At 26.5% G+C, this 72,089-nt stretch overlaps 2 protein-coding genes and 1 long non-coding RNA gene across 11 annotated transcripts; 1 reads left to right on the forward strand and 2 right to left on the reverse strand.

Moving 5' to 3' along the window:
- Positions 1-22,901: 22,901 nt before the first annotated feature.
- On the reverse strand, positions 22,902-23,471 carry LOC135922802 (uncharacterized). Its single transcript, XR_010571035.1, has 4 exons — positions 23,387-23,471; positions 23,224-23,343; positions 23,061-23,180; positions 22,902-23,017 (listed from the first exon to the last, which is right to left on the reverse strand). It is a non-coding gene; the product is annotated as an uncharacterized LOC135922802 (long non-coding RNA).
- A 7,399-nt stretch (positions 23,472-30,870) lies between these two features.
- On the reverse strand, positions 30,871-32,458 carry LOC135924099 (uncharacterized). The gene is made up of 2 exons (XM_065459148.1): positions 32,154-32,458; positions 30,871-31,891 (listed from the first exon to the last, which is right to left on the reverse strand). Exons 1-2 carry the CDS (start codon positions 32,456-32,458, stop codon positions 30,871-30,873), a joined length of 1,326 nt encoding a protein of 441 aa, XP_065315220.1.
- A 15,080-nt stretch (positions 32,459-47,538) lies between these two features.
- On the forward strand, positions 47,539-48,802 carry LOC135931559 (uncharacterized). 9 transcript variants are annotated; one of them, XM_065468774.1, is made up of 8 exons: positions 47,638-47,755; positions 47,801-47,851; positions 47,930-48,031; positions 48,113-48,190; positions 48,236-48,304; positions 48,384-48,410; positions 48,456-48,524; positions 48,687-48,802. In XM_065468774.1, exons 3-8 carry the CDS (start codon positions 47,956-47,958, stop codon positions 48,746-48,748), a joined length of 381 nt encoding a protein of 126 aa, XP_065324846.1. In that variant the 5' UTR covers positions 47,638-47,755; positions 47,801-47,851; positions 47,930-47,955; the 3' UTR covers positions 48,749-48,802. The 9 variants fall into 9 exon arrangements, 8 of the variants coding, with proteins under 8 accessions (XP_065324850.1, XP_065324846.1, XP_065324849.1 ...); XM_065468777.1 differs by having other exon boundaries at positions 47,801-48,062; XM_065468773.1 differs by having other exon boundaries at positions 47,801-48,031.
- The last annotated feature ends 23,287 nt before the right edge of the window (positions 48,803-72,089 follow it).

A 72,089-nucleotide genomic window follows, 5' to 3' on the forward strand; every position in this document is an offset into this window, starting at 1 on the left:
AATTAACAACCAATATTTATACCGATTTCTTTGGTGGACCATTTTACCATATTATAAGGTATGTTGATTAGTAGCCAATATTATGTAACCCTGGAGATTTTGAGCTAGAAGAATGTAAGAAATAAGGAAAAAGAAAGGTTTGAACCTCTATTTTTTATCTTACATATAATTCTGGCTAAAATCTTCATCGACCATTTTTAAAAAATATGCCCAAATCGGCCCGACTAATTAATGTGCAATTTTTTTATTTATTTATATTATAGGTATTGAAATTATAAACATACTAAATGAAAATATAAATATAAATTTCCAGTATTATTAAATATGAGTATTTGACATTACAATTATCATGGATAAAAAAATATAAGTGGCTTATCATGACATTGACTTAAAAAATCAAAAAAGTAACTGAAAAGATTTTGTCGGACTAGATTCATTGAAAGACAAGAGTCGGTGAAACTCTTTATTAAACTATATGATGTTGTATTTGCAGCACTGGAATTTTATATATCAAGCAAAGAAGATTCAGCAAATGCTGAGAATCTTTTGCAGGCCATTATTAAGCCACAATTTTTAATATCCATTCAATGTGTTTATTTTTTATTTAATTATACATATGATTTTAGAAAAATGCTATAATAAATTGATTTAGATTTAAGTGAGGTTATGTATAAAGCAAAGGATAATGTTGAAATATTAACAAATATCAGAGAGAATGTGGATGAAAAATTTTATGAATTATATGAGAAAGTAAAGGAGATTGCTATAATATGTTTGGGATTGAAATTTTTAAATCTAGAGTAGTTTCTAGTCAATCAAAATACTCAAATATTGATGCATCTACGATTGAGGATTTTTATAAAATAAACATTTATTCCTCTTTGTTATAAACTTTACTTAAAAATAGTTTTAAATTCGTAGGTTTTGTCTTCAATACATAAAAAACTAAATAAAGTTTTTCTTTTTTTGTTACCCTTTTGTTTTAAAACATAAAAAATTAAATAAAGTTTTTGTTTTGAAGTACAACTAACATATTGTTTTTGTGTTTTCTTTTTACTTAGGGGTTTTTCCTACTTTTGGAGTCCTGTTCGGCTAATATAAGTTAGATATTTAGGTCCGGGAGATCGCCGAAATATAATTAGAGTTCTGGAAAGTATGGGGGGGGGTAGGTTTTATCCCTAATTATGTAAGATAAAACTAACACAACTCCTTTTTGCAAAAACGTTCTTTTTTCCACTTTGCGTCTTTTATTTTATAATTGCACGTTTTATTTTCCCTATAAAAAATACAAATTTATATACTTAAAGAGACACTTTATTTTTTGTTTTAAAATTATACTTACAAATATAATTTATTTTTGATTAATTTTAGTATTAAATTTCATTTAAAGTTTTTTTTTTTGAGTAAATTATTTATGCCTCTTACAAGATCCCAGATAGACGAACTCTCTACCGGTCACACTGTTACTGAAGTCCCGCTTCACTCTTATTGAAACATTTGTATTAAATTAAAGGAAAGATTTATTTGTCATAATTTTATTTTAAAAAGTTTTTATTTTCTTTTGCCGGTGAGTCTAAACTTTTGATTACGCTTGAAACACGAGAAGATATTAGGAAAATCTCAGAGTTTTACAAGTTACTTTGTGATGTCTGATTTTCGATCTTGACAGAATAGGGTATTCTTTGAAACCAAAAAATGCTCTGGAGGCTCTTTCCATATGCAATTGCACTTTAGATTACCTGACTAATATCAAAACTTTATTAATTATTTTAGCTACATTACAATTAGTACCTACACTAATGAAGGCCTTTTTCAACTTTAAAATGGTTAAAAACCTATTTAAGAAATACTACAGGTGAAAACGTTTAAATGGATTAGCCCAATTAAATATTTATCTAGATAAAAATTTGATTCTAGTTGAATTAGCAAAATCTCAGAGAAAAGTAGACCTCTCTTTAAAAATTCAAATCACAATGTTAAACGACCGATTTGGATCTATTTTTAAAAACTGTCGATTAAGATTTTAGCCAAAATAATATGTATACCTTATAATGTGATAAATTGGTCCACCAAAGAAATTGGTAAAAATATTGGCTGTTAATTCTTTTCGATATTATTAAATTTTTTATTGATATTACACATTTAGTAAATAAAATTGAGATTTTTGTAAAAATAATATAAAGAAATAATTAATAGGATTAACATTCAAAATGACTTCTATTTAATCATCCTTTTTTTATACTAATAAATTGCAGGTATTCGATACGCGCCAAATTGTTATTGCGCCGAGTTGTGGTCGGGCTGAATTGACGCGGCGCCGAATTGACGTGATACCAATTATAATGTCAAATAAATAATTAAAAAATTTATTTTATATTTCCGAACGTTTAATAGGTGCAAGTTGCGTCCATAGTAGTAAAAATGAATACTGTCATCTAATTTCCTATTTAACTCCATCATTTCATATCGTAAAAAAATATCATTCAAATATTAATTAATTTTTTATGTTTAACATATTAAATTAAAGCTGATAAACAAAAAATTGTAGAGTTTTGCAATTTTGCCAAATAACTTTATAATTTTGTAAAAAAACACTTGTTGATGATTCATGATTATTTTATGGTGGCAGCACTAGTTATCTTTCAAAAGAATAAATTTTTTTTATTAAAATATAATTTCAAGAACGAGTTTTTTAATAATTTTTTCTTTCTTTCCAATGAACCTTGACTTCTCAAGATACCTAAATGACATCAATATTATTCGATATTGCTATGCTGTGAAATTTACATACGATTTCAAACATGATATGAAATTCTGGAATTACATAGGAAATTACAGATTATAATTTCGGACTCTATAAAAAATATCCAGGTAGTATATATCTCCCAAAAAACAAAAATATCTCTTTTTTGGCATTTTGAATTCTTCTTTGCAGCCTTTATGCATTTGAATACTAATTATTTTCTTAATTCCTTGTTACTTATACTTGAGGAGGTATTTAGGATTTTCAAATAAGACAAGATTTCCTTTTTTTATAAACACGATTCATTTAGATATCAACGGTACATTTTCTTCCAAAATATTTTAAACAGCCCCTCCCACAATCTCTTAATTAGTGAAGGGGTCCGATCTTTAAAAAAGATCGATCTAAACTGCGGCTCTAAATAAAAAGACCGGTCTAGGGTTGGTCTTTTTTTTGATATTTTAAAATAATTTCGTTTTTATCTAATTTAATTCTTGTTTATGGGACTCTAAGTAAAATACTTCTTTAAAAAACTTATAGTTTAATAGAAATAAAATTCACAAAAACTAAAATAACTTCTTTATAAAAATAACATAAAATTTAATATACAAAAAAATTTATGTTAATTGAATAATAAAGCAAACTAAAATATTAATAAAAGACCGGTCCAGACTATGGTCTTTTTTCAAAGTCATGGTATGGACAGAATGAATTTAAATACAAAACAATTAAATCAATTTCAACTTTATTTAAGAAAAACTAAAATAATAATTTTTATATAAAAGGCAATATTATATATTATAATCCTTTATCAACATTTGCATTTTCCTCCAAATTGTACTAAACATAAAACTTAATAATATCCCAAAATTATGAATAAAACAAAAACATATAAATGTAAAACATAAAATTAACATAATAAAAATCCATCACAACACTCTTTTGCTTAAGTTGATAATTACTCCTATCGGGTCATTTAACCGCGATTCACCTCACCTTGAACTTCTTCTCGCACCGCTAATAGTGCATCATTGTTATTCATCAATATTGTTGTCAGATAATACCTCATTACATAATTGCATCCACAAAATTAGCAAGATATCTTTCTTCTTTTATCCCAATTCTGTTCCCTTTTTCTGTCTGAGTAGTATCTTGAATCGTTTCTATTCTAAAACAGGATGTCATCTCCAAAAGAATATACCTATAATATATTCCTTCTCCTTATTTCTCTCTTCCCTACCTGAAATTCACCAACTTTCCATTTTTTTATAATCTTACCCAACATACGTTGTTAAAAAACAACAAAATTATGTTTCTCATAATTTTATCGCAACTTGTTAAAAAACAAATCAATTATGTCTATCATTAATTTTAAAACACGTTGTTATTTTTGCCCTACCAATCTGGGTTTTAACTGTTTAATATATCTTGAGGTTCCTGCCCGTCCTTCAATCTACCTCGACTTTTTTTCTTCCTATATTTTTCCTTACTATACCCTTCCCCTATTTAATTGGACCATCAAACAGCAGTATCCAAACTAAACTTTCAATTAAAATCTTTCACAACATATAATCTCTGCTTTACTTTTTCTTTCAAAAAATCCAGTTCAGTTCTAGTTTTCCTACCTAAAAATATTTCTGCTGGAGAATTTCCTTTGGTAGTCTTAGTGGTGTTGTATGAACAAGGTAAACCACCATTTTCCTTCTCCAAATTTTTCTTTTATTAACCAACTTTAAACTTTCGGCCTGCCCATTAATTCTTGGGTAATGTGGTAAAATAAATTCTCAAATCTTCCATCACAAAATTTTCCAAATGATCTGCCTTTTTGAAAGCTGGACCTCCATCTGATACTAACGTCTGCGTTAATCCATATTTACCTACAAAATCTTTTATCTTATCTAAACTACTTTTGTTGACAAACCTGATACCTATTGGCAATCTATCCATTTTGAACATCTACCATGATAAAATACTTTTTTCATTTCATATTTTAAAAAATCTACATTTATTCTTTCACGTGGAATGTTCGTCTCTGGCCATTTATCTTTGTTTCTTGCTGGTACATTAGCACAAATGTTACATGTATCACAACTCTTAGCTACTTCTATCTCATATTCATTTTGGGCCACCAAATATACTCTCGTGCTTTATTCTTCATTTTTTCTCCTTGATGTTCAGCACGTACCGCTGCTAAAATATCTTTTTTAATATATCTGGTATCATTAAGTGATATCCTCTCATTGAACAATTGTATTCTATATTAATTTATTCATTATATTTTAAAGCTCTTTGTCTTCAGTTTTCATTCTATATCTCCTACAAGTTCTAATACTCATCAATTTTTACATCTTGCTTGGATTCCTTATAGACTAGCTCAAAAGTTATCGACTTTCTCTTGTATCTACCTTCAAAGATTTTATAATATTAATATTTAATTCATCTTCTTCGTTAATATACTCTAGCTCTATGTTTTTGTTTTCAATTTCTTTAGTAAACAGTCTCGATAATATATCTGGAAACAATTTTGTTTACCCGTTTCGAATTTCAAAATCGAAATTACCAACCAACATCAACCATTTTTGCAATTTCGGTGAAATCATCAATTCTTTATTGTCTGACTGCTAAAGCTTCCTTTTCTATTGTCGAGTAATTTTTCCAATGCTATTAAATTGTCTGGAAACTAAAATCGATTTCTCTACATTATCAACAATTTGTTATAAAGCTCCTCCTATACTTTCATTAGATGTACCCACTGCTAATATAATATTTAATGTCTCATTAAAACAATTCAGCATAGATTTTTCCACCACCTTTAACTTTAATATTTCTAAACTTTCATTATGCGTTTCTCCCCATTCAAATCTTTTTATTTTTTTTACCAATAAAAGCTATTTGCAAAATTCTATATAAAACGATGATAATAATTAGCAGCTCCTAAAAACGCTTGTATTTTATTATTTGGTTCTCTTATGCTGGTAATCTTATCAATTTTCTTTGCAATCGGAGAAATTCATTTCCTTTTATTATATTTCCTAAATACGGTATTTCATTTACTCCAAAAACACTTTTTTTTGTATTAACTCTTAAACCATTTTCTAAAATTATGTTTAACACTCTAATTAATCTCGTATTATGCTCCTGTTCTGTTCTACCTATCAAAACATCGTCTAAATAATACATGATTCCACTTAATCCTTGGAATAAAGCAGCCATTGTTCTTTGAAAATTTGGGCAGATACTTTCAACCCAAAAGGCAATCGGCAAAATGCAAACAACGCTTTATGTATTATAATTGTTAAAATTATACTTGTATTCTCATTCACCTTAATCTGTAGATATGCATTAGAAAAATCTATCTTCGAAAAAAATGTAGCTCCTTTTAGATCAGCCAATAATTGCTCTATTCTTGGTAAAGAATATTTCTATTATTATCTACGAGTTTACAGATATCCTATAATCTATGCTTAATCTCAAGCTATAATCTGGTTTTCTTATGGGGACTAACGGTGTGGCCCAGTCGCTATGAACTACTAGTCTTATTATTCCTTCTTTTAGCCATTTGTTTAGTTCCTTATCTATTGCCTCTATCCAAGAAAAAGGTAATCTTCTTAAGCCACAAAATTTAGCCTGGTGTTCCAATAATTTTATATCTACTACAACATTTTTTAGAGTACCTAATTCCTCTTTGTAAACATCCTTGTTCTGATTTAAAATATTATTTATTTCATGGAAGAAATTACTTTCAACAATCTTCTCCGTTTCTACTTTATTCTTATTTATTTGTTTGTTGATTTCGACTGGAGTCACCTTTATTAAATTTATTCTCTTGATAAATTATTCTCCTCTATCTTGCTCCTAATCAAAAATTCTGAGGTTCGATTTCTCAGTTTATCGAGAACTAATTCTTGTTTAACTTCCAAACTAGGTAACTTAATTTTATCGATATCATTCTTTATTATTATTTCTTTATTTACCTCATTAATCACGGGGATGTTTTCAAAAATATTTTACCAATTGTAGTCAGGATCTATTGTTTTTATATCATACCAACCTAAAATTGGCTCAATTTTCAACTTTGTTATCCATAACGTTATACTTTTATTAATTCCAGGTAACTTTATCATATAATAACCTAAAACTTTAACTATGCTACCATCTAATTGTCTGGCTCTTATTTTCTTTACAATGAATTCTTTTTCTGGCTCAAATTTCTTAAAATCCTTTACATTCATAAGGCTAATTCCAGCTCCTGTATCTAATAAAAAATGTATTTCTGCTTCTTCTATTTTTATCTTAATTATCGGGCATTTATTTTTCTTTAAAAAATTTTCTAATTTAATCTTTCGCATATCTTCACAACTCAAATTATTTGTCCTATATATTTCTAAATTCAGATTTTCTATATTTATATCTCTTTTTTATCTGTACTTTTATTATCATTTGATTCATAATTAAGAAAATTCGAAAAATTATTATTATTAAAAATAAATTTATTTTCTACTAGCCAATTCTTACATCTGTCTTGTGTACGTCCATCTTGACCGCATTTGTTACACCTCAATAAAAAATTGTTCACTCTATATCTTTTAGCTAAATGGCCATTCTTAATAGATCTCGCGCATTTTAAATCTTTAGTTAATTCATATTGTCGCGACATATGACTAGGCTGACCATAACTATAACAATATGTCTCATGTTTGTATCCTGTCTTAAATTATCTTTTTCTATTATCAATCTTTTAACTTCCTCAACAATTTTTCCTTCAATTCGGACGTATTTCTTCCTATGCTTACTCCTAAAGCGAAACTTAAAAATATGATCAATATTAAAATCAAAACAATATTATAAACTAAAATATCTACAAAATTAAATTGACTTATGTACATATATAGAGTTAACTAGCCAACGAATTAACATTAATTTAACTAATTTTAAAGAATTAATTGTATATAAGAAAATTAATAAGCTTATAATACTAATATATATAACATATATATATTGTTTTTAATATCCTTTTATATATGGTGAAATCTAAAGCTCTCTGCTTTGGTATAATTTTTGTCTTTATTTTCCTCACTCCGGTACCACTTTTTAAAGTAGTGGTACTGGACTGAATGAATTTAAATACAAAATAATTAAATCAATTTCAATTTTATTTAAGAAAAAACAGAAATAATCATTTTTATAGTAATATTATATATTATAATCCTTTGTCAACATTTGCATATTCCTCCAAATTATAAGAAACACAAAACTTAATAATATTATCCAAAAATTATGAATAAAATAACAACATAAAAATTAAAATAATCAACACAAAGTAAAACATAAAATTAACAAGATGGGTCCATAGTTTTACACTGGTTAAGAGTGGCGAAGGTTAACGGTCCTGGCTAAAAATAGAAAACACGAGCTTTATATAGAGCAAACGGAATTCGTATAATATAATTCGATTTTATATTCTATATTATGTAAGAACAAGAATCCTGGTTATAATCGATAAATGCATACTATTATATCTATATATATAATCTCCTTAATCAAGAAATGAACGTTTTCGTATAATCCTAGTGTTAAATTTTATTTTTTCTATCAACTTTCCTATAATCTTAAGGTTAAATTTTATTTTTTCTGTCATCTTAATTTTTTTATATCATCATAATGTTTAATAAATCGATATAAACCTACTTAAATTTTTAGAAATTTTTTTTTATATCAACGAGATTCGAACCACAGTCTTTACGTGTTCTTTCCTACTCAGTCCTCTTCTATCTTAAATTTTATAATACAAAAATTCTTATATATGAATCTATATATAACTTAATTTATTTATACATAAACATTCATTATATAAGTACAAACAGCGTCTACATGACAGGATTTTCACTGGATGCAAACCCCCTTCAAAAGCCTATACCTACCCCCCCCCCTAAAAAATTCCCGCCAAAGGATAGCAGAAAGTTTTATTTGGAAAATAATGTCTGATTGTTTGCAATATATAGATTTGTGATGAATTGTAATATAATAGGTCAATAATAAAAGTATTAATTTTTACAGCAATAAATTTTGTTCCATTTCATCTCAAAATTTAATAGATAACCCCCCCAAAAAATCCTACCCCCACTAAAGCCGTCTACCCTCCCCCCCCCCTCAAAAAAAAATAAGATACTAACTGTTCTGACCCCCTCAGCTCATGTAGACGCTGAGTACAAAAATATAAGATATTTAATCTTCCAAGCTATTATCTCATTTTATCTACTATTTCTTTTTGTAGGTATCATTTTTCGCGTATATTATACCCATTTTGTTGTAAGCCAATTATAATTAAATCGTTATCATGAAAAATAGAAATAATTCAAAACAAACAAAAGTTTACTTATTTAGTAAGTTTTATAAAATACTTTTATTATTTTAAGTGTTCGTAAATTGCGTAGTCATGTAAAATCAAGAAATATCAAACCTTTATTAGTTTCATTACCTACACCTCAAAATGCTAATTAATTTAAATCAATCTTTTCCCACTGATTTATCAAATAAAACTGCTATGATTCGTGCATGCGCTACCCGTTTTCGTCAAAAGTTATAACACACTTTTACTTCTAAAATTTCTTTAATAACGACGCCTAAAAATAAAAATAATTCCAGCCAAACAAAAGTTTACTTTTTTGACCATCAATTCTCATTTTTCTCTCTTATATATGAATCAGAAATTATGAATATCTTAGGAGGTATGTGTAATATAAATTGAATTTAAATTGAATATAATATTAACTTTTCGTTTGTAAATTATATAACCTGAAGGATTGAATTCATGATATATATATACGTGATATTTTGTATTAAATATACTTTTACTTACTTTTATTTAATAAAACACTTCATTGGCGACGATATTTTTAGAGAAGATTTATTTGATTTATTAAATTTAAAGTAAAAGACTCAATGGAAGTAGCTCCTATTAAAGTTGAAGATTCAATGGAAGTAGTCCCTATTAAAGTTAAAGACTCAATGGAAGTAGTTCCTATTAAATTCCATATTCCAGAATTCGTCAAAGAAAAAGTAAATATTCAGGACTACTTATTTAACTTGGAGTTAATTTATAAAGTAAGAAATATTATAGATTTAAATACAAAAAAAGACCTGCTTTTAGCCTATATCGGAACAGACAATCTTATCAAAATTAAGAACTTTCACTTTCCAATAAATTTAGAGATGATAAATTATGATACTTTAATAAAAAGCTTAAATTTGGTGTTCAAGGATAGTTCGAGCATTTTCGTAAATAGGAAAAATTTTTTTACGCTAAAAAGATGTAATGAGACAATTATTAACTTTTCAATTAGGGTTAAAACTGTCTGTTCTCTTTGTAATTTTAAACCGCCTTTTGATGAACTTTAAGAGATATATTTATCCTAGGAGTAGGCTTACCTGAGTTGGACAAAGAACTTCGGTCAAAGTATATCGAAGGCAATATTACTTTTGAAGAGACCGTGCGTTTAGCGGTCGCGCTGTCTTCGTTGGAAAATGAAACCCAGACTGAAGTTAATAAAATAATTAAAAATAAGCCAACACAGGGTTCGAAAAATAATTATTTTAGAAATAATAATTATACTAACGTCAATAGATTCAATAATAATAAACACTTTAGTAACAATTATATTCCTAATAATAATTAGAGACCTAGTATCAAACCTAACTCTATTCAAAAGAAAGTGATATGCTTTCGTTGCGGTAAGGCAAACCACATAGCGAAAGATTGTAGAACCCATGCCATACAAATGATTCTGCCACGGACACCTCGTCTGTCATTTTCAAATAAAGCTACCATCGATGCGAAGATAAATGGGTTGCAGCTAGCTATGGAGTTTGATACCGGCGCCGCGTGTAGTGTGATTGATGAGGTCACCTGGAATCGTATTGGCAGACCACAACTATCAGCGGCTTATAAATTAGTGGGATATAATCATATCCAAATCGAAGTACTAGGTAAATGTACCGTAGAAGTCAAAGTAAAAAATATTTCGAAATTTTTACTTATTTGGGTAGTTAAAGGGGAGAATTCCCTTATTTTTGGGATGCCTTTCATTAGAGAATTTGATATAAAACTACCGGAAGAAGTTCGTATTAATAAAATAAATATGAATGTTCCCTCTTTAAATACGATTGCTTCAAAATTCCCTCAAGTTTTAAAAAAAAATTAGGTGAAATCAAACTGCAAAAGGCAGTCATCCGAATAGAACCGAACACGTTACCGATTGCATTACCAGCAAGAAGAGTTCCTTTTCCGTTGCGTCGAACCATTGAAGCTGAGTTGGACAGACTTTTAGACGAAGGCGTTATCGAGAAGGTGGATCCAACAATAACTCCAATCACTTGGACTACGCCAACGGTTAATATCTTAAAGAAATCCGGTGCCGTACGGATATGCGGAGATTTTCGTTTAACAATCAACAAATATCTAGCCATCGATAACGATTTACTACCAACTTTCGTCGACCTAACAAATAAAATCGCGGGTGGTAAAATATTTTCAACAATAGATTTAAGAGATGCATTTTTACAATTCGGAGTTAGTCCAGAATGTAGGGACCTTTTAGTAATTTCGACACATGTCGGTTATTACCGATACCAAAGAATTCCATTTGGTTTGACTAGCGCTCTGATAATATTCCAACGCTTTATGAAAAACCTATCAAAGGGAATTCCTATGGTTAGTGTATTTTTAGACGACATAATTATTGCAGGTGAGAATAATTCCGATCATATAGTTAATTTGGAAGAAGTATTAAGAAGATTTGAGAAGGCTGGACTGACCACGACGACCGATAAAATTAAAATCGGAGAAAAGTCAGTCACTTATTTAGGTCATGTTATTGACAGTTTCGGAATTCACCCTACAGAAGATAAGATTAGCGCTATAAAAAATTTTAAAACACCTTCCAATGTTAAAGAACTACGTTCATTTCTTGGAATAGTGAATTATCATGAGGCATTTATTAAAAATTTGCATTCTATTTGTGCGCCTTTACACCGACTAACGAGTAAAAATGTTGGTTGGTTATGGTCAGCTAAAGAAAATGAAATATTTACTAAAGTTAAAAATATATTGTCAAAAGAAGATACAATAATTCCTTATTCAGCCGATATCCCTGTCGTGATTTCTTGTGACGCTTCCGAAGATGGTCTAGGAGCTGTTATTGCACACCGATTTCTTACTGGCCAGGAGAAACCGATTGCTTACGCATCGAGGAACACTTTCGGCGGCTGAAAAGAATAATGCCACAATTGATCGGGAGGCTTCGGCGATCATGTTCGCTATCGAGAAGTTTCATCAATATATTTTTGGAAGACATTTTATCTTGGTTACTGATCATAAACCATTACAATATATTTTAGGTGATAAAAGAGATCTTAACAAAATAACAAATAACCGTTTAATACGGTGGGCGACGAAACTATTAAATTATGATTATGAGATAATATATAGACCAGGTAATCAAAATAAATGTGCCGATGCTCTGTCCCGTTTGGGGGTAGAGAAAGCAAAAACCAATGAAGTTACAAAAAAATTCGAAGAAGAAATCAGAGGATTAAAAATTAATTTAATAGAGGATTTATCTTTCACACGCAGTAAAGTCGTAAGTGAAACGAGCAATTATATAAACCTAAAAGAGATTATTAAATTAATAAAAAATCATTGGTATATTGATAATATAAATAATTATTCGGAGATTGTAAAAAAATATATTTCGATTAAAGATAATATTTCGTTCGAAGAAGGATTGTTATTGTATAATGATAGAATTATTATTCCAGATATTTTAAAAAAGGAGGTTTTATATGTGATTCATCGAGGACATCCTGGGATATTGGGGATGAAATCATTGTGTAGATATTACGTGTTTTGGACAAATCTCGATACGGATGTTGAAGACTTTGTTAAATGTTGTAAGAGTTGTCAAGAAGGAAGGCCGGGAGCTAAAGAAGTGCCATTATACAATTGGAACATTCCTACCCGACCTTGGGAACGATTACACATTGATTTGACAGGCCCCGTATCTGGAAAATATTGGTTAATTTGCGTAGACGCTTTTACCAAATGGGTTGAAGTTGCAATTTTAACACATATTAATTCGGCGAGTGTAATAAATAATCTGCGTAATTATTTCGCTAGATTTGGGTTACCTCGCTACATTGTCTCAGATAACGGTACTCAGTTTACTGGATCTGAATTCAAAACGTTTCTTTTTAAAAACAATATAAAACATTTTAGATCGGCCCCTTATAGCCCCAAATCGAATGGTTTGGCTGAACGATATATACGGACGATAAAGACATGTTTCTATGCTGGAAGGAGATGTGGGACTCCGGACCAGTTAAATTTAGCAAATGTTTTAATTACTCACCGTAATACTCCCAATGCAACTACTGGTAAATCTCCTGCCGAGATGATGTTTGGAAGGTCGCTTAGGACGACATTGGATCAGTGGAAATTATCAACGAGAGAAAGGACGGAAAACGCTCTATGGAAACAAAAGTACTACAAAGATAGAAGTGTTATAACCTCGGGAGTTTGTAGAGCAGCAAAAAGTTTGGATAGCAAACGAAAGGACAGCAGGGTGGCATGAAGGAAAAGTGTTACAACGAAAAAGCGCAATATTGTACGATGTGGAATCAGAGGGGATCGTTAAAAACAAGCATGCAGATCAATTGAGGGATGCACATACACAAGAGAAGGAAATACCCGTTACGTTGACCGAAGAAGTGGAAAAGGCAGAACATGAGAATACAACTCTTGAAAAAAGAGTTTCGAAACCCCCATTACGTTATCACGATGAATTCAATTTATAGTGGGGAGAACTGTAATATAAATTGAATATAATATTAACTTTTCGTTTGTAAATTATATAACCTGAAGGATTGAATTCATAATATATATATAATACTTTTACTTACTTTTATTTAATAAAACACTTCAGTATGATTAACAAATTTACCTCTTTCTCTATTTTAAATAAAATTATTAATAAAGTTTATTTAGTACCATACACACAAACTAACTTATTACCCCTCAACCCCGTCATTCTTGATGGGTTATTAGTTAGTGTAATAATAAATATAACTGGTAATTTACTGTTATTACACGCTTTTTAGCGTTATATATTTCCGGTCGGCCAACTACAAAGTTTTGGATAGAGAATCAAATTCTGAGTTCAATGATATAAATATATTCAAAATTACTTTTAAAATGTTAGCCTTTCCCCTATAAATGTCTTTCGCGACAAAAAATTTATTTTGTGAAATGGAAACATAAAAAAATACATCTAAGCGGTTTTGGATAGAGAATTAAATTCTGAGTTCAATGATATAAATATATTCAAAATTACTTTTAAAATGTTAGCCTTTCCCCTATAAATGTCTTTCGCGACAAAAAATTTATTTTGTGAACCGGAAACGTAAGAAAATATATCTAAGCGGTTTTGGATAGAGAATTAAATTCTGACTTCAATGATATAAATATATTCAAAATTACTATTAAAATGTTAGCCTTTCCCATATAAATGTCTTTCGCGACAAAAAATTTATTTTGTGAACCGGAAACGTAAAAAAATACATCTAAGCGGTTTTGGATAGAAAATTAAATTCTGAGTTCAATGATATAAATTTATTCAAAATTACTTTTAAAATGTTAGCCTTTCCTCTATAAATGTCTTTCGCGACAAAAAACTTATTTTGTGAACCGGAAACGTAAAAAAATACATCTAAGCGGTTTTGGATAGAGAATTAAATTCTGAGCTCAATGATATAAATATATTCAAAATTACTTTTAAAATGTTTGCCTTTCCCCTATAAATGTCTTTCGCGACAAAAAATTTATTTTGTGAACCGGAAACGTAAAAAAAATACATCCAAGCGGTTTTGGATAGAGAATTAAATTCTGAGTTCAATGATATAAATATATTCAAAATTACTTTTAAAATGTTAGCCTTTCCCCTATAAATGTCTTTCGCGACAAAAAATTTATTTTGTGAACCGGAAACGTAAAAAAATACATCTAAGCGGTTTTGGATAGAGAATTAAATTCTGTGTTCAATGATATAAATATATTCAAATTACTTTTAAAATGTTAGCCTTTCCCCTATAAAAGTCTTTCGCGACAAAAAATTTATTTTGTGTACCGGAAGTGTTGTTAATTGGTTGGTTGTATAAAACCAGACCCGGGGTTTGGGTCTAAAAAATCGACCAAACCAGCTCTGAGCACAGACCCGGAGTTCAGACCCGAGGTTCAGACCCGGGGTCGTGTCGTGTAACGATTTAATAAACAAGTTAATAATTAAATATTTTTTTATTGCAATAATAATAATGACTGATAGAGGGCAGGGCGGGTCTAGGTCTTGGGGGGTCAGGAATAATTTATCAAAACAAAATATCGATATATGGGTAAAATATAATCTAAACTAAATAACTTTAGATTAAAAGTATTCATTTTTTATCTTGATGGGTATATAACTTGGTTTTGGAGGTGGATGGGGTAGGGGGGGGCGGGGTGAAAGTGGGGGTGGGGTGAAAAATAATATTTTTTGATATGGAAATAAAAATATTTTTTTGTAATAATAATAATAATATTGATCACTCATACAGGGCGGGTATAGGTATTGGGGGGGGGGGGGTCAGGTATATATTAACACAAAATATCGATATGGGTGTTGTTTAATTGGTTGGTTGTGTAAATCCCAAACCCGAGGTGGGTTTAATAAAATTACTGCGATCTACATTAGCAATATTTATATAAGAAAATAAGCCAGCATTAACTCGAACCCCATAAATAATGTTGTTTTAACTATTTTAATTAAAAATTATTTATCAATAATATCGAACTTAAATAGGAAAATCCTGCAAGCAACTCAGCTTATGACTAAAAATTTTTTAATCGGGGACACTTAGGGCTTGGAAATAATTAAAATGAATTATTATGTAGGTTTGCTTATAGATTATTTCTATACCATCCTGATCTTAGTTCAGAATTAGATACGAACTTTCTGACCGAATTTATTTAATTTCATCAACTATGTAGCTAATTTTTTTAATACCCCTATTTTCTTATGTGATCAAAAAAGTAAATTATATATTTCTACATGATTTTAAAATCTAAAATAAAGATGTGATTGATATTAACGAGTGACTGCGTCTCTAGTTTCTATAAATATAATAAAAATTTTTATTTTACATAAAAAATTCAACATAAATATGATTAATTTAGATCTATTTAAAAATATTTCCCGTCAACATTCTCGATGGAAACAGTTATAATTATAAATTTAATGAAAATTAATTTCCATTTTTTTAGATTTCGGAAGAAAAGGAAGTTTTTCAAAAAATTTCTAAAACACATTTGTTTTCAATTATAATTTTATTCGTATTCGTAATATCATCATCATCGTCATAGCTTTTCTTATTATGTATAATATAATTATAATAAGCATATTAAAACTGAAACAGAAAATAAAATATAAAAATAAAAATAAAATCACATAATTAGTAATCACTATTTTCAAACTTCAAAGATATGTATTATATATAGATCGAATTTCCTTTTCGATATATCATATCGTATTCGTATGTGAGTTAAAGAGGCTGTGAAATATATTAAATCAAAAAAGTAGTAATTACCTCAATTATATGGATCTTGTTTTGTTATTTGGTTTAAAGAACCATTTGAAAAATAATTATTTAAGTTAAATTACAGGACGTTTTTAAAAAATAACAAAAATTTTCTCAACAATTTCTTTTAAGTTTTTAATAGTAAATTTTATTTTATTTTTGCAATAAAAATTTTTATATAAGGGGTTTTATTTTTGATAAAATCGTTAACATATTTCATTAAACATCATATTCATAACTTAATAACCCCCACTTCAAAAATATTAAAAAAATTTGAAATTGAATAATAAAATTATTTTTCTATTTAAACAATAATAATTAATTTTAACTTCAAAAAAACAAACGGAAGTTTTATTTTTAAAAACTATATATAGAAGAATAAAAATAGTATAATTAATAAAATAATTTATTTTAAATATTAAAGTTTTCTTCTAAAATTTTTCAAGCTTTAATCGTTTTTTACAAAACTAAATAATTTTTTAAAAGTAATGTGTAACATTTTAGAAGATGATTATTGGTCTGATTCTGATTATTTTAATGGTGAACAATCAACCTCAACACCGATTTCACCTGTAAACATTCCAAGCGAGGATTTTTCATTATCTCAGTCTATTGGACAAGAATTAGTTGTTTCATTTTCTGGGGATTCTACATCATCCAATTCTGTAGATATAAAAAATTCTTTCGCGCTGACTCCCAAGAAGTCGAGGAAGAGGTGCCTCTATTGCACTGCAATATACAGCCATACTACTTCACAAAGTATATTACTTTTTATTTATTTTTGGATTACCTTTATTTTCTCAAAAAACATTTTGTTACATTTTCTTATCAAAAAATATTTTGCATATCATATTTGTAGTATTTTTGACATATATTTTGGTATTATCGTTAACATTTATTAGAAATAATTTAGCCAGAAATTAAATTTTATTGTATTTATCATAAAAATCTTATTTTTGTGTATGAAATTGCACAGAATAATAAAAGAAATATTCTACATAAATTCAAAAATATTAAATAAAATATTTACATAATAATATTTTTATTTTTTGTCAAGCTAATCTTAAGAAACATCTAAAGTCCGCGCACTCAACTATATTCACTGAGTTATCACAAATAATAACAAAAGATACGATGCCTGGGATTAGAAAGCCTCTAATACATGAGAATTTAAATATGAATAAACTTATATTAAACTTTTTAATAAAAACTTCAAGTCCATTTAGTTTAGTAGATAATGAATTATTTAAAAAAAATGATATATTATTCAAATAGCCATCTTAAACTATGGTGTCGTCAAACCCTTTCCAAAAACTTAGGAAAAATATATGATATGGCAAAATTACAACTTATAAATAAATTAAAAAACTTCAAACATAAATATTCAACTACTGATATCTGGACTTCGCAAAATTATTCATCTTTTTGCTCGCTAACACTTCACTACATAAACGATGACTGGAATATGATAAATGTAGCCCTAGATTTATTATCATTCCCCCACCCACATACGGGGGATGACATATCAACACTCTTGATATCTTCTTTCCACGATTTTGAATTTAGTGATAATATAATTTCTATTACGCATGATAATGGCTCTAACGTGGTAAAAGCCACAAAATTAATAAAAAAACATTACTATTTAAAATATAATACTGTGATATACAGTCATCGTTGTATGGCCCATATCATAAACCTAATCGTTAATGAGGGCTTCATATTTTTGGACGATAAATTGAAAAATATAATGGCTTTCGTTTCCAGATTACATGTGTCGCCTAAGTTATTGAAAACATATCAATCCTTTAATGGGGCTACAAAAATACCTCTTCCAGTGAAAACAAGATGGAATAGCGTGTATCTTATGATAGCAGCCATTAATAAAGTATAAAATAAAAATATTTTTGTATATTTATAATATTATTTCTTTTTATATCTATTTATAGAATATCAAGGCAATACAACATCTCAGTGAGCTTGGATTAATTGAAACCGATTTGGCTCCTGAGAATATAGAATTCTTCTCAAATTTAGAAGAATTTCTAAAGCCTTTTTATCAAATAACGGTTGAAATAAGCTCGCAGCTTCCAACAATAGGGATGGCGATATTGTTTTTCAACGATATTCTGGAGAATTTAAAAAATCAAGAAATAGGTAATTCTGATGCTTCAATACGAGAAGCAGCAACATCTATGATAAAAAAATACGACGAATATAGCCAGCATATATTAACACCAAACAACTATGCTGCATCAATACTGGACCCTAGGATTAAAAATACATTAATCACTAATTTAAAGGAAGATGCAGCAATTAAAAATATGGCTATATTCAAAGGTATTTATTCAAAATATACGACGGAGCCATTTGATGAGTACTCATTCAATAATAATAACAATCCTTCCAACCTTAAAACTATTTCATTATTGCAGGGATTGAAAAGAAGGTATATTTGTAATAATACATTTTGATAGAATTAATTTAAATGATATATTTTATGATTTTTATTTATTTTAAATTTATCTCTTTAGAAAAGTATCATCAAATGGCGATAGTGACAATCAAATAAACACCTATCTTCTTGAGCCAGTAGCGCCCGAGACAACTAACGTGCTAGATTGGTGGAGAGGGAATGAAAATCGATTTCCTCATTTAGCTAAGATGGCGCGAGACTTTCTATGCCAACAAACAACTTCCGTGGCATCGGAAAGAACTTTTTATCTTGCTGGAAATACTATTACTAAATTGAGGAACAGGATGGCTCCCTCCACCCTAAAACAATGCATATCGCTATCATCTTGGGATATAAATATAATGGGCCATCATGACGATATATGGCAATAATTTGTTAGGCATAGTAATAATTTATTTTTTAATAAATAATTATATTTTTCTAAATATATTTAATAATAATTTTAAATATTTTTTAGGCTGGATTGTTGTATGTATGATCAATTCAAGTCTATAATATCCACAAGCAAGATGAGATGCATTCGATTCATGTTTATGATATTGCAAAAAATGGAAAAATTATATAAATATAATATTGTATTTTATATTCAATATTGTATTTTATATTCTATTGTATATATTTTTATTTAAATCAAATTTTAAAAATAAATTTATTTCTACTAGTACTTCACCCCATTTAGTATATATATATATAAATATATGCATACGTTTCTTTCACATGGACAAAGCCGCGAAATCAAAATAAAATATTTTTTTTAAACCAAGCTTAATAAGCTGTCATTAAAATTAATAAAAAAGAAAAACTATTATATCAATGGAGGGGTAATGGTATATTTCTAAGAACAATTTTTTTCTACGCTCGGCCTTTCAACTCTCTCAAAATAATAAATTTAGATAAAGCATGATGATTGTTGATAGTAATTATGGCAAAGTTTAAAAATAATGTGTTCAAGAGATAATTGACGATATTTATAACTAAGAAATGAAAAATAAATAAAATAAAACATTTGCAATTTATAAAAAAAATTAAATCAATTTATATAGTTTATTTAATTAAAGTTAAATAACTTTTTAAATAAATGTGTAATTCATTATAATTAATTTTACAAACAAAAAAGAAAAATGAGAATAAAATAAAGCTTTAAATTATTAATTTAGAAGGTATAATAATATTAATTTAATTTAAGGATATGAGATTTATTTTATCTTACTTTACATATATCTGAACCCCGTGTCTAGATTCCGGAATAAAAAATTTAACATATAAAAATAATATGAACCTCGGGTCTGGACCCCGGGTCGGCCTGAGCACAAAATTTGGTCGTAAATTTTACGACCAAGCAAATTAACAACGTGAGCACAAAATTTGGTCGTAAATTTCACGACCAAGCAAATTAACAACACTATGATATAGATCGAATTTCTTTTTCGATATATCATATCGTATGTGAGTTAAAGAGGCTGTGTGTGAAATATATTAAATCAAAAAACTAGTAATTACCTCAATTATATGGATCTTGTTTTGTTATTTGGTTTGAAGAACCATTTGAAAAATAAATATTTAAATTAAATTACAGGAAGTTTTTAAAAAATAACAAAAATTTTCTCAACAATTTCTTTTAAGTTTTTAATAGTCATTTATTTTTATAAATAAAATCGAAATCCATATTTTTTTAATATTAATAATTAATTAATCATTCTGCCATATTGTTATTTTTTTGCACATTCTGTTTATAAAAGTGTGCGATAATCTCTTCAGAATCTGTTTTTAGTGAATTTGGTGATATTAACTTGACAGTTAACATCGCCGTAAACGTAAACTGATTTCTGATAAATAAGTAAATTTTGGTATTTCTAATAAGAAATCTTCGATTTATTAATGTTAAATATTGTTTAAAATATTTATTCAAATTTCATAATATATTTGTTTATTATTTATTATATATAGATTAATGTTACTTATTTATATAAAAGTTATTTAACAATAAAAATATTTTATATACTTTTAGAATTGCAATAGAATTGAATATAAACTATAACTGATCATTATAATATATTTAAATAAATGACTAAAAATTAGATATGATATCGGATCGGTAATCGGTCGATATCAATTTAATATCGAGAATATCGGATCAGATAGGCCTCCAAAAAGTGATATCGGCATACACCTACTTAAAACCCAAATTTATTAGTTATACCTTTAAAACCCGTGGTGATCCTGGATAGTTGACATCCCTTTAAAAATTATGACAAATATAATATTGGGAATATAACTTTAATATAATAAAGAAAAACTTTTTATTGACCATTATTTTATCACAAATTATAAATTTACATTTCTTTTTATTATTTATACATGCATGAATAACGTTGAATTTTTATATTGGTCCTCCCCTTCACATTTAATTACAATATCAATATGTGTTAATATAAAATTTTACTTTTTTATTTTTTTTCCGTCATGCATGGGCTACTCTTTTTGAATATTTATTACATATATTTTTATTTTACCATAAAAAATTTTTATCAAAAGAAAGAAAATGGTAAGAAAATGAGAATAAAAAAAAGCTTTATTAATTTAGAATGAATAAGATTTAATTTAAGATTAGAAAATGAAATTTTTTTTTTTACTTTTCATTTATCCGAGCCCCAGGTGTAGGTCTGAACCCCGGGTCTGAACCCCGGGTCGGCCTTAGCACAAAATTTGGTCGTAAATTTTACGACCAAGCAAATTAACAACACTACCGGAAACGTAAAAAAATACATCTAAGCGGTTAAATTCTGAATTTAATGATATAATTATATTCAAAATTACGTTTAAGATGTTAGCCTTTCCCCTCTTAAATGCTTTCTCAAATTAAAAATACCTTAAAAAATTTATATTTCTCATTTACTTCTTTATCAAGTAATTACAATATATTTATACTTACTTAATATATAAAATCATAACCAAATATTAATTTAATTAAAAATATTAATTTAAAAATTAATATAATAAAATTAATTTTTAAAAACCGCAAATTATTTCAAAGAATTAATAAAAAAATTGAAAAGATCTTAAAATTTTCTAATTTTTAATATATTATAATGTAACTAGTTGATAACCCGTCAAAAATGATGGGGATGAAAATTTTATTCGTTCTTTTACGATAATTCTTTTTACCCCTCCCCCTCCTCCTTCAGGCCAATTCCAACCCATTAAGACTAAGAGTGATGAATTGTCTTTTTTATTCAATGATTGATGAATAATATATTTTACATTTATTTGATGATGGAAAAATCAGATATTTTCCTATTTTATGACATGTGATTTCGAAATTTATATTTTAAATTACAAAAATGAATAAAAATGAAAAAATATCTCATATTAGCATGACACTGATCACCCGTCAAGAATGACGGGGAATTATAATTTGAGATGTGATTTAGAAATTTATATTTAAAATTACAAAAATAAAACAATATCTCTTATTAGCACCCTAAATACTAACATTATTTACCAGACACTGATAACCCGTCAAGAATGACGGGGAATTATAATTTGAGATGTGATTTATAAATTTATATTTAAAATTACAAAAATGAAACAATATCTCTTATTAGCACCCTAAATACTAACATTATTTACCAGAGCTCCTGTTAGTCATAATTGCTGTTCACTCCCCACCGCATGAAGGTAGGAGATGGATTTTAGGGGAGCAAAGAAATGAAAAAAAGAAGGAAGAAATAGAAAAAAAGAGACAAAGATATAAATTATAAGAAAATATAATAATTATTTATACTTCAAGAGTTGATGATTATCGGGTTACAACACATATGCATTTGTAACCATATAAAAAATATAATATAATAAATTTTATAATATAGAAAATTTTACCTAAAAAAGGATATTTAAAATATTTTCAAAATTGAGAGGGATGTAAGAATTTTTGTTAATGTTTTGCCATTGCTCGTAATTTGCCGTAAATATCCTGAAATAAAACATGTAAATTGAAATTATAAAATAGAATTTACTGTTGTTGGCGAGGAAGATGGTTTAGCGATGGTGAAGAAGTTCTCTTTTCTTTGCTCAATGTGGTTTCGTTTTTGAAGATGATGTTGTAATTTCCTTGCTCGTAGTTTGCCGTAAATATCCTGAAATAAAACGTGTAAATTGAAATTATAAAATAGAATTTACTGTTGTTGGTGAGGAAGATGGTTTAGCGATGGTGAAGAAGTTCTCTTTTCTTTGCTCAATGTGGTTTCGTTTTTGAAGATGATGTTGTAATTTCCTTGCTCGTAGTTTGCCGTAAATAACCTGAAAAAAAACGTGTAAATTGAAATTATAAAATAGAATTTACTGTTGTTGGTGAGGAAGATGGTTTAGCGATGGTGAAGAAGTTCTCTTTTCTTTGCTCAATGTGGTTTCGTTTTTGAAGATGATGTTGTAATTTCCTTGCTCGTAGTTTGCCGTAAATAACCTGAAATAAAACGTGTAAATTGAAATTATAAAATAGAATTTACTGTTGTTGGTGAGGAAGATGGTTTAGCGATGGTGAAGAAGTTCTCTTTTCTTTGCTCAATGTGGTTTCGTTTTTGAAGATGATGTTGTAATTTCCTTGCTCGTAGTTTGCCGTAAATATCCTGAAATAAAACGTGTAAATTGAAATTATAAAGTAGAATTTACTGTTGTTGGCGAAGAAGATGGTTTAGCGATGGTGAAGAAGTTCTCTTTTCTTTGCTCAATGTGGTTTCGTTTCTGATGATGATGTTGTAATTTCCTTGCTCGTAGTTTGCCGTAAATAACCTGAAAAAAACGTGTAAATTGAAATTATAAAATAGAATTTACTGTTGTTGGTGAGGAAAATGGTTTAGCGATGGTGAAGAAGTTCTCTTTTCTTTGCTCAAGGTGGTTTCGTTTTTGAAGATGATGTAAAGTTGGTGATTTGATGGTGAATAACAAAGTTGGTAACTTTTTTGAATTTCTTACAAATTATGAATTTAAGATTTCATTATATACGATATTTTGAGTGAATGTTTTATCATTTTTTAAAATTTTTCCTTGTAATTCTGATGGCAAAATCATAATTTTCATATTATTTTGAGATTTACATCTAGTAAGAGCCACATATAGTTGTCCATGGGCAAAAACGGGCTCAGGGAGGAATAAGCCTACATGATCAAAAGTTTGTCCTTGACTTTTATTTATTGTAATCACAAAAGCGGGAATTATAGGAAACTGTCGTCTTTTTAAAGTAAATGGTAACTGAGTCACTTGGAGCTAGATCTATTCGTGGGAGAAAAGCTCGATAACCCTTATCTGTGCGTCAATAAAATTAATATGTAAATGTCGTATGATTAAACGGGTACCATTACAAAGTCCTTTCTTTGGGCTCAAGTTGCGTAATAGCATAACAATTGTACCAACCTTAAGTGTTAGCTTGTGAGGTGGCATACCGGATGGAGTTTGTGAATGCAAAAATTCTATTGGAAAATTCATTATATCATCCTTATTATCGCTTTCAATGGAATCTGCACTATAATAATGTTTCATAGGGCCTGAAATTATATTAATGATATCGTTGTTGAGGGTAAATGCAATTTTATTTTTGGTGGTTAATATTATTTTAGTAGAAAGACTATCTATATCAACAATTTCTATAGAATTACCATATACACATTTAATTAATTAATCATTTTCAAGCAAATAAGGTGGGATTTCAACACTATTTGTAGGAAGATCAAAATTGCTGCTTGATAGCCCATCTCCAATTTTAAGTAACCAAGCATTGTAATCAACTTGCTCTGATGGAATACGCATATTATCAATCAAATATATTATTTTAAAATGACTCTATAAATCTGAACTTTTTATACAGGACTCTGTAATATCGACTTTGGAGCCTTTAGGCACTACTGATAAAGTCTGTCTAAAATCACCACCTAATAAAATAACTTTTCCGCCAAATGGGTGGGAATTTTTCATAATGTCTTTAAGTAATCGGTCAATGCATCGCAAAGCGTGTTTAGTCATCATTGTGGCCTCATCAATAATAATCAATTTGCTATTTTTAATATCTAGAGCTAGCGAACTATGTAAATTCATATGGGATGTAGAAGTTTCAAAGATAGGCACAGGTAATTTAAATCCGCTATGGATGGTTCTTCCCCCTTTAAAAGAATAGAGGATATGCCGGTGGTTGCAAAAGGCAATACAATTTGATTTTTTGCTCTTATATAACACATTAAGGTATTGTAAAGATACGTTTTACCTGAACCTCCAGGGCAATCCACGAAGAAATATCTTTCTGGAATATTTTCTAATTCAATCGCTTGTATTTAAATCAAAGCATATTTTTGTAATCGGTTTAATTTAGATATACGCTCGATTGAATCGGCAGCTTCAACATGGGCATCATAATGTTTTGGGGGGATTTTTGTAGGTGAAGGAAGATCAAAACTTTGACAGCATAAACCTTGATCAATAAAAACGTTTTCGATGTCCATTAAAGCCATGTTTATTGCAATTACTTCTGAATATTGACGCAAATAATCTTCAATCATCATAAATCTGAACCTATTCCATAGATATGCAGGATTTTCAGGCTGACAAAAAATGCAGATAAAGGCAAAATTATTCCGAAGTTGTGACGGCATTTGATATAATCCCTCTTCTAAGCATGAATCCCACTCTTTATCATCTGATAACAAATTTCTTTTAATAGCTGCCTCTTTAAAAGTACTCATAAAAATTCCATTGATAGTTTTTAAATAATCAAAACTTGTAGCCCCGCAAACATGAAATAATAATAATCAAAGGAAGAATCGTTCACCAGAATTAGGATGAATGGAATACATTCTCGAAATTACATTTAATCGTTTTTTTCTTAGTTTCCAATGGTAATTTGTAAACACATAATGATAAGGTATTTCCCCATAAAGATATTGTCTAGCATTTAGATCTGTCTTATTTAAATCAAACCATGCCGTTAAAGTAGTATGTTTATTTTCTGATCTCAATAAAGCATCTCTTTCATGTCCAGCAGTGAAATATACTGGCTGTTGTAAAGGTAAATGAATTCCTAAGCGAATAACAGCGTGCGAGCGGTCATGCATATTATTTTCTAATAATCTCCACATTGATTCACATGCACTCAGATATCGCGCATTTAAATGTGATTTAATTTCGTCAGGAATTATTTGAAGTAACATTAATGTCAACATTAGTACAGTCATAGGCCTTATAAATATACTTAAAGATATATTTTACCGATTTAATAGATGTACAAATTTCCACGTTAATATGAGTATTGAATTTTAACATTAGATATCGATTATATGGAATAACATAACGATTATCCGTAGGTTTACCGGAAAGAATTGTAATACCATTATCTCGCCTTTTATAATATGGATACCCATCAATATTTGGTCTTGTTTCCATTTGAAAATCCTTAGGAAACTTTTTGGTACATATGTCATTTTCTATGCAAGGCGATTTGGAGTTAAATATCCCGCAAGGACCATGTATCATAAAATGGGTAACAATCTGAAAAAGTTTAGGTTCGAGAATTTTATCTGGAATTTCAGCACAAACAAATTTATCTATAGCTTGAGATGTTTCAATTTTGCTATCATCGTTTAAAATAATAAGTATATGGGCATGAGGCAAACCTCTTTTTTTGGAACTCGATTGTATATTTATTTATATCGAACAATAATTCATTTAATTTCAATTTAAAAACACGGGCTATTAAATCTGGTCTATCTGTAGGACTTTGCCCGGGAAATAGATTTTCCTTAATTTCACGCCAATTAGGATTGCATGTAAAAGTAATAAACAAATCAGGTTTGCCAAATTTTAGCACAATGGCCATTGCATCGTGATAGCGTTCTCGCATATTTCTTTGAGAACCTTGAAAAGATGATGGTAATATTACTGCTTTACCGGGAATTATATTGTTTGACCTTGTTTCCAAGTAGTCCATTATTTTTTAGATGAAGGGATATTCTAAAATTCATTATTTATATGAAGTATATGGTTAGTAATTTTCATTTATGTGCACAATAAAAAATCTTTAAAAATATTTCTTATTCATTTGTATTTGTAATTTATAATCTGAAAAATATATTCTTGCTAGATGAGAGTATAACTTATCTTCAAGTAACATTTGAAACAGATATTAAAAATGGACAAAAAAATTAAATAAATTCAATGATAATTTATTGAATGTATAGACATAGAATTTTATATTTTGCTCTCTAATCATAACCTTTATAAAGAATTGGAATGTTTCAAATGGATGAAAATTAAAATGTTCCCAAGTCAGATTTAGAAAAATCTATATCGATTTTTATAAAAAAATAAAAATGTTTCTTTAAATGACTCAAAGTTGTTGAGCCAATTTTGCAACTTTAATTGTTTATTACAAATAAAATCAGACATGTTGAGTATGCAAAACTTGCTCTTCATCAAAAATGGGTCTTTCTTTTATATCCCAATCTTTCACCAATGTAGTGAACTGCTATTATAACATGCTTTTTTTCTATATCAGCTCATAATGCCAACGTTGAAAAAATCTTTTCTTTAATCAATAATAAAATGAGAGGAATAGATTATCCATATTTATTCTTCCATGATTTCTATAAATTTTTAGAGAAAAAGTCAAATATATTACGGAAAATATGGAATAAAAAAAATATGATTTGTAAGTTATGATATTTGTAACAAATTTTTTACCCAGATACAATGGTTTTTGTTCTCACTTCTTATAAAATCTGCACTCATCAAGAATCATTTATAAGCTTTTAAAACCTTCCTAAATTAAAAAAGACCTGCCATCATAGATCAAAATCAATTATGGGGCCAAACCTTATTATCTCATAATACACTGTGGTAGTATCTACCCCATTGCAATGGACTATAGAAAAAATAATTGCCAAGGGTCAGAATCCAGGGTCTTAACTTATTAAGTATAAGTATCAATTAGGATTTGGTGTTAAGGGAGAAGGCAAAATAGCTTCTCATGCCATTTTTTTATATCGCCGAATTGACGTGGAACCATAAAAATTACTTTTTAAATATGTTCAGAAATTTAAAGAAAAACAAAAATATATAATTGTATTATCACCAGAGGTCTGCAAATGACAACATTTTTAGGCCCAATAAGAATTTAATTAATGCCCATCCCAAGTTTTGCTTAGCCTAATAATTTTTTACTAAAGTTGTCTGACCTTATTTTATATATATATTTGCTCTGATATTTCATAGAAGTGATAATTCATAAAGTATAGTTTAACCACGCAAATGACAACATTTTTAGGCCCAATAAGAATTTAATTAATGCCCATCACAAGTTTTGCTTAGCCTAATTTCAATTTTTTACTAAAGTTGTCTGACCTTATTTTATATATATATTTGCTCTGATATTTCATAGAAGTGATAATTCATAAAGTATAGTGTTTTTAATTTAACCACTCTCCAATATTATAAATAGTTTGGTGTACCACAACATATATTTTGGTATAGGCCTTGATTTAAAAAAAAAAAAATGCATGATAAAATAATGCATAAAAATTATTTGCTAAAAATTATACTTTTGAAAAATGAAAGATAAATTGGCTAATATTACTAGTATCTCAACATCATCTGATATTGATATGGCATCTCTGAATTTTGATTAATTAGGTTTTAAAAGGTAAAAAGAAATTTTTTTAAATAAATTTAAAATATAAGAACTTTTACCTTGGTATTTGTGATCTTATCAAAAATAAAATAATTGAAATTAAACTTTGAAGCCAACTCTCCTTGATTCAGTCCAGATGTCATAGGCTCTAATGAAAGTTTACACATCAAAAATAAAATAATTGAAGATTTTAATAAATATTGTTTACTTTGGTGTTGAGCAAATATTTATTACTAATATCTAAACATCATCTGATATTGATATGGCATCTGAATTTTGATTAATTAGGTTTTAAAAGGTAAAAAGAATTTTTTTTATATAAATTTAAAAATAATAACTTTTACCTTGGTATTTGTGATCTTATCAAAAATAAAATAATTGAAATTTAACTTTGAAGCCAACTCTCCTTGATTCAGCCCAGATGCCATAGACTCTAATGAAAGTTTACACATCAAAAATAAAATAAATGAAGAATATAGTGTTTACTTTGGTGTTGAGAAAATATTTCAAAAATATTAGCTAGATAAAATTTGTTGAAAAAAGAATATTTTACCTGCAATGGCAAATTCATTCATTCATTACCACGCCAGAAATTGCACCGTGCAATTTCATCACCCACCAGGAGTTGAAGCGTGCATCATGTATTTTCACTAGTATATAGATCCCATACATGATGTTTATTATAGTGGACGGTACCACCATGTAGCCAGTTAGCAAAGTGAAGAAGTAAGAAGTACAATAATGGTGATGTATTAGTTCCGTTACCGGCAGAATAGTGTTAAGGAAAAAAAATGTCATATATTAATGTACCTGCATCCTTAAGTGGTATTTAGTGAGGCAACAAAAAATAATAACCCTTATATCTTGGTAAGTATTGAGATTTTATGTTAAGTTTGCATGAAGAGCCTCTTCCTTGTTTGTTGTTCGGTGTGCCAAATATCGTATGTCCTGTAGATCTTGTATGTGCTGTGCCAATGATATTTGTGGTTCGTCCGAGTTATTGCGTTATTATTATAACCAGTGTGTCTTCTCATTGTCCATTATACAACTAATAGTTTCGTAATTGTTATCGTTATCGTCGCCGATATCGTGTGTCCAGAAAAGAAAGGTCGTGGGTTAATAAAGGAAGTTAAGTTATGTTGTTGTTGGTTAAGGTTATTATCATTTTTAAACATACTTTATTCTATTTATTGCAAGAAAGTTAAGGAGAAGAACGGTTTCAATATTAATTTAGGCCATATTTTAATATGTATTGTAAATGTTCTTTTAGGTGTTTTTTGTTTTTGCTGAGTGCCATGAAATCTGCGAACGAGAGGTTATTCAGGTCCATATCTTTCAAACATTTCGCCAACCAATAGTATTTAGGAGTTTTCTTCCTACCGTCAGGGCACCATTTCAAGGACGAGAATATCATATTTTCCTGCGAGTGTCTTAAGCTATGGCCTAATAATTCTAGCCTCCTCAAGGGTATGTGACGATTGATTGGTAGGATGTCGCATCTATTCCAGAGCGTTGTATTTGATGTGTTGTATGGGTAATACGTTTTGGTGATTCTTCTAAGGCATTTGTTTATAAATGTCTGAATTGCGTTTATGTTACTTTTTGAGTCCTGCCAAGTCTCTAGGCCGTAGGTAAAAATGGGTACAATTAGGGACTTGAAAAGTCTTATTTTTAAATTAGTTGATATTTGGTTGGATGACCATAATTTCGACAGTTGATGATAGCAGAGTCTAGCATTATTCGTTCTCGATTTCGTATCTAAAAAGTGAGGCCTAATGATGTTATCCTGGTTCCTAGGTATTTAAAATCTGACACTAATTCTATCGTATTACCCTCAAAGTTAAAGGGGTTTAAGTTACTCGCATCGGTATTTGAGGTGATCAGCTTGGTTTTTGTGTAGTTAACTCTTAAACCATATCCATCACAGTTATTGACAAATAATGATAAAATATTTCTTAATTTGTATTCTGAGTTGGCTAGAATACATACGTCGTCGGCATAACATAGAAAGTTTAGAGAGTTATGCATATCATTGAGGTGCTATTGATCACTGTAATAAGTGTTGAGTGCATATTCCTGTTTAAGGGATTTATTTAGGATATCATTCATTATTACATTAAAAATAATCGGTGAGAGGATGCATCCTTGTTTGAGGCCCATATTTGCTTTAAAAGGTTGTGATTTCATATTTAGATGTTGAGGAACTACGCTATGATTGTCGTAAATTATCTTAATTAGCGCTATCAGATGTTTATCTATCCCAATGTTTTCCAGCAAGGGGCATATCTTATTCTGAATTATAGAGTCAAAGGCTTACTTAAATCAAATTAGGGCAAAGATGGGGGATTTATGCATTCTGGCCTTTTCCAGAATGACCTTAAGTGCCATAGTCAACTCCGTTGTATTTCTGCCCTTCCTGTACGATGTGATAGCGTTTGAAAGGAACCTGTTAATGATTGGTTTAATCCTAACCGATATGATGTATGTGAACATTTTTAGTGTGACTGGAATCAGTGCAATACCTCTGTAATCCTTAAGGCAGTTTGGAGACTTATTTTTAGGGAAGTTTAGTATAATTGATGTCATCCATTCGTCAGGAAACTTACCCGTATTCCAAATCTCCCTAAAGAGGGGAAGTAGTAAGCTGGCACTTAGGTTTACCTCTATCTTCCAGAGTTCTGCAAAGATCCCATCAGCTCCAGCAGCTTTATGCATTTTTAGACGTTTGATGGCACCGACTATATCGGACTTGTTAAGATTCTGACTGGGTGTTTGGAAGGGGTAGTCACATCTAGGTCTAGGCCATCTCGTTCTGTAGAGGTTCATGTAGTGGTCTATCCATAAGTCTAATTGTTCCTTAGGGTCAGTTATAATCTTGTTGTTATTTAATTGTAGTCTTGGTAAAGGATTGGTTTTAAAGGTGGTGAGTAGTTTAAGAGATTGGAAGGCCTTATAAATATTATTATTATCAAAATTGAATTGGATAGAATTCGATAAGTTAGCAATAAACAGTCTTTTGTCAGCCCTTATGCGGTGAGTAATGTACCTCCTATGATGTTTTGCGAATTGGTGGTGGGATATATTTGTTGTAAGATTTTTAATTATTTGTATTGTTGGAGGGGTGAGCCACTCTCTGCGCTTGGTGCGTGGTCTTAAGCATGATGTTATACTACCTAATAAATTCAGCTTAATGTCCTTCCAGGTCAGATTTGGGTTTATCATGCTATTTACTGTATTTCTCCATGATGTTAATTTAGAGACGAACTCTTCTTTCACCTCTAAGTCATTTAGTTGTGCCAAGTCTTTTCTAGCTATGTATTTTATAGTGGTGAGACTGTTCTGTCTAGTGTGGTTTGGGAAGATACTGTTGTTAATTTTGAGTTCACAACCCAATGGATAATGGTCGGTGAAAAGTGTAAGGTTTAGTTTACTGATTACTCTGATGTCTCCTCACCCACTTGAAGATCTTAGTGGAAATTACAAATAAATCTATCTGTGAGGTAGTGCCAAAGAAAGGATTCTTGTAAGTCATGATGTGATGAGTTGGATGATTGAAGAAAGTATTTCCAATTTTCATGTTGAAAAGCTCACAGATTTCTATTAACCTTTTACCGTTGGGGTTCGTACTTTGTATTAATGTGGCGTTTCCAAGGCAGGAAGAGTTCTTAGATTTACCTACCGAAGCATTGAAATCGCCTGCTAGAATGATGCCATCCCGATGTGGTAGTTCCTTTAGGACATTCTCCAATTCCATATTGAAAACGCTATCATTGTGAGGCGCGTATATATTAAACAAATGAACTTTTTTGTATCCTAAGTTTAGGGTAAGGCGGCATATTCGGCTGGAGATTGGGTTGAAGCTTACGAGTCTTATTAATTTATTATTATCATAATCGCCACCCCAGCCCATACGTGTTCAGCATTTGAGCTGCAATATAAGGTGTAATCTAAGAGGTTCCTTACCTCAGTTACTTTAAGGTGGGTCTCCTGTAAAAGGAGGATTTCGTAATGTTGGTCTTTCATGTGCCTAAGTATAGTTAGTTTATCATTCAGGGATCTTATATTTAAAGAGATCATTTTAATATTGTGGTCCTTCATTGAAAAATTTTATTAAATTTAATTATGATTACCGTGCCGATTCTATATCTTACAGAGAGTCCGCCTTGTAAGAATAGCAAATACACGAGGATAGATAGATTAAGAATTAAGTAAGAATTGTTTAAAAAATATATATATATATATATGATATCAAAATGCGTATAGTATATGATAATCTGCAATGGCAAATTTGATATGGATATTGTGTTTCGCCATATTATATATCACATGGGAATTACTAATGGCTTAAAATTTCTATGATGATTATCATTGGACAAATATTTTTTAAAAGAACTCTATTGGTTAAACTTGATTAACGTTTTTTGAGGATTATTATAATAGATGTTAGTATAATATTTTTTCTCTAAAAAAAGCAATAAATCAATCAAATATCTCATTAAACATTTTCTTTGTTATTTTTATTTTCAATATTATTTTTTAGCCTTTCGTATTACCAAGCCTTTCGACTTATAGACCTACCCATTAATGAGATATTTTATTGATTTATTGCATTTTTTAGAGAAAAAATATTATAATAACATTACATTATAATATATTAAAAATATGGAAATTTTAAGATCTATATTTTTTTAATAATTCTTAGAAATAATTTGCGGTTTTTAAAAATTAATGTTTTTAAATAAATTAATATTTGGTTATGACTTTATATAAGTAAGTATAAATATATTGTAATTACTTGATAAAGAAGTAAATGATAAATATAAATTTTTTAAGGTATTTTTAATTTGAGAAAGCATTTAAGAGGGGAAAGGCTAACATCTTAAACGTAATTTTGAATATAATTATATCATTGAACTCAGAATTTAATTCTCTATCCAAAACCGCTTAGATGTATTTTTTTATGTTTTCGGTTCAAAAAATAATTTTTTTGTCGCGAATGCATTTTAGAGGGGAAAGGCTAACATCTTAAACGTAATTTTAAATATAATTATATCATTGAACTCAGAATTTAATTCTCTATCCAAAACCTTGAATCGGAAACGTAAAAAATGCATCTAAGCGTTTGGATAGAGAATTAAATTCTGAGTTCAATGATATAATAATATTCAAAATAACGTTTAAGATGTTAACCTTTCCCCTATAAAATGCTTTCGCGACAAAAAAAATATTTTTTGAACCGGAAACGTAACATCTAAGCGGTTTTGGATAGAGAATTAAATTCTGTCAATAATATAATAATATTCAAAATAACGTTTAAGATGTTAGGCTTTCCCCTATAAAATGCTTTCGCAACAAAAAAATTATTTTTTGAACCGGAAACGTAAAAAAATACATCTAAGCGGTTTTGGATAGAGAATTAGATTCTAAGTTCAATGATATAATTATATTCAAAATTACGTTTAAAATGTTAGCCTTTCCCCGTTAAAATTCTTTTGCGACAAAAATATTATTTTTTGAACCGGAAACGTAAAAAAATACATCTAAGCGCTTTTGGATAGAGAATTAAATTCTGAGTTCAATGATATAATTATATTCAAAATTACGTTTAAGATGTTAGCCTTTCCCCGTTAAAATGCTTTCGCGACAAAAATATTATTTTTTTGAACCGGAAACGTAAAAAAATACATCTAAGCGGTTTTGGATAGAGAATTAAATTCTGAATTCAATGATATAATTATATTCAAAATTACATTTAAGATGTTAGCCTTTTCCCTTTGTTAATTTTCGCTCAAAAAAAATATTTTTCAAAAAAAATTTCCCATTTAATTTATAATTGTAATTACTTCTTAATCTAATACTCACAATATCTTTATACTTACTATGAATTTTGTTTTGAAAAAAGAAACTTAAAAATTCAAAAATTCCATTTTTATAAAAAAATGTCCGGTATGACTAAATACTGAATTGCTAAAATGATTTGAATGAATTGCTAAAAAGCAATTAGTCATAATCAATCATAAATCAATCAAAATTTTATTATGTATATTTTATTTAATGAAAATTTTTAAAACTTTTTTTAAAACTTTTTTTAAAATATACTTAAATTATTTTTTTATTAAATGAAGGATTCTGATTAAATATCATATAATATATAATTTTATTTTGAGTTAATATTATTATAAAAGAAATATTTTCATAGTTTATTAAAACATAAATAAATTTTTTTCAATTTTAAAAATTAACAAATATATATCCGTAAGAGGGCGTTATATGCGTAAATATGTAAGTATCATTTTAGGAAACCGGAATGATGATTGGATAGCGCTTTTTTTATATTTGGGTATATATACATATGAAAAACCTAAAAATTAAAAAAATAATTTAGATTTCTTTGATGTTTAATTTATGAGTAGGTTTAGAATAGTAAAATAATGGAAATTTTCTAAGGTAAATATTGCTGGCGTTATTTATCAAAATCTCTTAATTTTTGTTTTATATGTGTATATATACGTACTAAGCATTATCCTAAAAAAATATTTTGAAAATAATTTGATTTGACCGATTGCCGAGCTTAAAACCGACCACTTACTAAATATTCGATTGATCAAATTTACTAGTAATATAATTTGAAAAATGTTGATTTTCGTTTTATATATCTATAAATAAGTATAAAAGATAATCCCAAAAAATATTTTTAAAATATCGCTATTTGGCGAATAACCGACTAGTAACCGACCCAATGACTAAATACTGAATTGCTAGCGTTTTAAATCAAAATATCTTAATTTTTGTTTTATATGTGTATATTTACGTGCTAAGCATTATCCTAAAAAAATTTTTTGAAAATAATTTGATTTGCCCGATTGCCGAGCTTAAAACCGACCACTAACTAAATATTCGATTGACCAAATTTCCTAGTAACATAATTTGAAAAATGTTGATTTTCGTTTTATATATCTATAAATACGTATAAAACATAATCCCAAAAAATATTTTTAAAATATAGCTATTTGGCGGATAACCGACTCGTAACCGACCCAATGACTAAATACTGAATTGCTGACGTTTTAAATCAAAATATCTTAATTTTTGTTTTATATGTGTATATTTACGTACTAAGCATTATCCTAAAAAAAATTTTTGAAAATAATTTGATTTGACCGATTGCCGAGCTTAAAACCGACCACTTACTAAATATTCGATTGACCAAATTTACTAGTAATATAATTTTAAAAATGTTGATTTTCGTTTTATATATCTATAAATACGTATAAAACACATAATCCCAAAAAATATTTTTAAAATATCGCTATTTGGCGGATAACCGACTCGTAGCCCACCCAATGACTATATATTTAATTTTTCCCTATTCTATATCATCAAAAGCATTCAAAAAATAAAAGATAATTTTATTAAATTATTGTTAAACTAAAATACATTTGATTCATTAATTGTAATAAAAACAAAGGCGCATAAATATATATAATTAAATGAGGATCAGATATTTTCTACTATCTTAATCTATATTTGATATCATCATTTCCTCATATACTTCAAAAAAAATTAACAAAATAGAAATTATGAATAAGAAATTAAATATAATATTGTAATGTATACGATATGAATAAAAATAAAAAACAAATTTAGCACCTATGCGCAGTGACCCCTACAACCGGGGGGGGGGGGGGGGTCCGAAGCAACTGCTTCTATAAATTTCTATGGGGGTACTTTCTTTTTTTAAATTTTTTAATTTTTTATTTAAAAAAAAAATTTTAATGGTCGATGTTTAGCAAATTAGTTTGTTATCCGATTTCTTATCATAAAATTATTTTTCCACTTTCAAGATTAGACGCAAAATTAAAATTTTATCAAAGGGAATAGTAAAAATTTAAATATTAAATCTTATATATAATCATTTATAATTTTTAGATCATTGGTAAAATATGCCCAAAAATATTAACCAAAAAAAATATAAATGCTTGATTAAAAATTGTACATATCATAATATAAGAGATGATAAATGGACAGATCATATTAGAAAAAGACATGGTGGGCTTAATTTTCACGATATAAAGAAAAGCTTTGAAATAGTGGCATTTAAGAATATTTCTCAAAATTGGACAAATAGCAAAGTAATTTTTTTTATTAAATATTTAATTGTTTATACTTATTTATAAAGGGTATTAAAACACAATTTAAGGAAAAAGAAGTAAAAATTGGCAAATCAATGCTGTTGGTATAATAAATATTTTTATTAATATGATTATTTTTTTAAAAGTGTACTAATAATGAAAATATGTTAGAAGAAAATATTATATCTGACTCTGATAATTTAAATAAATATAAATTTATAATTATTATCATGTCAAAGATAAATATTATGGACACTACTACAGTTACAGAAAAGGATCAACATCAAGAAGAGATGCCATCTGGATCTGGTGTTGTGGGATTGATAATAATGGAGAATAATGAGTTATCAAGATCAGCAAAAGAAGTTAAACCCCGATTTAATGTGAAATATGTTATGTTTATTTTATCTTCCCTCCCCCTCCCTTTTCTTAGGAATCAAATGATCCCATCAATATTGTTGGAAAAAGAATTGACAAATTTATAATTGATAAATATCTGGAATTGGAGCTCTCCAACCTAAACATTATTTATTCCCCAAAGATATTAATAATAGAAACAGATCCTTTAATGAAAGTTTTTATGAGAAAACTAATATTGACAAGAGCAAAGTTGCTAGAAATTGGATTACATATAGTATTAAAATGAATAAAGTTTTTTGCTTAACATGTCTATTATTTAGAGGTCCACACTCAAATTCAAAATAGACATGTGAAGGTCTTAATATATGGCAAAATATTAATCGTGATATTATTGTGCATGAATCTTCACAGGCACATATTATGGCCGATTATGGAAGGCTTTCTCACAATAAAAATTCCATATTACAATTTATAATACCCCAAAAGGAATGTGTCGATAATAACCGTTATATCGTTATAATAATAATAAGATGCCTAGGATATTTAATATCTCGCAATCAAGCCTTCTGGGGGAACAGGCAACAAGATAGCAATATGATGAGCCTTATTAAACTTATTGCAGATTCTGAGCCTGTTCTTAAAATGTATATACAAGATAATGAAGAAAGAAGAAGTGAGAAAAAAATTAGGGATTAAAATCTAAATTATATTCAAATCTGTTATCATAAAATAACATAAATATTCTTATTGAAACCATGAAAAATATGGTTATAAAAAAATTCAAAAGGAGATTGAATTCAAGTGCTATTCAATATAGTTGATGGCCCATATGATGTATCGAAATCAGAAGCAATAGCTTTGATAGTGAGATATGTTGAAAATAGCGAGACACCTAAGCCCATTGAAAGGCTGATAGACATTTATTGTACGCGAAATACAACGGGCCTCGATATTAAAAAGAATATAATATCCAAGCTTGGCTCCATGAATCTACCCCTCGAATTCCTAGTGGGGCAAAGCTATGATGGCGCCTCAAACATGAGTGGAAGAATTAATGGAGTGCAGGCTTTGATTAGAGCGGAGGCGCCAAAGGTAGCTTTTATTTGGTGCTATTGTCATCGATTAAATTTAATAGTTGTTCAATTATGCCAATCAGTAAAAGAGCTGCGAAATGTCTTGGGAATATTAGACGAAATTTACGTATATTTTAATGGTGTTAAAAGATATGAAGTTCTCAAAACATGTCAGAGTGATTTACTGACAAAATCACATAGATTTTTACGCATCAAGAATACCACTCGGTAATATTATCTTAATTGTTTCGATATATAATGTTTATTTTATATTTATAGAAGCTGGCTAACATCATATAAGGCGATTGTAAATTTTTTCCTACTTTATGATGCTTTGAGGCCAGCTTTGGCAAATTTAAAGGATTCTGAAGATCCTGCCACTTCCACTATGGCTAGTGCTATAGTCTATAGAATAGAAAAATTTTATTTTATTTTATCACTATGTGTTTTGGATAAAATATTGTTGATAACAAGCTTGGCTTGTACAAAATTGCAAACTATTTCGAAGGATATAGGATTTGCAATAAATCAAATTCAATTGGCAAAAGATTTCCTGATTAATATGAGAAGTGTAATTTAAATTATTATCTTTTATTATTTTATAATCCTAAAATAGATAATAATACTGAATTTTTGGATGTCTTTTCAAAGGCCCAAGATTTTATGAAGAAGAGAAATTTACCTTTTGATTTTGAAAGTTCAAGACTTCAAACATTACAATCCAAAAAGGAGAGGTATATATATACTTTCATCATTAAATATAATATTTTATTTTAGCTTTAAAATCAGTGTGTTTTATGCTGCACTTGATTTAATTATTATGCAGTTTAGTGAAAGATTTAACGATGAATCGATAAAATTTTTGAGTCAAACATCATTTTTTACCCCAAAGGGAATGGTGGAAAAGGCAATTGTTAAAGATGATATCAAGGATATCTGTGAATTTTATCAATTAAATATAAGTAAAGTTTTTGAGGAAATGTTGATGTTTAGAAATATTTATAAAATGGCTAAAACGGGGGACGTAATTATTACTCGTGACCTAGAGGTTAAAGAAGATTTGTCAGATTCTGATAATTGTAAATTTATTTAATTAAAATATTTTTACTAATACATTATTTAGCTTCTTCGGAGATGATAATAATTCTGAGATGAATGATTCAGACTGGATAAACTATTCATTTATTTTACCTTATCGTCTGCTTATAAATTTTTCTGCTTTCCCAAATTTAACAATTTTATATAAATATTTATTAACTATTCCTATTACATCATGTACTGCCCAAAGGGTCATGAATAAAATTAAACTAATTAAAACAAGACTTCGTAGTGTCATGAAAGATCCATTTCTTAATAATTTAACCATTTTATCAATGGAAAATAATTTATTTAAACAATTAAATATTGATGAAATTATAAATTCTTTTGCTTTCTCTTCCCCTAATTTATCTAAATTATTAATTTAAAAATAATATTTTTAAAGCATATATTTTTTACATTATATTTATATTATAATAAATATTGATGCAATAAAAATTATTTTTGAAATTTATTGGTGTCAAAAAATAATTTACAATGGGGGGGGGGGGGGGGGGGGGGTACTTTAGGGGGGTATTCTGCTTCTATCCCTCAAAAAGTGTAGGGGTCACTGCCTATGCGCGATGCGAATAAAAAAAATATCAGTAAACATAATTTTTTTGGATAAAATCAAAAAAAAGGAGATTGATAAAGTTCATTATATGATGGAGTATTTAATGATTAGGATGACTGATACAAAAATTTATTGTAAAATTAAAAGATTTATTTGATATATATATGAAAAAGAGTACGACGTTAAAGGGCCTTATTATTTTTCAATATTAATTTTTTTTATTGATACTGTCCTATTTTTTTTTATTCTAATTTTTTGACAAGGTTTTTTAGAAATTTTAGGCTTTAAAAGTATTAGCTCCCCACATGATGACATGACTTTTTCTCTTTCCCGTTTTTTACTACCTTTTATTTAATTTTCTACCTCACATTTTTTATCTTCCTCACTATATTTCTCCCAAAGTGATAAATCTATTTGAAATGACTTATACCCCTCAGCAAAATAAAATTCTCCTACTCCTATCAAGGTTCTTTCAAGATCTTTTTCTTGTATTTGTACCTTATTATATATGTTAGCGGCAATGAGGTAGTGGTAAGCAGGGTAATTTTGTTATTTCGGCAAAGTATACATTGCCGGGTTAAATCAGGCAATGTATTCTGTTTTACAAATTAATAAATTTATTATTTATTTGAGATTAATTTATTATTTATTTGAGATTAATTTATTATTTATTTGAGATTAATTTATTATTACTTTAATAAATTAATTTAAATATATTTTTTTGATTGATTTTTTTTTTAATATATATTTTTTTAAATATATTTTTTTGATTGATTTTTTTTTAAAATATATTTTTAATTTGTTACAATATATTTTTTGATTGATATATTTTTTTAATATATATTTTTTTTAAATATATATTTTTTTTAAATATATTTTTTTGATTGATTTTTTTTTTAAAATATATTTTTAATTTGTTACAATATATTTTTTGATTGATATTTTTTTTAATATATATTTTTTTTAAATATATTTTTTTGATTGATATTATTTTTGCTAAAATATATTTTTTGATTGATATTTTTTTTTAATATATATTTTTGATTGATATTTTTTATTTTTTGTGTTTATTTTTTTTTTAATAAATTTTTTAAACATATGTTTTTGAGATATTTTTTAATATATATTTTTAAAATGATTATTATATATTTATGTTTTACGTAATTTTATCTATTATATATCTTTTGATAGATAATTTTTTAGGTAATAGTGACAAATGTCATAATCGTTATTTTTAAACTTTTTTGAGTTTTTTTAAAGTAAATGGGTAAAAATATGTTTTGTAAACATGTTAAATTGATATTTCAGTGAAAGTGTACTATGGAAAAGTGACAATTGTCATAATCGTTATTTTTGAACTTTTTTGAGTTTTTTTAAAGTAAATGGGTAAAAATATGTTTTGTAAACATGTTAAATTGATATTTCAGGGAAAGTGTACTATGGAAAAGTGACAATTGTCATAATCGTTATTTTTGAACTTTTTTGAGTTTTTTTAAAGTAAATGGGTAAAAATATTTTTTGTAAACATGTTAAATTAATATTTCAGTGAAAGTGTACTATGGAAAAGTGTTAATTGTCATAATCGTTATTTTTGAACTTTTTTGAGATTTTTTAAAAATATGTTTTGTAAACATGTTAAATTAATATCTCAGTGAAAGTGTACTATGGAAAAGTAACAATTGTCATAATCGTAAATGGGTAAAAATATGTTTTGTAAACATATTAAATTAATATTTCAGTGAAAGTGTACTATGGAAAAGTGACAATTGTCATAATCGTTATTTTTGAACTTTTTTGAGTTTTTTTAAAGTAAATGGGTAAAAATATGTTTTGTAAACATGTTAAATTAATATTTCAGTGAAAGTGTACTATGGAAAACTGACAATTGTCATAATCGTTATTTTTGAACTTTTTAAAGTTTTTTTTAAAGTAAATGGGTAAAAATATGTTTGGTAAACATGTTAAATTAATATTTCAGTGAAAGTGTACTATGGAAAAGTGACAACTATTATAATCGTTATTTTTAAACTTTTTTAGTTTTTTTAGTTTTTTTAAAGAAAATGGGTAAAAATATGTTTTGTAAACATGTTAAATTAAAATTTCAGTGAAAGTGTACTATGGAAAAGTGACAATTGTCCGTTATTTTTGAACTTTTTTTAGATTTTTTAAAGTAAATGGGTAAAAATATGTTTTGTAAACATGTTAAATTAATATTTCAGTGAAAGTGTACTATGGAAAAGTGACAATTATCATAATCATTATTTTTAAACTTTTTTTAGATTTTTTAAAGTAAATGGGTAAAAATATGTTTTTTAACATGTTAAATTAATATTTCAGTGAAAGTGCACTATGGAAAAGTGACAATTGTCATAATCGTTATTTTTGAACTTTTTTTAGATTTTTTAAAGTAAATGGGTAAAAATATGTTTTGTAAACATGTTAAATTAATATTTCAGTTAAAGTGCACTATGGAAAAGTGACAATTGTCATAATCGTTATTTTTGAATTTTTTTTAGATTTTTTAAAGTAAATGGGTAAAAATATGTTTTGTAAACATATTAAATTAATATTCAGTGAAAGTGTATTATGGAAAAGTGACAATTGTCATAATCGTTATTTTTAAACTTTTTTGAGTTTTTTTAAAGTGTAAACATCTTAAATTAATATTTCAGTGAAAGTGTACTATGAAAAAGTGACAATTGTCATAATCGTTATTTTTGAACTTTTTTGAGTTTTTTTAAAGTAAATGCGTAAAAATATGTTTTGTAAACATATTAAATTAATATTTCAGTGAAAGTGTACTATGGAAAAGTGATAATTGTCATAATCGTTATTTTTAAACTTTTTTTAGATTTTTTAAAGTAAATGGGTAAAAATATGTTTTGTAAACATGTAAAATTAATATTTCAGTTAAACTGTACTATGGAAAAGTGACAATCGTCATAATCGTTATTTTTTAACTTTTTTTAGATTTGGTAAAAATATGTTTTGTAAACATGTTAAATTAATATCTCAGTGAAAGTGTACTATGGAAAAGTGACAATTGTCATAATCGTAAATGGGTAAAAATATGTTTTGTAAACATATTAAATTAATATTTCAGTGAAAGTGTACTATGGAAAAGTGACAATTGTCATAATCGTTATTTTTAAACTTTTTTTAGATTTTTTAAAGTAAATTGGTAAAAATATGTTTTGTAAACATATTAAATTAATATTTCAGTGAAAATGTAATATGGAAAAGTGACAATTGCCATAATCGTTATTTTTGAACTTTTTGAGTTTTTTTAAAGTAAATGGGTAAAAATATGTTTTGTAAACATGTTAAATTAATATTTCAGTGAAAGTGTACTATGGAAAAGTCACAATTGTCATAAACGTTATTTTTGAACTTTTTTTTAAATTTTTTATAGTAAATGGGTAAAAATATGTTTTGTAAACATATTAAATTAATATTTCAGTGAAAGTGTACTATGGAAAAGTCACAATTGTCATAATCGTTATTTTTAAACTTTTTTTAGATTTGGTAAAAATATGTTTTGTAAACATGTTAAATTAATATTTCAGTGAAAGTATATATGGAAAAGTGACAATTGTCATAATCGTTATTTTTGAACTTTTTTATGTTTTTTAAAGTAAATGGGTAAAAATATGTTTTGTAAACATATTAAATTAAAATTTCAGTTTAGATATGTTTTATATTTTTAAGTCACTAACAGTAATATCAACAATAAAATTCCTAATTTCTCTTTTATTTATATATTCAAAATTAATGATGAGATATTTTCCTGCAAATCGTCATTCCTTGATTTGATTAAATTCAAGATTTTATTAATAAAACATTTACCACTTCAAATGATAATAAATTCCACTATTATGATTAAAATTTAATCTTCATAACATCCGGAAATGTTTTTTTTAATAAAATTTATAATAGTAGGCCAATATAAGATTAAAATAATTGTAAGATTAATTTATTTTTTCCTAAAATCTTAGCTACGAAATATATTTAAATATAGAATCCTGCATCGGTTATTTGTATATCAACTAACTATAATATCTTTGACTTATTTATTTCAATTCTGTGAGTAAATACATTTTAAATATTTATTCACTTTAGTGAATGATCTGAAATTACAAGTTAGAGCTACTATTGAAATTTAAATCTATCAAAGTATTAGAAAAGAATCAACGTCAGACAATAAATTTGTAGTTTGTCATTGCAAGCAAAATTGCACAACCAATAGATGCAAATGGAAGGCATCTAAAATGTCTTGCAACTCACATTGTCATGCTACAAATAATAAATGTCAAAATAAATGATAAAAATGAGTTGTAAATATTGTTTTTTCTATTGTGAAGATACAAAATCTTACGAGATCTTATAGGGAAGGCTTGCTACCAGATTTCCGTTAATAATATATTGTAAAAATATATTTTAATAATATTAAGAAGCATATAAATATGATGGGGGTGGAGGGGGGGAATTCCCACCCATTTTACCAAATGTGTCTGATTTGGTAAATTTTATTTAAAATAATAAAGAATTAACCCCTATCAAATAACTAAAAGTGCGTATATGATGTAACAAAAATATAAAAAAATGAATTAATGACCTTATAAAATTTGTGAGAAATATTTTACAAAAAGATTATACACCCGAAGAAAATTTAAAACATAAATTGGCCAACGGCCTTCTCAAAGAGAGAGCCTAGCATAATTCAATAAAATATAGTAAAAAAAATTATCTAAAGGCCTTCATTTTTCGAAAAAAACTTAGAATGTTTGGTGTATAATCTTAGTAATTGTTTAAAACAAATATAAATATGAGGGCTAACTTTGAAAATGCTAAAATTAATTTCGTAATTATATTCATTTTCGAAAAGCTATTTAATACTTTGATAGGTTTAAATTTCAATAGTAGGTCTAACTTGTAATTTCAGATCATTCACTAAAGTGAATAAATATTTAAAATGTATTTACTCACAGAATTGAAATAAATAAGTCAAAGATATTACAGTTAGTTGATATACAAATAACCGATGCAGGATTCTATATTTAAATAAATTTCGTAGTTAACATTTTAGGAAAAAATAAATTAATCTTACAATTATTTTAATCTTATATTGGCCTACTATTATAAATTATATTATAAAAACATTTCCGGATGTTATGAAGATTAAAGTTTAATCATAATAGTGAAATTTATTATCATTTGAAGTGATAAATGTTTTATTAATAAAATCTTGAATTTAATCAAATCAAGGAATGTCGATTTGCAGGAAAATATCTCGTCATTAATTTTGAATATATAAATAAATTATTGTTGATATTACTGTTAGTGACTTAAAAATATAAAACATATCTAAACTGAAATTTTAATTTAACATGTTTACAAAACATATTTTTACCCATTTACTTTAAAAAAATTTAAAAAAGTTTAAAAATAACGATTATGAAAATTGTCACTTATCCATAGTACACTTTCACTGAAATATTAATTTAACATGTTTACAAAACATATTTTTACCCATTTACTTTAAAAAAACTAAAAAAGGTTTAAAAAAACGATTATGACAATTGTCACTTTTCCATAGTACACTTTCACTGAAATATTAATTTAATATGTTTACAAAACATATTTTTACCCATTTACTTTAAAAAATCTAAAAAAAGTTCAAAAATAACGATTATGACAATTGTCACTTTTCCATAGTACGCTTTCACTGAAATTTTGATTTAACATGTTTAAAAAACATATTTTTACCCATTTTCTTTAAAAAAACTTAAAAAAGTTTAAAAATAACGATTATAATAGTTGTCACATTTCCATAGTACACTTTCACTGAAATATTAATTTAATATGTTTACAAAACATATTTTTACCCATTTACTTTAAAAAATCTAAAAAAAAGTTCTAAAATAACGATTATGACAATTGTCACTTTTTCATAGTACACTTTCACTGAAATTTTAATTTAACATGTTTACAAAACATATTTTTACCCATTTTCTTTAAAAAAACTTAAAAAAGTTTAAAAATAACGATTATAATAGTTGTCACTTTTCCATAGTACACTTTCACTGAAATATTAATTTAACATGTTTACAAAACATATTTTTATCCATTTACTTTAAAAAAACTTAAAAAAGTTTAAAAATAACGATTATGACAATTGTCATTTTTCTATAGTACACTTTCACTGAAGTATTAATTTAATATGTTTACAAAACATATTTTTACCAATTTACTTTAAAAAATCTAAAAAAAGTTTAAAAATAACGATTATGACAATTGTCACTTTTCCATAGTACACTTTCACTGAAATATTAATTTAATATGTTTACAAAACATATTTTTACCCATTTTCTTTAAAAAAACTCAAAAAATTTCAAAAATAACGATTTTGACAATTGTCACTTTTCCATAGTACACTTTCACTGAAATATTAATTTAACATGTTTACAAAACATATTTTTACCCATTTACTTTAAAAAAACTCAAAAAAGTTCAAAAATAACGATTATGACAATTGTCACTTTTCTATAGTACACTTTCACTGAAATATTAATTTAACATATTTACAAAACATATTTTTATCTATTTGCTTTAAAAAAACTCAAAAAAGTTCAAAAATTACGAATATGACAATTGTCACTTTTTCATAATGACTTTCACTGAAATATTAATTTAACATGTTTACAAAACATATTTTTATCCATTTACTTTAAAAAAACTCAAAGAAGTTCAAAAATAACGATTATGACAATTGTCACTACACTTTCACTTAGTACACTTTCATTGAAATATTAATTTAACATATTTACAAAACATATTTTTATCTATTTGCTTTTACAAAACTCAAAAAAGTTCAAAAATTACGATTATGACATTTGTCACTATTACCTAAAAAATTATCTATCAAAAGGTAGATAATAGATGAAATTACGTAAAATATAATTATATAATAATCATTTTTAAAATAAATATTAAAAAATATCAATCAAAAAAATATATTTAAAAAAATTTATTAAAAAAATATATTAAAAAACATCAATCAAAAAAATTATTAAAAAAAATCATATAAACACAAAAAATTAAAATATCAATCAAAAATATATATTTAAAAATATTAATTTAAAAAATCATATAACACAAAAAAAAATATAAAAAAAAAATATCAATCAAAAAAATATATTAAAAAAAAAATATCAATCAAAAATATATATTTAAAAATATTAATTTAAAAAATCATATAACACAAAAAAAAAATATAAAAAAAAATATCAATCAAAAATATATATTTAAAAAAATTTATTAAAAAAACATATAACACAAAAAATAAAAAAAATTAGCGATCAAAAAGAAAAATATCAATCAAAAAATATATTGTAACAAATTAAAATATAAAAAAAATATATAATATTAATCTTAAAAAATTATTAATGATAACGAAAAAATTATTAATAATATAATATTACAAAAATTACACATTGCCTGATTTAACCCTGTGTAACGTGTGAAAGTGATTACCGTGAGATTTCGAATTCTCACACCATCAAAATCTCACGGCTGACACCGTGTGAAAGTAATTTCATGAGATTTTGATTTTTACCGCATCAAATACATGCCATTTAAATCATCAAAATCTCACGGCTATTCAATATTTCAAAATCTCATAGATATTTTTAAAATCTCGCATTATTAATTTAAAACGTCAGATTTGAATGAGGCTGTCAAATTAGAAATATTTCTATATAATACAATTTAATTTGAAATTCTTTTTCATTATGAAGTAAATTTTTAGAACGCCTTTATTTAACAGCAATAAATGGTGTCATATAAAGTTATTTTATTTTTTTATTCAACACGCTTGTTTTACAAACAAATATTAAAAAAAAGTTGTTTATTATTTTTTTTAATAAATTTTTTTTTACGTATTTTTTTTAATAAATTTTTTTACGTATTTTTTTTATCTAATGGAAAAAATGGTAATTTTAAAATTGATGCTTATTTAATATATTTTTATTTAATAGGAATTAAGATATAATTTAGAACTAAAAGATTTTTCTACTTTAAAACATGTTGTGAGTAATTATGAGAAGAATAATCATCAGCTCATTATTCTTCTCAAAAAGGATTAATTTTAGATAAAATTTCATTAGTTTTACAAGAATGGGATAAGAATATAATGAAAAATATTAAAATGCCCATAAAATACAAACGAGGATCAATACACAAAAGGCCTAAAAAAATGCAAAAAAAGAGTATTATTTAAAAATTATAAAATATTTCACAGTTAGCAATTTTTGAAAATGATATTATAATATACATGTATTTTAAAAAAGATTTTTCCCAAGCTAATCAAAATATGACTGAAACGATTAACCTACCACATTCCAATACAGAAAACACTCAACTATATGGTATCACTAAAAATTAAATGTTTATTGTTTATTAAAATACATTAGCAGTCAAATTATCTTCATCTCAAATTATTTCAAAAAATATGTTAGGCACTCAAGTTAAGATACCAGAGAGTAAACATTTTACTTAACAAAAAAATAGCAACAAACTTATATTCTCAATATCATTTTCAAAATATACCAAAAAATTTAGGCCCTCAGTCAAAAACTATTCCAGCTAGTATATTTTGTGTTTTAATTTTTATTAAATATAAAATAAAAATAGCATTCGAATTCTCTTCATCTCAAAATATTTCAAAAAATATATTAGGCACTCAAATTAAGCTACCAAATAGTAAACATTTCCTTTTTTTTATATAACAAAAATTATAGCAACCAAAACTTTAGACTACACTAAATATTCTCTTCAAAATCTTTCAAAATTTTTTTAGGAAACCATAAATAAAACAAATAATTATATATTTAGAATGTTTATATTAAATTTAAAAATATATAGGAACCAAATACAATCTAATAGAGCTTCCAGAAAACAATACAATCAAGATTTCAAAAACCTAATAAAAAGCAATTTATAATTTATATGGTATTCTAATATATCAAATTTTATTTCTGTATATATATTTACAATTATAATATATTATTGTATTTTATAATACATAATTTTAACTATATATATATAGAATTATAATATATTATTGTATTCTTACAAATTTTATTTCTATATATATTTTCAATATATTTCTAAAATATAGAATAAAAAATATAAAATAGATTCTTGTGTTATAAATAACAAACATTCAATATTTTCGACAAAAAAAAGAATAAAAATAATTCTTTATGTTAAATTATATTGTTTAAGATATATTCATAGAAGGATTCATAGAATAGTTTTTTGCAATGCCTGATCACCATTAAAAATATTATAAGAATTACACAATATAATAAATATTAAAATAAAGTAAATTTTAAGGTTTGAATGATTTAAACAAATATAAAACAGATTGTAAAAATCCAATAAATAGAAATATTAGGAGTAACATAATTAGCAAAGTTATAATATTAAGAATTATTTGAAACAATTTATTGAAGAGATCAAAATTTGAAGCCTTTCCTAAATTTTCAATGACATAAGAATAAGCTGTAGACATTGATGTTCATGTTTTTCACAAGTCCCTTGCAATTTATTTTAGTATCTTTCAGCCAATTTATTTTTATGTTATGTAAAAAAATAATAGCATATTTGGGATTTGATTAAGAAATCTGTCACCATGTCTTAATAAGCTAACAAAAATATTTTACTTTATTAAGAAATCTGTCACCATGTCTTAATAAGCTAACAAAAATATTTTACTTTTATATATAAAATATCAAACTGAATAAATATTATTTAGTAAATTTTGATATTACATTCACCTTACGATTATAATAAAAAATTGTATTTATAAATCTTAGAACATTAAGCTTAGGCCATGCATCTATATAAATATGAAAAGCATAACAAGTCTGGTTTACCAGGATATATAGGTTGTTTTACTTTATTAACATTATATGACAAAATTGCATGAAGGTTAATTTATATAATGAAATATTACATTTTTAATTGTATCAAAAGATTATAATAAAAACCTAATTCATGATTAAATAAGACATTCAATTAATCCCATTAATTGACCCTATTGTTTGGGAATATTGTTAAATTCCTCAACATCTATAAAAAATTTTAACAATTGGAATATAAATGTTTTAAATATAATAATTTGATAAGGTATTCTTCTCATAATTACTCACAAACTGTTTTAAAGTAGAAAAATCTTTTAGTTCTAAATTATATCTTAATTTCTATTAAATAAAAATATATTAAATAAGCATCAATTTTAAAATTACTATTTTTTCCATTAGATAAAAAAAATACGTAAAAAAATTTATTAAAATACGTAAAAAAAATTTTACTAAAAAAAATAATAAACAACTTTTTTTTAATATTTGTTTGTTAAAGAAAAAAAACAAGCGTGTTGAATAAAAAAATAAAATAACTTTATATGACACCATTTATTGCTGTTAAATAAAGGCGTTCAATTTTTAACAATATATTTTTTATTTCAGAAATATTTTAGCTCAAATTATAATGATATAACTCTCCCAGAGGTATTGTATTTAGGATATATATTTGAATTATTTTTTGAATGATAACCTTATAATTATTTTTTGAATAATAGCCTTATAATTATTTTTAATGTTTTTATTATAATTAATGCATTGCCTTTAGATGGTAGTTCCCAAAATGGCCTTTATGATGAATTATTCCACTTGCTACGGAGTTTGTTGATCCAAACTCTCCCAGAGGTATTGTATTTAGGATATATATTTGAATTATCTTTTGAATGATAATCTTTATAATTATTTTTTGAATAATAGCCTTATAATTATTTTTAATGTTTTTATTATAATTAATGCATTGCCTTTAGATAGTAGTTTCCAAAATGACCTTCATGATGAAATTATTCCACTTGCTACGTAGTTTGTTGATCCAAAGTCTCCCAGAGGTATTGTATTTAGGATATATTTGAATTATTTTTTTGATAGCGGCGCTCTTGCCGATTAGGCTACAGACGCTTTTCAAAATTCACGATTTTTTAAATACTGTGACACGGCTTTTATATATATTGTAGAGAAGGAGATTATCATCTCCTTATGGGTGAAACCATCAAGTTAGATGAAGAAAAAAATGATCAAAAAAATACATTGTTGGGATTCGAACCTAAGTCTATCAGGTTTGTAAGCGACGTTCTTGCTGATTGGGCCACAGACATTTTTCAAAATTAACGATTTTTTAAATATATGTTATAAATTGTGAAAGTGTGACAAGGCTTATATATATATATTATATATTATTATAACAAAAATTGATTAATATATATTATATATTTTTTATTTTCTATATTCATTAAAATATGAATTTTTTAAAAATATTTAATATCCTTTTGAAAAATGTTATATCTTTATAGCGAGTTAAATAAAAAATTTCATAAATACTTAAAATATTTAACGATATCATCATAAACATAGACTAATCGAGCAAATGGCTGTCAAATAAAAGACGTTTTTTAAAATTTTAGGATTGGGCGTTGAGCAGTTTATATTAATATAACTATGCTTAAAACATACCAAAATGGGGTATCAGGCTAAACTAAACAGCAATGTTTAATATCAAATTAAATCGAACCTGGACTCAGCCTAAAGATATACGAAGAACAGAGATTTATGATCAAATTATACCTAAAAATTTCAAAATCTTTTGTAATTTTTCATGCATAAGAAATCTTTCGAAATGAAACTAAAAATTTTTTGAAGATTTTTTTTCGAACTCTGAAAAAATCAAGTTAAATGTGGGATTGGTAATGGTTATTGGATCGGTTTTGTAGTAATATCAGAATATCGAATCAGTGAAATATTTATGGATCGACACATCCCTACGCATATACAAAATTATTCAATTAGAAAATTCTAATCGAGTACGGATAAGGATAATATATTATTTGTCGAATCACTTTTTATCTAGTAGAAATTATACGTATAATCTGAAACTTTCGTAAATATAAAATTATATAGAAATATCTTAAATTATTCGAAGTATTTAACTTGTACTTTGAGAAACTTTTTATTTTCATAAACTTTATTTCCAAATATACACTTAAAATATTTAATAATGCATCTTTTCATTTTTAAAATATATTCTTAAAGAATATAATAATCGAATATTCGACAAAGGAAGTCGGATGATGTTTTTATTATTAGTTTGATTCTTATTTTTGTAGGTTTATTTCGAATGATTTTGGCTGTATTTAGTATAAATGTTTCAAAGAAAATAAAAATACGTGAATATTATATGCTTCGTTACCCTGCATTCACATTTAGTGTGAATTCACGGCAAAGTTATCAAAAATTAATGTAGAATTATTAATTTGTATCATATTTTGTATATTAATTTTTAAATATATGCCTTGCTCAGGTTTTATTATTTTTTTTGATAAACGGGGTGCACAAATGAATAAAATTGGGATTTATTCGTAAGAAAATAAGTCGGAATAACACCAGCTTCAATCAGATAACAAAGGAACTAATTTAAACCTTTTAAAATAATGTTTTTTATATTTGATTTTATTTAAGGAAAGGTTCCTAAAGGTAAAACTGGATTCTTCGTAGAAAGCGGAGCTTATGACGGCGAAACTCGGTCTAACACCCTATTTTTCGAAAAACGGTTGGGTTGGACGGGCGTGCTAATCGAAGCGGATCCGATAAATTGCTAAAGAAGGGAAGAAAATGTTTCTCCATCAACTCGGTTCTTTGCCCGACCCGGGTTAATCCTCGAATGGTTAATTATTATTTTTAGTTTTTTCGATGAATAACATTAGTGCTGTACCTATCCACAATTTTTTAACAGATCCTATAACCAATTCAGATCCGATATTTCGATTAAATTTTATCTGCCATCGAGCTTTGAACGGCAATGTCATAAAAAGAAATATATTTTCTATGCAAAAAATACCTAACGTTAAACTACGGATAAAACAAGAAATACGTTGAAATTTTAGGTTTCGTATGATCTTAAAAAAATAATTTAAATTTTTTTTTGCATTACTATTTAAAAATAAATTGAATTTTGGTTCCTTTTAATCTTTTCTTATTAGAAAAGAAACCGAAAATAATGATAATATCGGATTAGATTTTTTTGAAAGGCCGATCCGATTTTTTAAAACAGTAATATCGGCCCAGACCTGAATTGCGTCATAAGTAACGAGGTTATCTTTTCTTTCATTCTTAAAGTAACATCTACAGCGCTGGTAATAATCTCAACGCGATGATTTTAATAATTAAGCCATTATGGATATACTTGTAAAATAGAATCGTTTTATTATACATATTATATAACAGCATCGCGACAAGTTTTTCTGGAATAACGACTTTCCGGGATCCTCATGTGATGATTTGGAATCTCAATTAAATCATCTACGAAGGTGATTTTTAACTTTGAATAGTCTGAGTTTAATTGAAATGTATTTCGGTATTATGGAGTAGAGGCTTGCATTGGTCGGGTTTTTGGACCATAAGCCCACCCACCCAATGTTTTAAAATTTTTTAACCCCCTCTCACATCCCGCCCATAGTTTTCAAAAAAATATAACCACCCATCTGCCCATTAATCTAAAATTTCTTACCTGCCCGTCCGCCCATTAGTCTAAATTTTTTTAACCAACCACCCATTATTTATAAAAATCTTTTAACCCAAGCCCGCTATTATAAAATTTAATTATGGTCATTCTTTTAATTTTTTAAGCATCTAATAAAAAAAAATTCAGCATTACACCTCTACAAAAAGTTTTAAAATTTAAGAAATTAATATATTAAGCATGAAAAAATAATCAATTTAAATTATGGATGATTTATTTTGATCAAATAGAATATTTATGAAAAAAATATAAATATAAAATTGATATTATATGTAATTATAATGCAAAAATAATAATGACTCAACATTTTCCGGATTCGAATACGTTCTTCTTTGTTCTAAAAACCTTCCAGCAATGCTAAATCCTCGTTCAGAAGGATAACTAGTTGCAGTAATTGCCAATATTTTTCTTGCTAATCTTGATAGCCTTGGCATATCTCCTACTAGTCGTTTCCATCAAAGTAGTTTGAAATATACAAAAAAATTTATTTATTTTAAGAAAAAACTTTTTACAGGATTTTCATTCAAAAAATGAAAAGTCCCAATCAAAGAAGGAAAGTTTCAATCATAAAAAGAAAAGGTCCGATCAAAAAAGGAAAAGGGTCAATCATAAAAAAAAAGTCAATCGAAAAAGGAAAAGTGTCAATCAAAAAAAGAAAATTCCCAAAAAGAAAGGAAAAAGTCCGATCAAAATGGGAAAAGTGTCAAACAAATAAGGAAAAGGTTCAATCAAAAAAGGAAAAGTGACAAACAAAAAAAAGGAAAAGGTCCAATCAAAAAAGGAAAAGTGTCAATCGAAAAAGGAAAATTCCCATGAGGAAAGGAAAAGTGTCAATCAAAAAAGAAAAATTCCCATTCAAAAAAGGAAAATCGTAATTTTTTAAAATTTCTTATCAATTTTTCTTAAATTTTTATTTATTTTTGTTATTCCTTCTTATTTTATTTCTAACTTTTTACGATTTCTTTACGTTATTTTTTTAACTGTATCTTTTCTCAATTTATTTTTCTTCTCTTTTTGGTAATTCTTTTGTATTTTTAAATATAATTTATAAATTTTAGTCCATTTTTTAACAATTCTTTACGTTTTTATTTCATCATATATACAATATTCTTTTTATGATTTTTTCATTGTAATCTTTTACATACATTTCAATCTCTTCATTTTTAATCTTTATTTTTTTGAGCTTTTCTCAATTTTTTCCCTTCTTATTTTTAATAATTTTAAAAATAAGAAATTTAAAAATGATTATATAAATTACATATCGTTTGGTATTACGGTTTAAACTTATTTAATTTTAAAAAGGTACATTATAACCAAATGATTAATTTAAAAATTTTTATTTTTTAAATTATCAAAAATGAGAAGAAAAAATTGAGAAAAGGTCAAAAAAATAAAGATTAGAAATGAAGAGGTTTATTTATGATTTGAATTTATAAAGAGAGGTCTACTTTTTTCTGAGACTTGGCCAATTCATCTAGAATCAAATTTTTATCTAGAATAATCTCCTTATATATATTTAATATTGCGAATCCATTTAAATGGCCTTCACCGGCGCTATTTCTAAAATAGGGTTTTAACCTTTTCAAAATTGAAGAAGACCTTTTATTAGTGCAGGTGCTAATAGGTAAGGTAGCTAAAATAAAAAGCAATGTTTTGATGTTAGGCAGGGAATCCTAAGTGTAATTACACATAGAGAGAGCTAGCAAAACATTTTTTGATCTCAAAGAGTACTCCATTCTGTCAAGATTTTTATACCAAAATTCGACATCACAAAATAACTATCATACGATCCTGATAATTTATGATAATTCATCAGAATAAAACTGAGATTTTCTTAATATCCTCTCGCGTTTCAAGTGTATTTAGACTCAACTGGCAAAAGAAATAAAAACTCTTTAAAATAAAATTGTGACTAATAAATCTTTCCTTTAATTGAAATAAAAATGTATCAATTTCAAGTGTATTTAGACTCAACTGGCAAAAGAAAATAAAAACTCTTTAAAATAAAATTGTGACTAATAAATCTTTCCTTTAATTGAAATAAAAAAGTATCAATAAGGGGAATAAAAATATTTATTTTATAAAAATTCTCAATGGTAGATGCATCAATATTTAAGCGATTGAACTCTCTAGAAACTAATCTAGGTTTAAAATTTTTAATCCCAAACATATTTCACCTGTACTTTCTCATTATATTTACCAAATTAAATGATTTTTCTTTTACTTAAAAATTATAAAAAATTAATTAAAATTTTTAAAACTATCTAATTATTTTAACAATATAAATTTTATTATTAAATTTATAAATATCTAATTTAACTCTGCCAGAAAAAATTTACAATATATTTTTATTGTTATTTAATATTTTACATATAATTTTTACTATGTATTTTTAAACCATGTTATCATTTAAAATTGAAAATTCTTATTTGTTTTTTTAAATATATTTCAATTTGATATCATATATATTATTTTATTTATAAATTAAAAGCGTTTTTTAAATAATAATCGGAATAAGGTAAAAATTAAAAAAAAAATCGGGGGTTATGGGTGAAGGGGGGGGGGGGGTGGGTTGGAAACCCCCCCTTCTTTACGCCACTGATAGTGTATAATGAACACTCTACAAATACTGAAATATGTTTATCCTGTATCCTCGAGCAAGACTAACAGATAAGTCGTTAATCCAGAAAGACTTAGCAATTAGCACATATATATACTAAATTAACGTTTGCAAATGTATATTTAATTTATTTTTTAAAGAAACTTCTCAACTATAAATTATTTTTAAGGATAATTTTAATATTTAAAGATTTACCAATATGATTAATTTTGTCAGGTTATAAATTTAAATTATAATATATCATCTGTTATAATATTTTTAAAATTATCTTGGCTGATAATTTAATTTAATATCTAATCTTTATTTCCCACAGATTGCATTTATAGCGGATTCTAATATAGGTCATATTCAAGCTTACGGCGGTGAATATCATAAAAGCAGGAATGCTCTTTACAGGCGCACGGCTAAAATGTTACCTTGTTTTTCTCTTTATTCTATCCTGTTGGCGATTATCGAAAAATATGAGTGGGGAGATTAAAAAATGGGATTATTTAAATTATCGGTGTAAATTAAATTTTAGATAAAAAAATATTAAGTGTCATAATTTATATATTTAGCAATTCTTTCTATTTTAACTACAAAAATTCATATTATTTCTAAACTTTAAGGTCGTCTTCATTTTTAATTTTAAAACATAGATAGAACACTCCAATATCAAGGGAACGATAACTACCACATTATCCATATTTTATATTTTTAAAGTAGAAATCTATCCAATTATATGAAGGATGGTAAAATCCAGGTCGATTATTTCTCTTTAGAAATTGAAGGAGCGGAATTCGAAGTTTTGACGACTATCCCATTCGATAAGATTTCCATAGAAGTAAATTTATATTTAAGTTATTTCCTATAATTATAAATCTTCAAAATCACGTAACTTTTTCAATGCCAATTATAGCAAGCCATAATAGCGTTTACAATTAAGAACTTTTTCTATAAAATACCTTTTTGTTTAAACTGTGGCGATATAATTTTTTTAATGATTATCTTAACCTTAAAAAAGAAAAAATTATTAGCTTAAAATTTAAAAAAAAAAACTTCATGAATTTTTCTTAAACTACCATTAAAAGAGACTTAACCTCAAAAAGAAAAAATTAATAACTTTACATTTTAATCTTATTAATTTATCTTAAACTACCATTAGAAGGGATTTGACACCCTTAGCAGTTCTATATCATATATTATGTATCTCATTCAAAATGATATTAATAAGAATTTACAAGATTGCGTTTGCTATTCGATTTTAAGAATTTTTATTAATTGGAAAAATGTGGTCAAAATTAACGTAATTAATAATGAGATATAATATTATAGTTCTAGGCATCTCATTATGGAGATATTCCTTCCCATATCGGGAATAATTACATGTTCTATTTAATAATTTTTCGTAAAGATACTTGTTTTAAAAAAAAGATAATCACAATTGAATATGTTCACGTACCTGAAGGAAAATCGAAACTCTTATATGCACGAACGAGGTTTCCTTGCGGTTGACACAGTAATCCGCTCAGATAACTTAGCCAACGACCTAGTCTTTGTTAACCCGTTACTGGTTAACGGTGCATATATGCACCACCTCCTATATACCTTATTTTAACATAGTAGTTTTTATTTTAAAAAATAATAAAAAAGATTTTTATATAGTTCAGACATTGTACTTCAAAACTGGAAAAGAAAAATATGAAAAAAATATTTTTTTATGTCCCTAAGAAACCCTCAAACTTTGCGTATTTATGAGGTCTAAAATGCAAAATTTTCTAAGTGATCTCACAAGCATATTATAAAATTATTTCGATGAAAACTAGTGTGTATATATTCTTTATAGATATATCAATATTTATCAATCATTTTTGAATTTTTAAATAATTAAAATTTTAATAGGTAACCACATAAAGTTGACTGGTGCATATATGCACCGTTAACCATCTAGCAGTATAAATTATTTAAAAAAATTCAAACAAATGAAATTTAACATAATGAATTATAATTTTTTATATTATACTTAAAACCACTACCGTCACTAAGGGTGGGGAGAGGAGGGGTGGGTGGCTCGAGCCTCCTAAGAATTTTTTTTAAAAAATTTTATACCCAAAAAAAGACCTTTTGAAAATAATTTAAAAATTTTTTTTAGCCCCCTGAGATTAAATCGAATAATATATTGTTCCTATTATAATTTTTTATCCCGATCAAATTATATGAAATTATTAGGTTCGTAAATATTCAAAAGTTTAAAATTATTTTTAGCCTCTTCCTATCTGAAGATTTTATTTTATTTATATAAAATATTATGCACCTGTTTTGTCAATTCAATCAAAATTATCAAAATAATAGATGACTAATAAAAAAATCAAGATTCTACGAAAATATTTTGTCTAGATATTTAATTTTTAATAAATTTTTTGAATGAAACGTTTTCTAACAATTGAACAAGCGCTTGCTCAACTTTTTGACCAATTGAAGAAAGAGATATGGTTATAATTCCGCCAAACTCTGCAGTTAGTGATGAAGAAGATTTCGATGAAAATGACTTAACAAATGTCGGAGTTTTGCCTTCAGATACAGTTGGAGAATTGGAGATTCATAAATGACGACCTTCCAGAACCATATTCTACAAGAAGCTATTCTTGAATTTCTCACAATTTAAAATGGAGAAAAACGGATGCAATATATTCTTCAAGTTCTTTTAATGGAGAAAAGGAAGATGTAATAAAACTTGAAAATGATTTACATGGTAAAAGTCCATCAGATATATTTTCTTTAGTTTCGACGAAGACTTATATTCCCTAATTGTATAACAAAGTAATATTTATGCTAAACAAATGAATAGACCTAACATATGCATAACCATCCAAGATATTCAGAGATTTATTGGAATTCTATTATTTACTGGATATCATTCTCTCCCACAAGAAAGAATGTACTGGTCTAATGATAGCGATATTTCTATTCCAATAATCCGGGATACAATGACCCAATTACAATTTCGAAATATAATATCCATTTGGCAGACAATACTAAAATAGATATACATGATAGATTTTATAAAGTTAGGCCTTACATTAATATATTGACTAATAAATTTCAGCAATTCGGAATTTTCAAACATCATTTATCAATAGATGAACAGATGATAACATATCGAGGAAGACATTCTTGCAAAATGTTCATAAAAGGAAAACATTAGATTCGGATACAAGTCTTGGATATTGGCTTCTTCCGACGGTTACGTATTCTCATTTGATATATATCAAGGAAAAGCGAAAATGAATATGGATTAGGTGAAAATGTAATCATAAAATTATTAAAGGCATTGCAAAAACCAAATTATCATAAAATATATTTTGATAATTTTTTTACATCATTTAAACTCTTGTCATACTTAAAACAAATGGGATATTTTGCAACTGGAACTGTGAGGGACAATAGAATAGAGCATTGCCCAGTTGAATCTATAAAGGTTGTAGCAAAAAAAGAAAGAGGATATTATGATTATAGGTTTGAAAAATTAAACGAAATATTTGTAGTTCGTTAGAATGATAATTCGGTGGTGACCGTTGCATCGACATGCCACACTATCTCTTTGCTTTCTAATGTTTCAAGGTATTCTAAGAAAATATCTTCTAAAATAAAAATTCCTCAGCCAAATATGGTAACTGCTTATAACAAACACATGGGTGGAGTTGATCTATGTGATGATCTAATATCTACAGATAGAATAAAAATTAGAGGAAAAAAATGGTGGTGGCCAATATTCACCAATTTTATTGATGTAGCTTTGGTAAATTCATGGAAAATCTGGAAATTCGTGAATCGAGATGACAAGAAGAGTTTGCTTGCATTTAGACGAGAAGTTACTAATTATCTCCTTCGAACAGTAAAAATTGAAAAAAATTCAAGTACAGGTCACGCCAGCCAGTTTGCATTACAGTGTGAAAACCCTATTGATTCATCTGGGTATTATTTATCCAAAATTATAGATGGAAAAAGACGAAGATGCTGATATTGCCATACGCACTCAAGATATATGTGCTAAACATGTCAAATCGCACTCCATATTAAATGTTTCAAGGATTTTCATAATATATAAACATTTTCTCGTTTTTATTATAAATTACAAAAAAAAGAATAAAGATATTTGTTGTTTTTTGATCTTATAGTATTTTATATAATTTTTATCTTTTTTAACCTCTTAATGGTTAACGGTGCATATATGCACCAGGCTAGATTTTCTATTTAGGATTATTTTTTTTGGCTGATTTTTTTAGAATATCATATTTGAGCATTAATCAATATAATTTGAAAAAATTGAGCATTTATCCACTAGAAAAATCTTGACCATTAATGGGTTAATAACGAATATTGGAGTAAACAGTGAATTGCCCGATTTATGGATTACTCCGTTTATAAAAAAATTAAACCATGGAGTCACGAGAAGATTATGAATAGGCATTCTATAACTCTAAATATCAACCACAATAAAATTAACATTCATAATATCCATTTATAAATATTAAAAATAATTGCAGTAATCAATTTCCTTTTTTGTTTTTTTTAATTCTGTTTGTTATCATCGCATTTGTTTTTATTTTATATAATCCACCTTTATTAAAATATATAATTATTTTTATATTATAAAATATTATATCTTGCAATTTACATGCGATTTAAATAAAATAAAAAATTTCATAAATACATGAAATATTTACCTTAAAATCATTATAAATAAGGTAGCGTGTGGTCCAGAAATTATATAGTGCAAATAACTTTATTTTTACATTTAAAAATGATACTTAAGAAATGTAAATTATACAAGGTTATTTAACTTATGATACTAGTCAAATAAATTATAATTGAATATATAAATAATCCAAATTAAATATACTCATGTTTATAAATGTTCGTTGACAAATGATCTAAAATAATTCTTAAATATAACAAAATAATATTTTAATATTATTCTGTTTCTAATAATACAACTATAAATTGACTTATTAAAATAAAAGTTGATCAAGATGTTTTTTTTAATTGTTGAGCTGTCTATATTAATGTCGGGTTTGACTAAACTGCAAATGCTAAGGTAAAGTGCAAATGCTAAAGTAAAGTGCAAATGCTAAAGTAAAGTGCAAATGCCAAGGTAAACTGCAAATGCTTAGGTAAAAATTTTGATATATATTTTATTAATTGGAGTGAGATTCATTTTCTTATGATATGTATAACTTATAAAATATTAGATATAATCATTAAAAAAAGAATATATATTAATAGTTGTATTTCCTTTTATCTCATAATAAATATTAAAATAATTATCTTAAAAAAAGTATTATAATAACATTTTAAATTACAATAATATAAAATCAGAGTTGGCGTATTATTATTTAATTTTTTTCATGAAATAATAATACGCCAACTTGCGGATTTAATATTATTGAAATTGAAAATTAATTATAATTATTTTTAATTTAATTATATTAAAGGATTTCTTGGTATTTGTAGTTTAGTCAAACCGATATAAGTCTAAGGTTTTAAGTATCTGGTGGCATTGTTATTTCATATTTAATTTAAGTTTTCTTTTTTTGTATTATTGATTTTGTTTTTAAAATTTTTCCTTTTTAGGTTGTTTAGTCGATGATACCCTCAAAGATTTCTTAAAACTGTTTTATTTGCCATTTTTTATGTCTGAATAGATGTGATATAAAAATTATTAATTATAATTTCAAAAAAACCCTTTCAAAAAAATAAAGAGTTTTTTGTTTATTTTATTCTCACATAGTAAATATTTTCATTTAAAAACGAAAATATTACCTAAGTCTCATTTTAATTATAGATGTAACCTTTCTGACAACTGTATGCAAATTCCCAAGATTGGATTATAACTTTCGCCTAAAATCTTGTGTTTACCGTAAAAATCGGCTAAACCATTGAATAACACTTGCTTAATAAGGCTCATTAGATATTTTAAAATCCTTGTCTTGTAATTATAACAAAAAAATCAATAAAATTTTTAACTATTCTAACTTTTAAAATGATTCGATTTTTTTCCAACATAACAAATAAATTAAAATTCATTTTTCGAATTGATTATTATCATGAAATTATGTATAAAAAAATATATATCAATTATATAATCATAATATAACTAATAACAATGAATATATCGGATCGGATCGATTTTTTGAAAATATCGACCTGATCCGATATTTAATATTGGCGGTCCTAGTTAATCGTATTCGTAAAATACGAACTGAATATTTAGTTTTTATTTAATAAAATCTTAAAATTCCGGGCCAAGACCGTAAAATATTCAAAAGTAAAAAATAAGGGTGGGCAAGGCTTGAAAATATTTTCCTTCAAATTTGGGTTAGGTGTGATTTTGATCTCTGCAGGACTTTGATTTTTTGGTTATATTCAGTAACCTATCGACCAAGAGTTAGTCAACATATAGTCTAGTTTATTTTATAATTATATCTAATAAATATATTTTTGTCATCGGGGTGAGTCCACTTAGAGTGTCTAGAGGGCTTCCGATATACCCGTTTTAAAGTCGATCTAGTCAGATTCTTATCAAAATTGTATAAGCCGATGACGATCGAAGCCGATCTGATTAATATAAAAGAATAACACTACGGGGAAAATATGTTCAGGGTAATAGAATAAATTAAGTATGCATATAAGGTAAGATTGGTCAATAAAAATCAATACCCCGATTTTTTAAAAAAAATAATGATTTAAATCAATATTTTTAATAAAAAATTATTTGCTAAATTTTAGTGTGGTGAATTAGTTGGATTTACACGACCACGACCCTGGTTTTTGGTCGAAAATATGAACCAAAACCAAAGCAACCAAATTCATCGACCCGAGCACAGACTCGAACATAGACCCGAGCACCGTACTAACACAGCATCGACCCCGATTTATTTCATATAAATAAAAACATGATATTATTTATTGAAATGAAATTTTAATTATTTTTTATTATATTGAAAATGGTTTGGTTTTTTAATAAAAAAATGTAATTATAATATCATTTTATCAATAAATTTGTGATTTTCACGCCCAAAATTTTAAGCAATTGATAATTTGATAAGAATTTTAAATTTTGTAAATAAATCTTTTTTGAGAAATTCTTTTGTGAATTTTAATATAAATAAATCTTTTAGATGAATAAAATATTTTATAGTTTTTTTTAATCATTTTTCTGAAATTATTTTTTAAGTATATTAAAAGAAGTTGTAATTTCTAAATAATTTATAAGCATGCTTAAATAAAATTTCAGGGAAGATGTACCCTTGATAAGTGACAATTATCATAATCGTTTTTTTTAAAGTTTTTTTGTCGCAAATTGGAAATAATTAATATTGAAAACAAATTTAAATAAAACTTCAGTCAATATGTACCCTGGATAAGTGACAATTGTCATAATTGTTAATTTTAAAGTTTTTTGTTTTTTGTCGCAAATTGGAAATAATTAATATTGAAAACAAATTTAAATAAAACTTCAGTCTTTATGTATCCTGGATAAGTGACATTTGTCATAATCGTTAATTTTAAAGTTTTTTGAGAGTACCGACTAGATAATAGACACGAGCACCAACTTTTATTATATTATTTTATTGTGACTGAATGTGAATATTTTTCTGAATTGTATTTTACATAGAGGACGAATATTTCAATATTAGCATAGAAATATTTTTATTTAATATTAGATTTAGATTCCTTTTTCATAAATTGTTCATTTCATCAACCCGAGCATGGACCGGATCACTTACTCCAAACAAACCTAGTATTAGTTTATTGTAAATATTTTGCGCAATAATATTTTTATATATAGAGGACGAATATTTCAATATTATCATGAAAAATAATCATATTTATTCAATATTATATACCTTTTTTAAAAAAAATAATCTCTTCTTATAATCTATAAATTAAAAATTAAAGACCGAGTAATTCAATTCCTTATTAATTATTGATATCGAATTAGAAATAATTATCTTCTAAGACCGGGAAAAATTTATTATAGGAATTTATCGATTTTTAGATATTTATAATTCATATCATCAAATGAGGGTATTATATATTTTTTAATAATTTATGGGATCTCTAAAATTATAAAAATTTGCTAAGACTTAAACCGATTAGATGAGTTGGCTCAGTAGTTCAGTTAAACGATATCTTTTGAGTTTTGATATTCATTTTTATTTATAGATAGGGGTCATTAAATTACAAATAAACAAAATATAGACTAATTAATCACTTAACAAACCACGACATTTTTTTTAAATAAAACAATTAATTCTTTTTTTAGTGATCTACCGATATTTCCTGAGCACCAACCAGAGTTATATTAGTGAATTGAATGTCAATATTTTCCTCAATTATATTTTTGTGCATAGAAGACGAATATTTCAATATTAACATATAAATATTCATATTTATTATTTTATTCCCTTTTTAAAAATGGTTCCTTTCATTGATCCGAGCATGGACCAGAGCACCTACTCCAAACAATATTATATTATTGTGAGTGAATATTTTGCCCAATCATATTTTTATACATAGAGAAGGAAATATTAACAGAAAAATAATCATATATTTACTGTTGTTAATTTGCTTGGTTGAAATAGCTTATTTAAAATAAATTAAAATATTTACAGACTTAAAGGTAAAGAAGGTTGTTAGTAGTGCCAGCAAAAAGGTATAACTAAGATCGCGTTTTAATAAATTGCAATGGGCTCAGGCCAAAAAAAAATTGAATTTGCAGAGCTCCCTTAGGTAGAATATAGTTACTTAACCATCTTCAAAACTTTTATGGGGTATATACTTTATTGGATACCTATTTTCAATTTATAAAAAAAAAAATCAGTTTTAATATTGAGCGTTTCTTAAATTGCAATGGGCTCACTGGGGAAGTCATGGTCCTCTTGTTCAGGTCTTTTTTGCCTTCCAAAAAATGGTAAATTCTATGATCTAAAATGTTTTTTAAATTATACAATAGCATATATAATTAAATAAAAAAATAAGTTATCTAATACCCTTCCCCTAATATTCTTATTATCACAATTTCTTGACAAAAAAATTCCAATATTATACAGTTCTATTTGAATTAACATTAAAATATATATTTTTGCAATAAGTTTAAAATAAATATTTGACAAATGTGAGTGAAAAAATCATTAATTCTTACATAACCTAAAATCTATTTTTAGAATTAATAGACCATTTTAAAATTTATAAGAACCAGAAAGTAACTCATAATATAACTATAACTAATTATATTTTTATAAATGTAACTAGTAACTGCAACTAGTTATATTTTTATCAAAGTAACTAGTAAATGTACCTAGTTATGTTTAAAAACAAAAGTATAACAATACTTCTTTTTATTAACATCCGTTGATTTAAAAATTTTAACAAAGTTCTAAAAAAGGATGTCTTTCAAAAAATATTTATCGTCTGCCTTTTTATTTACTTAATTTTTAAAATATTCCATTTTTAAGATATAAGATAAGTAAGTAATTTTTTTTTCTTACAATAAAAGTTTTCGTCATCTATATTATTTTTATATAAAAACAAACGATTTTCATTTTTGGGTTCAGTTTAATGGAAGGGGGGGGGGGTAGATTTTAATCGTATCAGGTCAATTCAGCGAAATTATCGCGAATGTTGTTTATCGCGAAGGAATTTTATAGCGAAGGTAATATCGCGAAACCAATTCCGTGAAACATTTATAGCGAAGACAATATCGCGAATTTATTTTCGCGAAACCTTGACCGCGAATACTTTATTGAGAATACATTTTAGCGAAACATTTATCGCGAAATCGTTATAGCGAATTTATTTTCGCGAAACTTTAACCGCGAATACTTTAGAGCGAATACATTTTAGCGAAACTTTGATCACGAACTCGTTATAGTGAAACTTTAATTGCGAACCATTTATAGCGAATTTTCTAACGCGAATGTATTTGTGCGAAATTATTATAGCGAGCGCATGACCGCGAAAATTGCGAATTCATTTTAAGTGAAATTGATATATTCAATATCAATTTACCAACCGAAGTTCTTAAATCATAAACGCGAATGTTTTAAGAATATTTTATTACGTATTGTTTTTAACAAGCATTTAACCTCTATCTGATGTGATAGAAAATATATTAGTCTTTCTGGTCTCACTCACTCATGGTTGTAAGTATAAAGGGGACATTTTGGGTTAAGTTTTTATTAGAATAAGTTAACCCCCTCCCCCCCCCCCACATAAAATTTTAAAGTGTGCTTGCTTTATGTCATTTAAAGTAAATGAAATACGTATTTCCCAATCTAGATAAAAAAATATACTGAAACTCAGATTATTTTAAAAATTATAGAAGATTTTACTGATAATTTATGCTTCCTAATTACATTTTTTAGATAATGCACATCGATATAACTTTCTGATATAATAGTAACTAATTCATTTGAATATTTTGATCTTTCCTTTTCCTTCTTTTCGCATTTTAATAAATAGAAATAACTGCAAAGTTATGATTAATCAAAAAAAAATTCAAAATATTCTATTGGATTACATAAATTTGTAATATTTATGAAGAATAAATTATGGAAATAAATTATTAGATCTTCAGTTATTTTAGTTTTTATTTTTGCTGATTTCACAAGTCTAACTAAAACAATATAAAAATTAAAAAACGTAAAATAGTTTTCATCATTTTTTAAAATAATACCAGTTCAATTTAAATCACAGCGTTTTTATGAAAACACTGCTAAACGCTTCTACTCAATTTGTAAGCACTTTTACTCATTTTTTCTAATAAAATGTAATTAAAAAAATCAGGATTTTTTGAAAATAAATAGAAAATGTTCCAAATCAAGAAAATAAAGATATTTCAATATCGGGAAACAAGGGCAAAATGGAGTGTTTATTTATTTACTCTTACATATTTTACCACGACAAGGGTGAAGGGGTGGGGGGAGTGGTTTGTTAAAAACATTTTCTAAATTTTGAGAAGAGTATATAAATGAAGGATAATAAAAAATAATTACAAAAAGTGGCTATATTTTAATTATAGATTAAATAGGTGTCTTATTCATGTTTCTCATTTTGTAAATTGCAAAATTTTTTAGGCCCGGCCATACCTTTCATATTCTAAGAGTGAGGTGGGATTTTTAATGACTAAAAGGATAAAAAGCGGGAAAGCGCGACACCTGCAATCCTTTTATATATAAATATTGGTGAATAATTTTTTCCAAATTATAATTTATAAATTTAAATATTATCCATATTTATAAAGTCAAAATATATAAAAATTAGATCCAAATCTACATATTTATCGGAAGGAATTTATTTTATTTAAAAGTTTATTATATATAATAAATTTTAACTCTTCGAAATTCATGTCAAAATTCTGCTTCACCATTAATTCGGCCTCTAATAAATCAAATGAGACCGAAGAAGGATTTTTTCGCCTAATCATATTTATTAAACTCATCTCTGAGCCAGCATTTGAATGTAGAATTAAAAATAAATCTTTACATATTTTTTAGGCTTATATTTACATTTTTATTTAATTCTTTCAAAATATTCTAACTTGATCGTATTATTCAAAATCAAAGGTTTAAGCTATTTATATCTATAATTACCATAATAGTTTGATAATTCTGGGTAATTTCTTTATATGCTTCAACTTAGGAATAGACAAGATTTATATATTTTAATATCAGCGCCGTTAAATTTGGCGGTTGAATAGTTCTACGAACTAATTGTAAATTATATCAATATTTCTTGCTTTATTAGTACAAATTGAGTATTTAAACGAGTATATAGTAGCTCGTAAAAGAAAAACTATTAGTAACAAAATTTTGGCAAATCTATGATTTAAGCGACTGAAATAATTTATTCCGAATATTTTATCGATGTTCCGTATTAATTATAATTTAATTCGTTTTATAGACAGTATAAAGAAAAAGTTTATTAGCAAAATAAGAAAAATTGCCTAATTTGGCATTATTGTTATCTTCAATTCGTTTGGTAGATAGTTTTTAACGACAAAATTGCCAGGATTGGCAACATGCGAAAACAAATAAATATTTTTGGGTGAGCTCACACCATATGAAATGCCAGATTAGTACTTACTATTCCATCAATCAGTTTTTCTAGTCAATAAACAAAAACTAGTTTTAATAAGAGAAACAGATAATAGCACACCTTTAAGTATGTATGAAACAAAAGTTATTAGAATTTCAAAAATTTGAATCAAATTTAGATTGAACAAAGAATCTAAAGAAAGCAATTATAATAAAAAAATTAAATTAAATATCTTAAAAAAATATTACTATCATTATTTATAAAATCAACTTTTTTCTTATTTCAAAATATGAGGATTTAAAGATAAAAATAGTATATTAAAAAAGTTAACCAAATGCCAATATTTAAATAATTAATAACCTTAAGGAATTTTAGAGCTATAATATAACAAAATTAATTCAACCAATTTTTTTCCAAATTTTTATAGCAAGGTCAATATCGTAACTTGAACTGCGAACTCATTGGAGGAGCATCATTGAAATTAGAGGGGGGATAGTTAGTTATGAAATAATTATCATTATTTGAATAAAATTAGAACGGGATGAATGGTATTTTCTTTTTTAATTATTTATATTTGGTAGGAGGTTAAAAGTTTGAGAGGGTTGATATCATTTATAGATATGTATACAAGCCCCTGATTATATTCTCCGCAATCCTTTTCTTAAGTTAAAATAGGAAATGGTATAGCAAATATTATCTTATATTAATAGATCCCTTTAGGTCATATTTTTTTATATCTAATTTACATATAGAATAAATATCCTTACAAAATAAATTTCATTACAAAAAGTCATTTAAAAAATGATTTTTTTATTTATTGAATATGTGAAGGAAAAAGTAGAGCATTGTCATATCATATCATGTAAACCAATAGTTTGTTTGTTAAATATATAACTGAAGTGTAAAATTTTAAAAGAATCACTAATTTGGAAAAAGACTGGTTAAAAATAATCATGGAAAAAAAACATCGGACAAAAACACCCCAATATAAAAAAATTTACATGCTTTAATAAATAAAAGGAAAATGTAATCCTCGTTTTAAACTTTGCCCTTTAGTGTAATACTTGAGTTTTATTTTATAATAATATTTTTCTAATAATGTTGCTCATCAAAAATGATCATATTTGTAAGGGAAAACAACTATATGACTGACTCAAGGCTAGGAATATGATTTTAAAATAATTTTATAATGCATGACGAAAGATGGTTATTTTTGAAATATTAATCGTGGGATTGATGTGGTAGAGAAAGACTGCGTCACATATAAAAGAATTTGTAAATACTCTCATAAAATCTGTATCTTGATGAATGAATCTGTATGTAGCTAGCTAAATTTTATACCAAAGTAGACCTTCCTATATTTTTGTCACAAAAAATAATGCGAATATAAAAAATTTGAGACTATTATATAAAAACAAACAAAATTTTTATTATTGTAGATAAGAATTTAAAAAAATTAAACATTCAATGTTATATTAATAGCGATTCCTTTAAGATAATCTAATCTTGATCGATTTTCAAAATCAGAAACAATTGTTACTATTCTCGCATGTAGATTTTGATATTTTTTTCTGAGGGTGTTTCACCAGAATTATATTGAGCAATTTTTAACTCTGTCAACCCTTGTTGTTTTTTTAAGCCTAGAATATAAATTATAAAGTTTATTAGTAAATCTTTATACTTTTTAATCATTTAAAAATCATAGATATATAGATAACTTGATATAAATTTACACATGTTTGGATGGTGACTTGTTAGGAGGGAAATGAAGCATCTATGCCACCCTTCAACCGCGTTGTTGGTTTTCGTTTCCCCGCTCAGAGTTGATTGGTAACAATTCCATAGTTCAATATTAAACAAAGCAGGTGGTCTGCCTCTTCCAAACTTTTTACCAATGTAAGCTTTTTTAAAGTTTCAATTAGAGGCTGAAGTAACAATTGATTAGAATAGAATTCGGAGTTTATTAGTAATTCAAATGTTTCAACTACATTTAAGGGTGGCACAAATGACAAGTAAACCATCATTCTAAGTTGTATATTAAATTCCACATCTGTTTTATATTTTTGAATGTTTCGCCAAAAGGATTGGCCAAAATGGAAATAGCAACATTTGTGTTGCGAACTGGGAAACACTTCATTGAAAGCTTTTACACTGGCCATTTCAAAATCCGTCATAATTTTTTTTGGAGTTGATAAGTTGTCACCTATAATAGTAAATATTCTTTTATAAGTTAATCCTTTCTATTGGTCAATATATATGAGAGGTAAAACATTATTTCTAATCCCATGAATTGTATAAATTTGCGTAAATAAAGGTGGCGACAATTTAAATGTACCATCAGAAAACCAATGTTGCATGAAGCTAAGAAGTCCAAATTTTTTCTTGTTCCAAATATGATAACACGGTCAGGAACCTAGCACACATGATAAATAAATAAGCAATTATAATAAAGTGTTTCTTATCGGACAGCTTATCGCAATAAAAATGAAAGATTTAGTTATATTTGTTCAAATAATTTATAAAAATAAATTACATCTAAATGATATTTATTAATCTAATTATTTTACGATCTTTATAGATATCTTTTTATCTTTTCTATTTATTTGGAGGGGGGGGGGGCGTGATAAAAATTTTAGTATAATATCTCGGCATTAATTTCAATTAATTTAAATATAATATTTTGATATGGGTTCTTATTGAATCTTAAATAATTTTAAAATATAAAAAAATAGCTACACTAAAAATTAACAAATAATTAATGACATATTTGATAAATTATAACTATTTTTAAAAAAAAGTATTGCCGAAATTTAAAAAAAAAAATTTTCTCGTCTGGCTGGTCCCATTCCTTTGGTTATAAATTATAAATATTTTCGCCATTCTTTCCTCTCTATTTCGGAGCCTTATAAAATATGCTATCAAGCAAAAATAAGGAAATCTTAACCTTTATGTTCCGCCTGGATAAAGTAGTCTCAGATACTAATTATTATAGATGCATTAATCAAGATATTTTTAAATGTCCCGTACGACTTACAAAAAAAAATGGTAAGATAAAAGATAATAAAGAAATACACAATCATCCAGAAAATCCAATCGAAATGGAAACCAAGAAAATAATCAATTCAATTAAGAATGAAGCTTGGAATAATGCTATGGAAACTCCAAACTTTATTGTGGCGAAACACGTATCTTAATTAAGTGATTCCATATCAATGGCACTACCATCACCAAAACTTATGAAACGTATAATACCGAACGCGTTCAAACAGTTTTGCACTTCCGAATCCTAGCAGCCTTATTGAGCTGGTAATTCCGCATGAATATTCAATTACAGATAAATATGAGGATTTCATACTTCATGATGATGGTCCGGTAAGATTTTCTATAATTTTTTTGAACAAATATAACTAAATCCTTCATTTTTATTGCGATAAGCTGCCCGATAAGAAGCACTTTATTATAATTGCTTATTTATTTATCATGTGTCTCAGGTTCCCGACGGTGTTATCATATTTGGAACATGAAAAAATTTGGACTTCTTAGCTTCATGCGAACATTGGTTTTGGTACATTTAAATCGTTGCCACCTTTATTTACGCAAATTTAAGCAATTCATGGGATTAGAAATAATAATGTTTTACCTCTCATATATATATTGACCAATAGAAAGGATTATGAAACTCATAATAGAATATTTACTATTATAGGTGACAACTTAATATCAACTCCAAAAAAATTTATGACGGATTTTGATATGGCCAGTGTAAAAGCTTTCAATGAAGTGTTTCCCAGTTCGCAACACAAATGTTGCTATTTCCATTTTGGCGAAACATTCAAAAATATCCAGAAATATAAAACAGATGTGGAATTTAATATACAACTTAGAATGATGGTTTGCTTGTCATTTGTGCCACCCTTAAATGTAGTTGAAACATTTGAATTACTAATAAACTCCGAATTTTATTCTAATAA

This window comes from Gordionus sp. m RMFG-2023, chromosome 1 (genome assembly GCF_954871325.1).
Source record: "Gordionus sp. m RMFG-2023 chromosome 1, tfGorSpeb1-WG-v2, whole genome shotgun sequence".
In the NCBI taxonomy this organism is placed as follows: Eukaryota; Metazoa; Nematomorpha; class Gordioida; order Chordodea; family Parachordodidae; genus Gordionus; species Gordionus sp. m RMFG-2023.

What these genes read in the sequence shown, in the direction of transcription:
- LOC135924099 (XM_065459148.1), bottom strand. Translation starts at nt 32,458, where the DNA reads ATGGGCTGGGGTGGCGATTATGATAATAATAAATTAATAAGACTCGTA. An exon ending in ACGAACCCCAACGGTAAAAG is followed by an intron (nt 31,892 to 32,153) that starts GTTAATAGAAAT and finishes AAACCACACTAG; the next exon opens with ACAGAACAGTCTCACCACTA.
- LOC135931559 (XM_065468773.1), top strand. Translation starts at nt 47,956, where the DNA reads ATGAAAAATATTAAAATGCCCATAAAATACAAACGAGGATCAATACAC. An exon ending in AGAAAACACTCAACTATATG is followed by an intron (nt 48,191 to 48,235) that starts GTATCACTAAAA and finishes AAAATACATTAG; the next exon opens with CAGTCAAATTATCTTCATCT. An exon ending in TCAAATTAAGCTACCAAATA is followed by an intron (nt 48,525 to 48,686) that starts GTAAACATTTCC and finishes AAAAATATATAG; the next exon opens with GAACCAAATACAATCTAATA.